A 62811-nucleotide genomic window follows, 5' to 3' on the forward strand; every position below is an offset into this window, starting at 1 on the left:
ATGTTACTTGGTCCTTCAAATATTAGAGGTGAGTCTGGCTCCAAGATCAGTTGAAATGGGGTTGCTGGAGAAAATGGGAGAAGGACAAAGAATTTTATACTTGACTAAGACTGTATGTAATTCTGTATCAGGCTCTCTGAATTTTGTTTTTTAACACCACAATTAGGAAAACAAGCAGAGAGTGAACAGTTTATATTTCGATGGAGAATGATGTGGTTGCTTTTCTATTTAGAGGAGAGGAGGTACTCAAGTATTTCAAAATGATACATTTTCTTTAGGACTTTCTCTGGTTTCTCAGAACCCTTGCATCACTGGGAAAAGGACAGATATGTTATGGTCAGTATTTCTATATTTCTATTCTTCCATTTTTAAAAAAGGATTTACTTATTTATTTGAGAGGGAGCAAGAGAGCAGGGGGGAGGGACAAAGGGAGAGAGAGAGAGAGTCCCAGCCAGACTCCCTGCTAAACTCAGAGCCCCACACGGGGCTCGATCTCATGACCCTAAGATCACAACCTGAGCTGAAACCAAGAGTTGGTTGCTTAACTGACTGAGCCACCCAGGTACCCCTTAATCTTCCATTAAAGAAATAGCTGGGTTACCTTAACCCTTGCCACTTTACATGATCTTGTTGGTCAGTCTCAAAGACTTTAAGAGCCCCATACCAGCTCTCTATTGGATGTGGTCTGCATCTGGTATACAGAAAATGTTCCTATGTGTTTTGCTCAGATAACATCTAGCCTTACATGGCCATCTCTGTTATTCTACTGTGAGAGTAGCCTTCCAGTCTCATCCTTGAGACTTCCTAGGCTTGGTAGGATATCAACTGGCTTTTGCTTCCACATTTCACAGAAAATATAATTTCTCCAAGAGGTCTCAGAAGAAACAATGTTTTTTCCCCCTGATTCTTAGATTTAATAAGGTATTTATAACTATGGTCTTTCTATAAAGGGTCTTACTTATATAAATAATAGTAACACTGATAATGGCAGTTCACATTTAACCAAGTACTTGTTGTAAAAGTGCAAGTTAGAAGAAATTCTGAGGAGGCTGAATACGTAATCCAGAATATAAAAAGGGAGGTTAATTTATTGGGGATTGTTCTGGAAAACCAGTAAAATCCTGGGAATTTCTGGCAAATGTGTGAATGTGTATATCTATTTTTCTGAGCAAAATATTATTTGCTTATTATTTTTCTCGTAAAGTCAATCGCATAAAAATGGTTGAAAACATTGACTAAGAGGTGACAGGATCAGCATTGCTTATACAAATTATGAAACGTCGTAATTCTCTTCAGATGAAATGGCCATCAAAAAAAAATGGTCAAAAGATCAATAGATATCAGAATTGGTTGGGGCAAAATTCCTGCCTTTTTTTCTAAAGTGCTTTTGTGCTTTTGAATTACTTGTGGAAGTTATTAAACTCCGAATGCTCAGACACTATGCGGAACTACGGGATCAGGATTTGCAGCATCCTGGGGATCTGTTCTTTCTCTCTCCTTCTCTCAATCTTTCCTCTGTTATCTCTCTTGAAAGTTTTCTAGTTGATTTTAATACATAAATAAGTTGAAGAAACATTTTTTTAAGAGCCCTGGTTCTCAGCTGGGTAGGGTGGGTAAAAGGAAAAGCAACACAATTCTCATGATAACCGGAGAACTTTGTCAAACCCTATGTGTCAATCCCCTTCTCCCCACCAAGACATGAAAATGGCACTCTAAGGAGATTGGTTAGGGAACAAAAACAAAAATCTAAATCAGAGATTATAGGGACAAAAGTTAGGGAAATGAAAATGGGAAAGCAAACATATAGATTCAAGATTTTTATCCATAGTGTTATTACCCATAGAGATCAAATCTCCTGATCCATGGTCTCCTATTATTTGACTGTAATACCAAAGATAATAGATTCTAACTACAGAGAATATTTGAAAATAGACATTTACCTTAAGACCTTCTGTATCTGTGAATTTAAAGGGATATTTTGAATAACATCAAGAATTTTCTGAAATCCTGAACTTTGCCATTTTGAAATGTCTACTTAAAGATATAAATTTCTAGCCTTACACATTAACTCTATATATTTTTGCTATTTTGTACTTTCATGAGACCTTATATGTACATATTTCTGAATGCTTCACATACTTTAAAAATTGTTTTCTTTTTGTGCATTCAGATACTCCCATAAAGACAAGATGGTTTTCCTGTGAACAATTATTGGTGATTCTACTCAGTGATGCTAATAGGTATAATTAACTTGACTGTATTTGAAGTCTTTAGTGGTACAGTGAGAATAATATTCAAAACCCCTCCCTTGATTTCAATGATATTTCGTTCGTAACCTCGCACTTGATGTCAGATTGAGGTCTTTCTGTTACAATAGCATTGACTCTACCAGTCATCGAAAGCCCATTCAGTGTCTGCAGAGTGTACAAAACCCCCCCTTTTGGAATTTCACTCTATATGTCATGGACATCTGTGCGATCCTTTCAAGTAGTTTTGAACTGCATATAAAAATTTGATTCATATGGACATGTCCTCATAAGCAAGTGTATGGAAGTATGGTGTTTGCTTCCTCATTGTTTTATCACACTGGAAAATATGCTCAAAATGGGCGATCGGAGGGATGGTACACATTTTCCTTAGGTGAGAAATTCAGTTGCCAGCAGAAATAGATGACTAGTCAGATGAAAAATACATCTTGATAAAAGGGAAATTCCAGCAGTTCATTAGATGGATATTAAGTGCATATGACTGTTTATAACGATATACACTCTGAAGTTCTACCAGCATTTTATGCTTTTCCACTGGCAGCTGTGCTCACTCCCTGGGGAGATGATTTTTTCCTAGTTGGGGGAGAAGGGGACATTGCATGATCTAAGATGCTACTTCTTCCTTGGATCTCTATAAACTCACACATACTTGGCAGCCGCAGAGATACACAGCGTGGTCCCTGTGTTGCTCTGCTTGTCCAGGGGGAGCAGTTGGCTTCACACAGAGAACAGGTTGCTCAGACTAACTTTTCCAAATGATAACCCTGAAATCCTAGAATGGGGGTGGACTGAACCAAGAAATCGTGGTTCTCTCTAGTTAAATATTTCATGCCTCATCTGTTGTAGCTCATTCTACAGGAAAAAAAGAAAATAAACTTTCTTTCTATGTCGAGCTTCTCTTATTTCTTGGAAAAGCATTCCAGGTCCTTGCTCCTCAGCTCGCAATATTTGAAATATGAATTCTGAATTTGTGGCTTATCAATAAAAACACATTGACTTTCACAGAGGTTGTCTGGTGAATTCCAGTACAGGAGTAGAAACATTTACTTACATTGTGTTCACAGCTGATAAACTGCGGTTGCTAACAGTTTGTTAATTAAATCTTAGTTAAGCTTTGTCCTTCCTGCTTAGAAACGGGAACTCTTAACATTTGAGGCTGCAATTTGCATGCATCAGTCAACACCAATGCTGAACAAAGTGCTTGTTTAGGTAATAAGATAAGGAGGTGCCCTCTCCACATTTCAGTTCTAACCGCCTCAGAGGCAACATTTCCCAAGATTCCCAGCTGCTGCTTGTTCAGGCAGCTCTGTGGTTTGCGCTGCATATTAATTTCTGTTCGACACGGGAATTCAATTTGTACTGTACATTTCATTTCTTCACAGATTTAGATTTATTTCATGTTCTCTGCTTTTAATTAACTCTCTGGCACAGCTGCTGGACAGGATAGAAAAACTCATTGCTCTCCCTGTGTTATGAGTACACCACCAATCATTTGCCACTTAGATGGTGGTGCAAGAGCTATCGGTTTCTATGGCAACTAGAGCCGTGGTGATTGATTCCTTGCCAGTATGGCATCACCACAGGGAGTGCAGCTTGTGATTTTTCTATGCTCACAACATCCATCTAATTAAAACAGGATTATGGAATCATCCCAGTGTATGTTCAACAACTACACTGCAATCCATTTATGTAAATGTCAACACTATTAAATACAGTGGTCAGAGTGTTTCTGAGGAAGTACTTGTTTTGGTCTTTGGTTTGTGCCCTGGAAAGTGAGTGCCCAACCACTGGTTTTGGCTACCACGTTCTCTTAAAAATGGTAGCCTTCAATCCAGAACAGAACAATCTTTCTGCCCTGAAAAATTGTAGGAAGCAAAACCGAATGACTGCATTTCGATTGATACAATGCTAGCTGAGTCTAGAATGCCGTTCTAAGACTGACTTGGAAATTGGTTAATTAATTTAGCGTGTATGAATTATTTATTCATCAAAAGCTCTTAATTCATGTGATTGATTTTTGCTTCAGCGGCCTCCCTTGAGAGCAGAATATCCTTCTGCTCTCGTGATTTCCTTTCACAGAGCGTTCCTCGAGTCCTCTAACAGTTACCTGGGATTTGGGGGAAGGCTCACCTATCAGGTGAGATGAAAGATGTAGTATTCACAGTTCTGCACAGAGGCTTCAGATGAAAAAGGCAGCTCAGGGATTTCGTGAGGGACTCAATGTGGAAGGCAAGCCCTGGAGAGAATTGTGAGATGTATATGCACAGTAAAAAGGAAGGACGGAGGGTGACAGATCTGTTAGCAATGTTTTATACATCAGAATTGTTACTGGATAAGGCTGACAAAATACTCTGTTAACATGAAAAACGACAGTCTGTGTTACCTAATAGCTTCATGTCCCAGTGTGTTTCATTTCCCAATGTGTTTGTATGTTATAGAGGCTTCTATTATGATGTGTATAAGTCAGGGCTATATAGTATGTGTGTTTGCTGTCAAAACTCTATTTGTTTTACAGATCTTCCCCCTTGCCTTCATAGATGTTGTATGAAGAAGTGGCACATCCAAACAATACTGCCAAAAGTATCTCTGGTTAAACATTAATTATTAGTACTATACTTTCCAAAAGTTTTATGACATTTCAAAGTTCTCATGAATTGACAGTAAAATTATTCCCAAAGCAGGAAATTCATAAAATGACAAAAGTATATAAAACATTTTGACTAGAGAAAGAAAAAGGATTCTAATATCAGCATAGCTATCCACAGACATGTGATGATGGGTTGAGATAAAAACTGATGGAAGTAGGAGTGCTTCCCTGAAGGTAACTTTTAAAATACGTACTGTTTTTCTGTGGTGCGATTGCAAGTGTGTGCGACTGTACAGAAGGGTGATTTGCAGTATTCTTTTGTCTTGGCCACACAGTTTATATCACACGTGTATCTCTGCACTTGCAAGAGTATAAACATAGTAGTGATGATATGTATTACTCATGGCTAATTCATTACTGTGAAGCAAATGAGCATGTTAACTATGACCAGTAGCAGCACCATTCACCCTATGGTAAAGTCTACTATACTTGAGAGATGTTTATGGCATTACCAATGTTTCCTTTGGATCCACAGGAAACTTTTATTTATTTTTTAAAAATTTTTAAATTTTTTTATTAACATATAATGTATTATTAGCCCCAGGGGCACAGGTCTGTGAATAGCCAGGTTTACACACTTCACAGCACTCACCATAGCACATACCCTCTCCAATGTCCATCACCCGGCCACCCTCTCCCTACCCCCCTTCCCCCGGCCACCCTCAGTTTGTTTTGTGAGATTAAGAGTCTCTTATGGTTTGTCTCCCTCCCGATCCCATCTTGTTTCATTTATTCTTCCACAGGAAACTTTTCTTAATGCATAAATCAAAAAAAATTTTTTTGAGGGTTTCTTTTTGGAAGGGAAAATTTACATATTGCAAATGCAAAACATTTGAGGGTAATTTGGAGGTTTATTTTCTTCAAGTAATGTGATCAATAAATCAACCTCGTTTTTAGCTAATTATTTTTTTATGTAAACTCAAAGAATGTAAAACTATGCTTTCCTTAAATTTTATAATCTTAAGATGATGTAGTATGCAAGGGTACATCAGAAATTTGTATTGTGTAATTTATATATAAATGCTGGATATCCTCACTGAAGACTTGACTAATAAAATTATAATCACACAAGCTAGAATGAGTAAAATTTTAAGCATATTATCTCTGTCTGCTTCTATAAGCACCCCATCCTCAAAAATTATATTTCATTACAGTTTTTTAATAATCAATATCTGTTCTGTTCATATGTAGAAACTGACATTTTCTTGAGAAGTCACAAAGTTTATCTAAAGTATAATTGGACATGTTTCATGAAATCAAGGAAAAATTATGCAAAAAGATAAGAAAACATCAGAATACCCTTGCAAAATATATTAACACCCTTTCTGAAAAGAATCACAGACATTATTTAGATACCTATGATTCTATGTATTTTTATGGATCATGACATCTTTGATGGCATCCCATAGTTACAAAGTGAAAATATGTACTGCTTTAAAGGACTCTCTTTTCAGAGTTTATTTTTTAAGTTCCTTACAGCAAAACCGGAGTAAGTGAAATAGTGAGTCAAGGACTTGGTAAAGCTGCATTCCAGATGGCTGGAGACATATTTGACAGAGCAGGTGCTATGTTAATCTGACAGCATTTTTTTAGGTGTGTTTAGGTTGATGGAACCCGGAGAGTCATTACTCCACTATCCACATGCAGGGAACAGCTGGTCAACCCGAGATCTATCCTTGTGAGTGCATAAACTCTATTTGAGTTTTGATGGTCTGGAAAAAGTAAAAGATATATTTTCCCCCTTTTCTTTGCAAGTGTAACAATTGAGTAAAAAGGAACAAAACTTTCTTTGCTGTTGAAGTGACTGTTGTCAATGCCAACTTCACTCCAAATGCAATTCATTTGTATTGGACCAAAGGAAATGTTTCCAAACTAAACTTTTCCATTGTTCTCTGGCCTCCTTTCCTTATTTGACATATGTAAGTGTTCAGCTGGATGGACATGGACATATGAGCCTGAGAATAGAATATTCCTTCAGAATAGGAATCTGAAAAAGGTAGGATGGGACATGTACAGATAGGAACTTGAGTTAATAAGTAAATGACAAATAGATGGATGGATAAACAATAGAAAATTAAAAACACATAGAGACAAAGATGGTAGATAGTTGATTGGTAGATAGATGAACATGGGAATATGATATAAAATGTCGTTTTAGTATGACGCTTCTAAAAATGTTAGACTCCCTCCCATACAGAAAAATAGGAAAGAATGGACTCGTAGGTTGTGTATATGACTTAACCATAATTTGACCTAACACATAATAGTTACTGTTTCTTGGCTACTTATTGTGTTAGCACTGTGTAAAACAGTTTTACAAAATTATCACATTTAATTGTTACAACATCCATGTGAGAAAGGTAATCTTTCTCCATTTTGCAGATGAGGAAACTGAGACTCAGGGAAGTGATGTGTGCATGGTCACACAGATAGCCCATGGCAAGGTAGGAATTTAAACTCAGAAGTGCTAAGTGCAAACTTGGGCTGTTTATTGTACTATAGCACATGTATGCCTAGTAAGTGGCATGAAAAATGACCTGGAAGCATCATAAAAAGCTTTGGAGAAGTGCCTGGGTGGCTCATTCAGCTAAGCATCCAACTTCTGGTTTCAGCTCAGGTCATGATCTCAGAGTTGTGAGAACAAGCCCCTGGTCGGGCTCTGTGTTCAGCGCAGAGTCTGCTTAAGGATTCTGTCTCTCCCTCTGTCTCTCCCCATCTCGCTCTCTCTAAAATAAATAAGTAAATCTTGGGACGCCTGGGTGGCTCAGTTGGTTAAGCAGCTGCCTTCGGCTCAGGTCGTGATCCCAGCGTCCTGGGATCGAGTCCCACATCGGGCTCCTTGCTTGGCGGGGAACCTGCTTCTCCCTCTGCCTCTGCCTGCCATTCTGTCCGCCTGTGCTCGCTCTCTCTCCCTCTCTCTCTGACAAATAAATAAAATCTTTAAAAAAATAAAATAAAATAAAATAAATAAGTAAATCTTAAAAGTAAAATAAGATAAAAGGCTTTAGAGGAAGCTAAGAGTGATCAACATGGTTCCAGAAACTCTGTGACCTGACCTGAGAAAACCTAAATATTTCTAGCATATCCCCTAAGCTTGCTAACTTGTGTTAACCCCTGAAGATAACTCATTGTTTTCAGTGTTGTCCCAGACTCCAGGGTCACAGAAGGATGGTGTTGGCCCTTTGGGTAGAATGCTATCATCCAGATGAAACAGTCAAAGTCTAGAGATGAAGATAGCAACTACTGAGGAAATAATAGTGTCACAGATATCCACCTAATCCTCTTTCTAATCAGCTTAATTTGATCCAGGCTCATTTCCATGGGGTTTTATAGACTTCAGCTAAGAGTTATTTAAGTTTGGGAGTGGTCAGGAAACATACAGTTATTTTCATTAGATATGGACATATCACTTTTAGAACTTTCCAATGCTAGGAAGGGGGAAAATTACACATGTGCCTAGCATTTAAAACATTTTAAAAAGCATAGTTAAGTAACTCAAGTACTGTCTGGAAGTCCCCTGGCCTTTGAGATCTAGTTAAACTTGATATGAATTAACATTACACAATCTTGTAAATTCTGTGAATCCTAGGAAATCACTTCTAATTTTTTCTGTCTCTCTTGCTGCTCTTATTATCAGTATGCATTTGCTGCTTCTACTCTACCCTAAATCAATCTGGATGTAAATTCCATCCTGTCATCAATTCCCTCAAGGAAATTAATTTGATAATTTTACTGAAGGTTTCTCTGCCTCTGGGCAATGTGACTTTGAATGTGATGGTGTCACATAGATTCCAGTCTTTCCCATCTCACTAACTCAATCTCCATTTCTCCTCCGTCTATTTTCCTCCCTGAGTTGCTGTAGAAACAGGGAAATTTTTCCTCTCAGATTGTGAAAGAACTGGGGTCCCAGTTTCTATCACACATTTAGACTGGTATCTCCCTTTCTTCAATAGCTGGAGAAACTCTATTCCTTTCCCAAAAGAAATATGAGTGACTAGAATGATTTCCATCTTATTCTCATGTTATTTTACCTTATATTTTATTAAAAGTTTACCAGTGAAAACTCTAGAATTTCCATTGGAATATAAATCAATGAGTGTTTATTATATTATTGTTATTATTACTAGTCCAAAAGAATAATTAAAATTATGAATTTCTAGGTCTGAACCAAACTATGTTATGAAAAGACTTCAAATCATTGGGACCTTTCCTTCCTCAGATTTAGGCTCTGACTTCCTTTACCAAAATAATTTAGGGGAAAAATTAATAATGTGTCAAAAGCTTTATTTTTAATAAGAAAAGTAGGGACCTCTTGTGCTTATGTTTAACCTCATTATCAACACAGATATACAAATACTGGTGAAGAATGAGGGGACCCACCTCCTGGACCAGATACAGACCTCTGACAAAGTTGTTAAATAAATCCCAACACTCAAGAATAGTATTGGTTTACTTCTTAAAAGCTTCCACTAGCCAAAAGTTGTCTTGGATTTTTCTGCTATAGAACCAAACCTAGTAAATGAGGGGAATTTAGTAAGTGATACGGTTTCTATGACATGTCATTTGACCTTCAAGTGATCAGTAAAAGGAAAGCAGTGTTTCTAATTCAGTATTCTTAGTTGCTATCATTTTTTAAAATTCATTTTCCTTATAATGCTAATTCATGGTTATTCTTTTTAATTATCAAGTAACGTTCCCCTTTTAAAAAGTTCCCATGAGATGTAAGTCATTGAGAAGAATGGGAACGTTCCTCTTCCCCCCCAGTCTTTTCCCAGTAGGTAACAGCTATTAAAGGTTTGATGTAGATTTTTCTAGTTAATTTTTCTGTATATGCATAAGTTAAAGATTACAGGACAATATAATTCACATTTTGGACTTTGGATATACTTTGGATATTGTTTAAATATCACTAATTTATTTGGGTGCCTGGGTGTCTCAGTGGGTCAAGCCTTTGCCTTTGGCTCAGGTCATGATCCCAGCGTCCTGAGATCAAGCCCCATATCGGGCTCCCTGTTTGGTGGGAAGCCTGCTTCTCCCTCTCCTCCTCCCCCTGCTTGTATTTCCTCTCTCGCTGTGTCTCTCTCTGTCAAATAAATAAATAAAATATTTAAAAAATAATAATAATAATTTACTGATTTTATATATCACTTACTTTCATATTAAGAATGTATAATGTTTCAATGATTATCAGTGTACCTTTTGTAGATAAGGTCACTATACCTATGTATTTGTGTACATATGCAAATATTCCTTTATAATAGACTCCTAGGAGCACATTTGCTGTATCAAAAATAATGCACATCTTAAAATTTAATTGATATCACTGAATTGTGTTTAAAATGGGAGGGACAAGATTTACCAATTTAATATCTAACTTACAATTTAAAGATTTTTCTTTGCCTCAGGCTTCAATATGGCTAGCCAGGCCACTGCATAATCTGATTATGTCTCTATTTAAATTTTTGACATTTTGTCTGAGTTTTTTACACTGATTCTTATTTTTTAATTTTACATTAAAATGTTATTTATCTTTATTTTAAGGTTTTTGGCAATATGTTCCTTAAGTTTGCTTATTTTTGAACTTTATAAAATTAATATCATACTATGTAGTTTTCTGGGCCTAACTTCATTTTTCTCAATATTTTATTAATGTTAATACAATACTAATATTTCTCCACTCACTACTATAGTAATTTCATTGTGGGAATGAATATATCACAAATTATTTACCCATTTTTAATTAGTATTCAGATTTTCCCAAGGTTTTTGCTATTATGGATAATGCCTTATTAACATCCTTACACGTATCTCCTAATTACTAATGTGCAAGTTTCTTTTGAAGGTAAATGCCCAAGAATTTCTGAGCTACAGGGTACATATGTGGGAAGTCTCACATTTTCAAGATAACAAATTATTTTCTAACATGATTATACCATAATGAATGTAAAGTCTTAATTTTAATGTAGTTGTATATATTCTTTCATGGTTAGTATTTTCATTTTATCTAAGTTGAGGATTCCTCTACTGGTGGCATATTAGATTTTCCTAAGATGAGCCCAGCAAGAAGTCTCATCCTACATACTTTCCTGTAATGTGATCTCATTCTTTTCCCATCAAGAAGTGGAATATAATTCCCTTGACCTTTAATCTATGCTGGCCTGGCCTTAGTGACTTTCTGAGCAGAAGTGACCTTCCAGAATTTCTGTGGCTAAGACAAAGATTGAGTCTCATGGAATGTTCCCACTTGGAACACTTAATTCCAAATGCCAATCCCCAGGCTCTAAGAAGCCCAAGCCACAAGAAAGAGCCATCTGTAGGCACTTTGGAGAGATAGCTTCTACTCAGCTCTCTACCAAAGTCAGAATCAGTTGCTGTTCAGGTCAGTGAGCCATCTTGGATGTCTCGCCACGAGAAGGTTTCAGAAAACTCCAACCCATTCACTATCTGTCCATCCATTATAACCACAATGAGTCTCAATCAAGAACTACCTAGCTTTAGAGATAATAATAAATTGCTGTTTTAAATCATTAAGTTTTAGTTTGTTATGTAGCAATACATAATTGCACTATTACCAAAAAGAAGTTTTATATTCTTCTGAAAGTTGACATTTTAAAAAAATTTTAACATCCAAATCCTTAATCTACCTGCAGTTGGTTTTTTTTTTTTTTGCATATAATGAAGTTACAGATCCAATTTTATATCCTTCATAAGATTAATAATAGGAAACAAACTTTCTTGTAGAACTTATTTTTATTTTTAAATAGTTGTTGTTTCCAGAATCTCTGTCTCTTTTTTTCTTTTTTAAGATTTTATTTATTTGACACACACAGAGAGAGAGAGCACAAGCAGGAAGAGCAGGGAGCCCGATGCAGAGCTCCAGGGCCCTGGGATCATGACCCAAGCCAAAGGCAGACACTCAACCAACTGAGCCACCTAGCCACCCCTGTTTCCAGAATCTCTTAACTTGATATGTGTTTGTAGCTTGATTTACTTTCAGGTTTCTACAATAATAAGTTTAACCCATGGCAGATTCTGAAGAATGTAATTTGTTGTACCTAAGGCTAAGATTATCATTATTAGAAACTGGCATAAATTAAATTCTCAGTACATGTTATCTCATCTGGTCCACAAAAGGTAGAAAAAAAAACTACCTTGTGAGAAAATGTGTTGGATTTGAATCTATACCCTATTACCTGATTCTTCCTGGAAATACAGTCTTGCATTTTCATGAAAAATTTAGAGGCAGAAATGTCTGTCTGTATGAGTCTAAATATGTTTCTTAATTCTTTTCTCTATATCATATGTGATGTTTTTAATTCTTTTTCCAGTTTTCAAAAATTATCAAACTAAACATGTTCTGAAGAAATAAATGTTCAGCTATAAAGAATAGCAATAATTTAAAAATACTATGTTGCATACTCCTAAAAGCTGTGTGCTTTTCTTCTATATCCACAGTACCAAATAGCAAGCTTTTACTTCATTAGCAGTAATTTGATTTACAGTTATGCTTAATCTGTTTATGTATGTAAAGGTGTTATATGAAAAAATGGTATCATCCTCAGGATCTCATAAACAAAGAGCTCTGGTGTATATAATCAAGTACTTGCTGGGGTATAATCCTTTAACTTCCTATTTAGCATGAAATTTAAGCTACTGCACTTTTTTATAGACTTGATTTTTTTAGAGCCATTTTAGGTTTATAGAAAAATTGATTAAAAAAAATACAGTGAACTTACAAATATTCCTCACCACTCCCCCAACACACAATTTCTCCTTTTATTAACATCTTGCATTAGTGTGGTACATATGCTAAAACTGATGAAGAAATACTGATCCATTATTATTATTAAATAAAGTCCACAGTTTATATTTGGATTCATTTTGTATCACACATCCTGTGGGTTTTGACAAATGTTTAATGACATGCATTTACCAATTAGAGAATCGTGCAAATAATTTCACTGCCCTAAAAATCCCCTGTGCTCTATTTACTTATTTCTCCTTCTACCTAAACCACAAGCAACCACTAATCTTTTTACTGTCTCCACAGTTCTGCCTTTTCCAGAATGTCATACAGTTGGAATAATACAATATATATCTTTTCAGACATATTCTTTTCAGTGGGATTCTTTCACTTAGCAATATGCATTCAAGGTTCCTGCATGTTTTTCAAAGCTTAATAACTCATTTCTTTATATCACTGAATAATATTCCATTGTATGGATGTACCACTTTGTTTACCCATGCCTATTGAAGGATACCTTGGTTGCTTCGAAGTTTGGCAGTTCTGAACAAAGTTGCTCATCATACGGTAAGAGCTTTAGCTTTATAAGAATCTGCCTAACTGGGACGCCTGGGTGGCTCAGTTGGTTGAGCAGCTGCCTTCGGCTCAGGTCATGATCCCAGTGTTCTGGGATCTAGTCCCACATTGGGCTCCTTGTTCTGTGGGGAGCCTGCTTCTCCCTCTGCCTCTGCCTGCCACTCTGTCTGCCTGTGCTCGCTCTCTCTCTCTCTTTCTGACAAATAAATAAAATCTTTAAAAAAAAAAAAAAGAATCTGCCTAACTGCCATCCAAAAATGGTTCTTCCCACTGGCAATGAATGCAAGTTCCTGTTGCTCTAAATCCTTACCAGCATTTTCTGTTGTCAGTGTTTCAGAGTTTAGACATTCTCATAGTTAGGTAGAAGTATATCATTGGTATTTTATTTTGCAATTCCCTAATGACATATGATCTTGAGTATCTTTTCATATGTTTATTTGCCATCTATTTTTTTGATGAGGTATCTGTTTAGCTCTTTTGCCCATTTATTAACTGGGTTGTTTGCTTTCTTATTGCTAAGATTAAGAGTCCTTTGTATATTTTAGATACCAGTCCTTTATCAGATATATGTTTGGCAAACAGTTTCTCCCAGTCTGTGAATTGTGCTTTCATTCTCCTAAAAGGGTCTTTCATAGAGCAAAAATTTTCAATTGTTGTGAAATCCAAATTATCAGTTTTTTCTTTCATTAAATCATGCTTTTGGGGTTTTACCTAAAACCATCAACTTAAAGTCATCTAGATTTTCTTCCACGTTATCTTCTAAGAGTTTTATAGTTTCATGTTGCATATTTAGATCTATGATTCATTTTGAATTAACTTTTATGAAATGTGTAAAATCTATGTCTAAATTCTTTTTTGCATATGGAAGTCCAACTGTTTCAGTCAGTCATGGTAAAGACCATCCGTTTTTCATCAAACTTCCTTTGATTTTTTTTATTGATCAGTTTACTATATTTGGGTGTGTCAATTTCTAGACTTTTTATTCTGTTTCATACATTCTTTGTCTATTCTTTCACCAATGTCATACTCTCTTGATTACTGTTGTTGTAAAGTAATCTTGAAGTTGGAATAATATCAGTGTTTTAACTTTGTTCTTGCCCTTCAATATTTTGTAGGCTGTTCTGAATTGTTTGCCTTTCCATATGAGCTTCAGAAACAGTTTGTCAATATCCATAAATTAACTTATTGAGATTCAAATTAACAATGCACTGAAAGTATAGATCAAGTTGGAAAAAAATGAATATCTTAACAGTATTGAGTCTTCATATCCATGTGTATAGAATCTCTATTTAGATCTTTTTCATGTCTTTCATCTGAATTTCATCATTTTCCTCATATAGAAATCTATAAATATTTTATTAGATTTATAGCTCAGCATTTCACATTTTTGATGCTAAAGGTATTGTTTTTTTATTTCAAACTCCAATTGTTTACTGACGTTATATAAGAAAACAACTGTCTTCATAAATTAACCCTGTACCTTGAAAACTTGCTGTAATCAATTACTAGTTTTAAGAGCTTTTTGATGTTGATTCTTTGGGATTTTCTACAGAGAAATCATGTCATTTGTAGATAAAGACAGTTTTATTATTTCCTTCACAATCTGTGTTTTGTTTACTTATTTTTCTTGTCTTATTGTATTAGCTAGAGTTTACAGTACAATGTTGGAAGCAGTGGTGTAGAGGATGTCCTTGGCTTGACCCTGATTTTAGCAAGAAAACATTTAGTTTCTCACTATTAAATATAGTGCTAGCTGTAGGTAATTTGCACATATTCTTTGTCAAGTTGAGGAAGTTCTGTATTCGAGTTGCTGATAGATTTTGTCATGAATGGGTGTTAAATTTTGTCAAATGCTTTTCTTCAACTGTTGATATGATCAGGTGACTTTTCTTCTTTAGTCTGTTTGTTTAATCAATTACATGAATTACTTTTAAATGTTTAACAAGCCTTACATTTCTGGGATAAATCCCACTTGTTTATGGTGTGTAATTATTTTTATACATTGTTGGATTCAATTTGCTAACATTTTTTGAGGATTTTTGCATCTATGTTTATGAGAGATATTAGTCTATAGTATTATTTTAATGCGTTTTTCTGATATTGATGTAAGAGTGATGCTGGCCTCCAAATGAATTAGGAAGTTCCCCCTCTGGTTCTGTTTCCCAAAAGAGACTACAGAGAATTGGTATAATTTCTTCCTTAGATATTCAGTAGAATTTGCCATTGAGTCCATTTGGGCATGGTGCTTTGGTAGGCTTGGTGGGTTGTTAAGTATTAATTCAACTTCTTTGTAAGATACAGGACCATTTAGTCCGTCTATTTAGACCTGTATGAGTTTTGGTAGATTGTATTTTTCAAGGAATTGGCCCATTTAATCTAGGTTATCAAATATTGGGGCACAGAGTTGTTTATAATATTCCTTTGTTACCCTTATTATCCATGTTATTTAAAAGATAAATTAAGAAAAAAATGTAAAGGATTATATTTCACCTTCAGGTATTTCTTTCCTAATTCTCTTTTATGTAGAGTTGAGTTTCTGACCTATAGGATTTTCCTTCCCTCTGAAGAACTTTAACATTTCATTACTGGTAATAAGTTCCCTCAATTTTTGTTTGTTTGAGAAAATCTTTATTTCTCTTTTACTTTTGAAGGGTAATTTCACTGGATATAGAATTCTAGGTTGGTAGTTTTTTCTTTTAACACTTTGAATATTTTGCTCTACTCTCTTCTTGTGTGCAGTTTCTGAAGAGAAGTCCAATATAATTCTTATCCATGCTCCTCTATATTACATATATTACTCTGTCCTTAACTTCTATCAAAATTTTCTTAGTCATTGATTTTCTGTGATTTGAATATTAGAAACCTAAGTATAGATGTTTGGGGGTATTTATCTTGCTTGGTGTTTACTGAGCTTCCTGGATTTTTAGTTTGGTGCCTGTCATTAATTTTAGAAAATGTTCTATAATTATTACTTCAAACATTTCTTTATTCCTTTCTCTCTTCTACTTCTGGTATTTCTATTAATATATTTTGTACATTTTGTGGTTATCCTTTGAATCTTGGATATTTCATTCAATTTTTTTCATTCTTTTTTTTTGCATTTTAGTGATAGATATTTCTATTGATATTTCTTCAAGCTCATTGATTGTTTTCTCAATCATACCAAGTTTGTTGATGAGCTTATCAAATTTCTGTTATACTGTTTTTTATTTCTACCATTTCTTTTGATCTTCTTAGAGATTTCATTTCTGCTTATTACATGATGCATGTTCTTTTGTGTTGTTTACTTATTCTGTTAGAGCCCTTTCCTTATATTAATCCCAGTTGTTTTAAATTCCCAGTCTGAGAATTCCAAAATTTCTGTCTTTACCTGAATCTGGTTCAGATTAGTTTGTCTTTTCAGACTGTACATTTTGTCTTTTCAATTTGTGCCTTGTTAATTTTTTGCTGAAAGCCTGATATGATGCAGCAAGTAAAAGGAACTGAAGTAAATAGGTCTTTAGTGTAAAGTTTATGTTTATCTGACTAGGAATTAAACCATATTCACTGTTGTAGCTGTGTTGTCAGAAGCACTTCAGGGGTCCTTGTTTTTGTATCCACTGTTGTCTTTGGATTTCCCTAGACATTTCTTTTTCTTTCTTTCTTTTTCTTTTTTTATTAACATATAATGTATTTTTTGCCCCAGGGGTACAGGTTTGTGGAATCATCAGGCTTACACATTTCACAGCACTCACCATAGCACATACCCTCCCCAATTCCCTAGAAATTTCTTAAATGATGTCCAAGATGCATAGTTTCTTCACTTGTATTACTCTGTTATTATGCAAGAGCATCATCAGGGTGATAGTAAGGTTTGGAAAAGGAGAAATGTTTTATAGTCTTATGATTAGGTCTCATTCTTTTAGCGAGTCTGTGTCCTTAGGTTGTCACTTTCCTAAGTGTGTCTCTGCTTTGTTTTATTTTATTTGCCCCTGTAGGTGAAAAAGAGACCAGTGGCAGCTGTAGTTGGATATTTCCTTTTCTTACCTGGAAGACTAAAGGGTGCTAATATTATATATTTCCCTTCACATAGGTCAGTTAGGCTCTGGTAAGACCCAGTTGCTTAGGGTTTTGTAAAATAGTTTCCCTTGTAGGCAAGCCTCATTAAGGAGTACATAATATTCTGGGCATATTTCAAAATGAAGAATTTTGTCTTCTCCCTACAGGAAATATAAGAGCATTTTCCACTGATCTTCACTGTGAAAACCTGGTGGGGCTCCTGAAAGCAAAGTTCAGGAAAGTGTGGGGACCCCTATGACTGACCCTCCCTGGGATTTTAATTTTCAAGCTTGTCCACATGGAACCCCCAGCAATTGATTCATTGTAGTTTAAGTTTTCTTAACCCTGTACTGGCTCCAGGTATGGTTTCTGTCCATGGACTACTACTCTAATAAGCAGTGAGTCTCTGTCTGCCCGTCTGTCTCATTGATGTGGGGGGAAGCAGTTGGCCATGTGATCTCTATTCTCAATAAAGGATCTCAGAAGAATTGTTGGTTTTCAGTTTACTCAGCTTTTTTCTCATTGTGATGATGGAAGTGAGGCCTTCCAAGCTCTTTACATTCATATGAGAAAACAGAACATTTTTTATTCTTTAAAACTTTTTTTTCAAGATACTATAGATTCATATGCAGTTGTAATATATAATTTAGAGATATCCTGAGAACTTTTTTGCTGGTTTCCCCCAATAATAATATCTTGCCAAACTATAGTACAATTTTACTACTAGGATATTGACATTAATCCCATCCACTGGTCTTGTTCAGATTTCCTCAGTTCTACTTGTACTGATTTGTATTTGTATATATGTATGTGGGGTATATGTTTAGTTCTATACAATTTTATCTCATATGTACATTATTGTGTCCACCATCCCAGCCAAGATGAAGAATAGTACTTCTAACACCACAAGAATCCCTCTTATTGCTCTTCAATAACCATATCCACTCTCTTCCCACCATATTCCATTTTTACCCCTGGAAACCACTAATTAGTGTCCATTTCTATAGCTATTGCATTTTTTGATACATTAAATTTGTATTTTATATAAAGTCCAATAATAGTAGAATGTTGATAAGTAAATTCTCCTTCTATACCACAACTTATACATAGCAAAATGAAATTTCATTTTATACATATATTTTTTTCTGTGTAATATATGAAAAAAAGGGACATCTATTTCAAATTAGAATGCAATCTCACTTCTCAAATCTCCTGAGATATGATTCCTGAGTTGAAAGTCAGCTATGCCATTTGTTGTCATGGAATTCCTTCTCCTGCCAGTGAATATAGAACTCTAATGGTAAGAGAAGATAGTAGCTAATGTCAGAATGGTCTCTCCCTATGTGGTTAACAGCAGAACGCCCCTATTACATGTCTACTTCAAACAGGCGGCCACTTTCTCTCTTTAACAATGAATCAAGGTGAGAGTGCTTTCACATGACTGGGCCCTGTGGCAGAAGGATTCAGAGAACACTGGGTTAGAAATAGAAAATGGTGGAAGGCTACACGGGATCGGTATTTTCTTTATTTGAATTACAATTTGTTAGTATCCATATAATTGAATATTACTACATAAAATTATCACTTTTTAATTTCACATAAGACTGTGCTGTTCTTCCTCTGATTTCCCTTATATTATATATCTGTACTTGCTTATATATTATTAAAAGCTATTTTAATAGATTATCTTAATTGGAAACACTAAACTAGTTTTCTGCAGCATTTTGCCAAGAAAACCATAGTGATCTCACACAGGGATTAGTGCTGAATTGATCTTTGTATTGATTATCCATCTCACTCTTAAATTATGCAAAGCTTCAATTAAAACATAAAAATAAAATGTGAGAGCAAGGGAAGATTCGGGTCTTTCAAAATATGCAGATCAGATGAATACACTTTATTTAGGACGTCTCTCCTTTTTGCATCTGTATTTTGAAGATATCCGGTTATATGTTCCAAGAATAGGCATAGATATTACAGAGAAAAATCTGCTTTTAAAATGTACTCAGTAACTATTCACTAATCCTTTCCTCAGAGAGCTTAGTCTGCTAAATATGATACAACATATTCTCTTGCATGCATTGATTGAATGCCAGAACAAGACTCCAAAGATAGCGTAATCTAAATACCCAAGGGTCCTGAAAGAGGAGATGATTTAATCGATATCTGTTACACAAAGGTTTAGCAAAAGGAAAAGTATCTGAACATTGTAATGTCAGTGTGGAGGATTTAAGTTTGTATAGTTATATTGATTCCAAAAATATTATATCTATATCAATTTATCTCTCTACCTATTATCTTTTTATAATGTGTTTATTAGAGAGAGAGAAAAAGAATTCACACATACACCAAAATTAGATCAAGTCCTATAATAAGGATAGGACAGTGCCATGAGTTGTTCCTTGTTTGTAGGACATACTATCCTAAGGGGGGGATGTCATTTCAAGGCATAAGGATATGGCAAACCATTATGGCATGAATACAGTTGATATCCATTTACTTAGGAAAAGATGTCACTATCAAAATTCTATGTGTATATTTGCTTTATGGAAAAGACTGAGTCACTGGTGAGGGTACTTTTCTTATCTGATACTTCTCATCCCAGCTGTAATTTGGGGGCAAATTTCCCTTTTAGGGATTCAGGTGAATCTATGTGGCCCAACTCACACAGGCATCTAAAATGAAAAATGAAGTCCGGGTAAAAGGTAAGCATGTGATGAGTCTCATATCCCCTGGCCTTATGTGGGTGATAGAAATAATTACTTCCAGACATATCACTGCACTGGGCACAGTTGGCACACGGGAGTCAGCCAGGTGTTAGACGTGATAGGAAATGTGCTGCCTGATTAGACGGACTGGAGTCCAAGTGCAACAACATTTCTCTCTTAAATGAGATGAGGGGCGGGAATTTAAAAATGCCATTTAATTTTTCATCTGCGGCCAACACATGCCAGTGTTTCAAGATGATTTTGTTAATCACATGGGACTATTCACTGCATGTGGTAATAAAAGGATAGAAAAATGTTTTTCCCAAACAAGGCAAACATGGTCCAACTCAGTTTCATTGCAATCAGTGTGGTTGAGGATTTTTTTTTTCATTCTCTTGGTTTAGTTCCTCTTATAACTACATAAACATATTTTGCTTTGTTTTGTTTCTATTTGAGGCAAAAATCTTCTTTGCAGGCATACTAAGATTTTTATTTCACTGAGCCATTTTTATTGTGATAATTCAGTCCTACTCTGAGCCATATGGATGCTCTGGAAACTTTATTACTCCTGAAGATGCCCTGCAGTTTTTAGCCAAGAAGATGGAAACTTTATTCCAAAATATAGATCACTTATGTAGGGTTGTTTAACTTACATTCTTACTCAGTTTTTGATCATTTGATTCATGTCACATGTTAAGTATTCATTAATAATATTATGGTCAACATTTACTGTGACTTTATAATATAGCAAGCACAGTGCCAAAGCATTTGATATGCATTGTGTCATCATTTAAATATAATAACTCTTTAAAATTAATATTGTTATTATGATCATTACTAATTGAAAGGGAGAAAGGACTACCTAGACATGTTTCATAAACTACCCTACGCCATGTAACATGTAAGTGAGGAACAGGACTTTTTCTGAAGTTGAAGTCTGTAGTCTCAGTCATTCTGATGAATACATCAGTTTATTTTTTATTTCCTTTATGTAGTTCTCAAGGCCCTTTCAGGTAAAAATCATTTTCATAATAATAATGACCTTTTTGTCAATTAGACTATCACTTTTGCACAAAATGTTCATTTATATGATTTCAGATTTCAACATTTAAGAAACTACTAATCAAGTTTTGATAGGGTATTAAGGATAAATATAAACATTCTTGATTATCTTAAGGACTATTAGAATACTCCTCCCTTTTCCAACTACATATCTGTGTGAGGCCAGATTTTCTTAATTCATTTTAACCAAGACAATATATTGCAACAGACTGAATGCAGAAAAGCAGACATGACAATTCACCTATAGCCTGTTAAGCCAAACATTTCAAAGGTCTGTAAAAAAGTCACTCTTCCCTTTATTATTTTAATTGTTAGGGAAAATATAGTTAAATTTCATAAAAATGATATTTACATTAACAATTAAAGTACTTATTATTGTTATTTTTTAAAGATTTGTTTATTTTTAGAGAGAGAAAGAGGGAGAGAGGGAAAGAATCTTTCAAGCAGAATCCCCACTGAGCAAGGAGCCTGACATGAGGCTTGATCCCACAACCCATGAGATCATGACCTGAGCTGAAATCGAGTTGGACGCTCAAATGACTGAGCCACCCAGGCACCCATATTATTGTTATTTTTTAAATGAATTAATAACTAAATATTTTTAATGTACTTAGGTTTTAATTTTGATACTTTGAATACTGATAGATGTAGCCAACATAAACAAAACTCTTAATAACCTATAGGAGTCTAAAGGGATTCTGACAATGAAATTTTAGAACCACATCCCTAGCACATTCCCCAAAAGAAATACTGCTCCTACACTAGTTCCTACATAGTATTCAGTAAGTAAATACATCACTTTGTTCCTTCTTTTATTCATATAGCCAAAGTCTAGCCTTTCCACAGAAATAATGTCATAATGCTAATAGCCCAGTGACTTCCAGGTAGGGTGAATTTTCACCAACCTAAGAATTTTCAACTGTAATTCGAAGGAAATTAAGAAACACTGATGCTTTCTAAATTAGGGAACAACATAATTAGGGTTAAGTATTGAGAACGTTCTTCAAGTTATAGTATGTAGGACCAATGGTCGAGGAGACCAATTGTGATGTTATTAGATTACTAGAGGAGAGAAACATCAAGAGTGGGAAAGAAGAGTTGAAGCTATGATCAGTGACTGGCACAGGACTGAGGCACTATAAATAGTTTCAGGATGAAGAAACATTTCAGTGTTAGGATGACATAACTTAGAAGCAGATATCAAACTCATATGTAGGTCAAGGAGGAGAAGATACAGACTGCACTGAGGTTTTGAGACATATTGCTCTATGTATCAAATTTTATTATCATAGTTGACATGAAATCTCTGATGAAAAAAACTGAAGGTGCTTTGCAAATAAAAATGGAAAATAATTTTGTACATAGAGAACTTAATATTTTTAAAAATATCACTGCTAAGTATAAGAAAGTAAGTAAGGTGGTTTTCCCAACTACAATTTATGCTCCATTAAAAAAGAAGTATCTTCTGTATATTCACTGTTATATCCCTAGACACAGAGTACTTGACATCTAGTAGATAGATGTTCAATAAATATTTAATGAATTAATGGTTCTGTTGGAGCAAATAAACAGAGTGTGTTTAATCAAGAAAGAAACTTAGAAATTGGGTATTTCAAATTGACCTTTTTTTTGACAGATTAGATTCTGAAATCCCAAGCAGAATCTTCAATATCCGAAAGCTTGTGGTAAACAGAGCCCAGAACTCAAGACACCTGACTCTTTAATCAGGAATGAAAAATTTCTCATTCTTAATGATTCCAGTTTTAAGGTAGATATTAACAGGACTCCTTTCAAAACAAAATAATATACTTTAGATTTCAGCTACAGCATAAAATCAACTTGTTTCACTTTGTACTTCTTTAGAATCAGCAAACAGAACATAGCTATGCCCAAGGATTTGGAGCAGCTTGTAGGAGGAGGAGTCACAATTCTCCACCTAAGAATTGGGGCTGCAAATAGGTTTTAAAAAAATGGGGTGGAAGTTTTTCCTGCTCCAGAACTATGTAAGATTCAGTGAATTTTGTCTCTACTAAATCATTTTATTGTTTTGAACAATTTCTTATTTGATAAACAGTCATTCAGAATCTCCACATTCAGTGTCTTCAAATATGTTTCACTTTTTCCGTAGAGGATCTAAAAAAAAGATGATTACGTAAAACACAGGTGAGTGAGTGAACTATTCTTTAATCAGTGCTATGATATGTTCCTTACGTTTAGAGTAAACAGTTTAATAGAAAATACACTTCAAGGGGCCCAGAATTTTAACTGAGTGGCTCAGTAGGTTGACCGTGGGACTCCCCCCCTCCCCCCGCTCCTTTTTTAAAAGATTTTATTTATTTATTTGAGCCGGGGAGGGGCAGAGGGAGATGGAGAGGGAGAAGCAGACCCCCCCCACCCCCCACTGCCCTGAGCAAGGACCACATGGGATTCTTGATTTTAGCTCAGGTCATGATCTCAGAGTCATGAGATCAAGCACCATATCCGGCTCCTGGATCAGCAAGGAGTCTGCTTCAGGTTCTTGCTCTCCCTCTCCCTCTGCTACCACCCCAGCTTAAATGCACTCTCTCTCAAATAAATAAATAAATAAAATCTTTTTAAAAATGCTTCAAGATAATAGTGTATTAATTTGTCTCTTAATTAAGAGTCAAGCATCCTAACCATCTTTTAAGCCTCGGTTGCTCATCATTAACTTTTTTTTTAATTTCAGGAAAACTAGCTTGGTTTTCATTGATCAGTATTAAGATCTTGTGACTTGATCTGAGTTTGGCTGCATGACAAATATCTTTAATAGTTTTTTTTTTAATTTCTGTCACCTTTACTCTTTCATAATCTTTGAACTACCCACTTCCAGTGAGATTAATAACTATCATTCTGTTCTACTTTCAAAATCCTATAAACCAGGGGGAAATGGGCCAATCATCAATCCAGCAATTCCATGAATAAAGTCCATATCTTTTCATCTGACCCCTTGAGCAATTAATTTTTATATTTTGCTTCTTGGCTCTAGCATACTCATTTATGTCTCCAAAGTATAAAATGTCTAGAATAGGACTTCTGTTATTCATGATTGTTTTAGATACTAAACTTTTGTAAATATAATACATAATTTCAAAGCTTCACTAATGTAAATAAACCCCTCTTTTATCCAGTGACTAGATCTTCTTTCTTATAAAAATGAGACCTCATACTGCATGAAGATCATCCCCTGCACCCTAGGTGGGAGCATTTTGTCATTCAGTGCAGCTCTTAACTTCTGAATAAATTTGAAACGTCTTGATTTTTAAGTGATTATTTCATAATAACTATAAGAGGTCTGTTTCAGTGTTAAGATATGTCAGATTCTCCCATTTGATCAAATTTATTCAAGGGGGTAAGATAAATATGACTGACTTCAAGGACTGTATCACCTATTTTGTTTAGTAACATTCATAAATATTTGGTTTATCTTTCTGATGTCATAATCATGTGATCAATCCCAAGCCTAATGGAATAAAGGGAAGGAAACGATAGAATAGGGAAGGGAAGGAGAAAGAAAGGAATAAAGAGGGAAGAGAGAGGAAGGGAGAGAGGGAGGAAGTAGAGAGCTGGGGAAGAAAGGAGGAAAGAATTACAGAAGTACAAAAACACTTTAAGAAACTTATCTGTCTGTTCTTTTTTGTAATTGTATAAATTGGTAAAATAAACTGGGAATTGAGAATTTTAAGATAACAGTATAATAATCTTTGATTTCAATTAAGATAGATTTCAAACGTAACTTTCAAAAGAAAAGAAGTGAGGAACACAGAATTTTGTGAGAGGATGTAGGTATGCAGGGGTATAACAGAATTACCAAATAATAGATTAGCAGAAAGATGCCGGCATGACATACGTTGATTTCTGAAAAACAAGAAAACAGTAATGGACAAAATGGTATCATGGTGATAAGACTCTAATGAATATTTATACCATATTTTCTTGAACAATTTGTGGCAATTTCCCTTATTTAATGAGTTCCGTGTTCCCAGTGTAGAAGCTAGGTAACTCTCTGTCCCAGCTATTATTGCCCTTAGTACATTGCCTGTGAACTAGATTTTGTCAACCAGATACAATCAAAATAGACATTGATTTGAAAGAGATCAATGTGAAAAATCCATTCTGTTACAAGGGTGGCAGAGTATGGGAAAACACAACTCAAGCTTTCAGAACCAGCAACGACAGAGATCATGCTATAAATTTTGCCGTATTTGGGTTCTTGCGCTCAGTGGCCGCTGTGTAAGCTGTAGTGACAGTACTCAGTGGCAGTGCCGTTATATCTGAAATTTGTCAGGCAATGTAATATATGTGTACTCTTCCTGGTTATATAATCTTGGATAGTAATTCTCTGGTGCCGTATTCCCAGAGAAATGGTAAAACACTTAACACCCCCTAATAAATTCATTTTGTATGTTTGTAAGTTAGAGAGGATCTTGTGGTCTAAGATGTAAGATCTCTGAATGAAACAAGGATCGCACCTTATTTAACATGAACCATGTAGAAAAGTTCCTGCTTACCTATTCATGAACTAGTTCTACAAAGTTTTATTCATTTCGTACTAATCTTTCTTTCCCCTCTTGTGCCAACAATGCCTGTAGTTCAGTATTTTTCTCCCATACTCATCTTTCTCTTCTCATTCCTACCATCCACACTAAAGAATTTTCCATTTTCAAACCTGAGATAGTTTGGGCGCAATTTGGGTTGGAAAGTTCTCCAAAGCCAGACAGTGGAGGGAAAGGCAATAGTCACCCAAGTCCCTAAAGTGAAACAAAAGACATGATAATTATTAGCTATTTCACTTAGAGACAAACACATTAGAAATTATATTGAACAAAGCAGCATTTATAGAATACAATCAGAGAAATGAACACACACATACACACACACACACACACACACACACACGTTTTCCCTATCTCAAAACAAAACAAACAAAAGGAACAGTAAACAAACACTGAAATCTAGTTAATGATATACATGTTAAGGTACTTAAGAGTAAAATGTTGTAGGAGAGGAAAAATTCTCTTTCTCTTCCAACCCTCTTTGGGTCTCTGGCTGAGCCTAAGAATTAAGCTGCCATAAAACAGATTAACAGGAGAAAAGCATACAAGCTTTATTGAACTGTTACATGTCCATGAGACCTCACAAGAGAATGAAGACCCCAAGAAGGAATCAGAGAAGGATGCTTTATGTCTTTTAAACAAATAAACAATATATATGTGAATATTTGACCATAAAAGGTGTTGGGACCATGGGTAGTAAATGGTGGAGAAGTAACAATGGTTGTTTATGCAAACTTCTCAGTCCTAAATTCCCTGTGGCTGGTGATAAGCATACTGTATCTCTTGGTATTGGGAGGATACACTTCATGTGGGACATTTATCTCTGTTTTCAGGGAAGAAGGACAGGGAGGGGAGAGTCGGTGCCACCTTCCTACTTCTACCATTTTCATAAACTCCTTCAGCTTAAGATATTTAATATGTCAAGGTGCCATGTTTGAGGATAGCATGCCCTAAACCCCATCAATGACTACATTTTACTTAAACGTATTCATCAAAACTACATGACAAATATTGACAGAGGGATGAATTGAGAGATATATAAATGGAGAGCTTTTTAACAAAATAAATACTGCAAAAATTAATTGTAAAATCTAGGGAGTAGGTATATGAATATTGTACAATTCTTTCACTTTGTGAATGTTTGAAATATTTAATAGTACCCTTTTGGGGAAGATGTCATTTACAAAGCAGTGAAAACAGTTCTGTATTATATAAAAATAAATGTCCACTTCTTCTTTATCCTTTCATCTGTTGATAGACATCTAGGAAGATGTGGTATATATATACAATGGAATACTATGCAGCCACCAAAAACCCGGACTCTTGCCATTTGCAACTACGTGGATAGAACTAGACAGTATTATGCTAAGCAAAATAAGTCAATCAGAGAAAGACATTATTATATGATCTCTCCAATATGAGGAATTTGAGAGGCAGGGTGGGAGGTCATGGGGGCAGGGAGGGAAAAAAATGAAACAAAATGGGACCAGGGAGGGAGACAAACCATAAGAAACTCTTAATCTCAGGAAACAAACTGAGGGATGGTGTGGCTGGGTTATGGACATTGGGGAGAGTATGTGCAATGGGGAGTGCTGTGAATTGTATAAGACTGATGATTCACAGGCCTGTACCCCAGAAGCAAATAATACATTATATGTTAATAAATAAATAAATAAATGTTCAGCATCATGACCTAGACCTAATGCAGCAAGAAAATTCTTCCTTGATTTACTTTTTCAATTTAAGACATTAGACAGATATATAAACATGTGGTAGGAAAAAAATAAATGTTTTAAAAGATTTAAATGAATAATCTTAATAGAGTATAATATCTGTTATTAGTTTCCTTTAACAATTTAACAATTCTTTGTTGTCATAGAATGTGTATTTTCTCGCTATGCTAAAATAGTAACCCTGTCTCTCTCAATTGGAAATCAGAATTAGAATCAAAGACTTCTTACATTTAAACTGGATTGAGAAAAAAAATTGACTTGAGCCTTAGAAGTCAAGACTAAATCTTAAAGATTAAAGAAAAAGTTTCTTAATTTTATACTTGAAAATTTAAAGTGACTTGTCTGGTGACATTTGCCTGAGTGATAGAACAAGACAAGGACTCACATCTTCTGACTTCTAACATAGTACTCTTTCTAATATAATACAGTATTATTGAACAGCAAGTTTAAAATTTGTATTAAAAATCATATAAACCTCCATATAAACCCTTTATTCATTACTGGATTTATCAAATTTCTGTTCTTTAATTAAAACCTAAATTCAGGAACAAAAGATATCTAATTTTGTTTTCATTTTCTTATATTATGCCATTTTATGAATATTATAAATTATTCTCATATTATTTTATAACATATCATGTATGTATGTCTTCTAGAATCTGGGTGCTAAAACAAGCCCTTGGTTTCCAATGAGATTGTCACTGAACACAATGGCTACAGAAATATAGTTGACCCTTGAGGGTCACTAACATAGGGTTGGGGGCACCAACTTCTCTGTGCAATCAAAATCCACAAAAAGCTTTGGATTCCCCCAAAACTACTAATTGCCTACTGTTGACTGGAAGCCTTATTGGTAACATAAACAGTTAATACACATTTTGTACATTATATGTTTTGTATATTGCAATTTTATAATACATTAAGCTAAAGAAAAGAAAATATTATTAAGAAAATCATAAGGAAGAGAAAATACGTTTACCGTACTGTATTTATATATTCAAAAAATCCACATTTAAGTAGACCCATGCTGTTCAAACCCATGTTGTTCAAGGGTCAACACTACATACCTGCCTTCTGAAATCTGGAAAACAGATAAACAAAAAACAGAACAACAACAACAAAAAGAAATGTGGAAAACACTCTATAGTAGTTTTATATTCACATGATTTATAAGAGAAAGACACTTTAAAACAAAGATGTTTTAATATACAGTGTAATGGCATTTCCACACAAAAAAGCATCTACTCAAAGATGCTATGATTTCACTCATATGTGGAATTTAAGAAACAAAACGGATGAACATAGGGGAAGGGAAGGAAAAATAAAATAAGATAAAAAACAGAGAGGGAGACAAATCATAAGACACTGTTAACTATAGGAAACAAACAGGATCATTGGAGGGGAGGTAGGAGGGGTCATGGGCATTAAGGAGGGCACTTGATGTAATTGAGCACTGGGTGTTATATGCAACTGATGAATCACTAAATTCTACCCCTGAAACTAATAATACACTATATGTTATGTAAATTGAATGTGAACAAAAAATTTTAAAAAAGATCTGGTAGGTCAGTTTTTAAACTGAAGATCTTAATTGCTTTTCATTGTTTGAATGATAAATGAACAGGAAAAATACTTAACAACTCTTAATTCTCCTGATTTTCTCTTGTCTACCTGGCCAACAGAATGAAGCATTAAGAGAAGTGAATTCTTGCAAGTAAGGCCAGAGAATTTTGTTTATTTCTATAAACGATTATTACTGGCAAGTGATAAGACTCCATTTTAAGTACTGAACACTATGTTCTCATACTTCACAACATTTTACTATAAGATTTTCCTGTAGAGATTAACCATAAAATGGAAGAGTAAGAATTTATATAATCATTTTTTGTAGATCTCATAAACATTTGAAAAAAAATTTTTGTAATATCTCCAGAGAAAAAATAATTGAGTTTATTCCATGTTCTTAAAGGATATTTTTCTTTCTCAGATTTCAGTGTGCAATAGAATTACTTAGGGTAATTTCAAAAGGCTTTTTAGCTAACTCCAGAACATTCTGATTCAGTGGAAGTAACGCCTTAGATAATTCTGAAGCCAGAGTTTCAAGGTCTAGAATTTGAGAATGATTGCTCTAAGAAACTCTCTCATTTTTAGAATTGAAGGTATAGAATAAATTGAGTATTACCCTCACAGTCCATATGACTCCAACTGCAGTGATTCTAGAACATTCTGCTTTCATCATAAATATGAGAAGAAAGTTCTGTTGAAAATCAAGTGTCTGAAATCCAAGGGACTAAAAGCTCTGGATCACCTGTCATAGTCCTCAATCCCAACTCCAGGTAAAAATGCTATTGATGATCCTTGCCTGGCTGACTGGATTTGAGCTTTAGGTCATTATTTGCAGGCTGGATCATTGTGACTCTCCTCCTGCCTTCTAACTTTGCCATTAACTATAGAATTAACCTTAACATGTACTTTAAAAAATACCTCCAATAGCCCGAACCCTTCCACCCAACATTAGCACACAGAGCTTATACTGTCATGAAGTCTTACCATAAACAGGATTATGGAGCCATGCCCCTGAAAGCCTATTTACCAAGCAAGCTTGAGTGAGCAGAAGAAACAAAATCTAGCAGCCATCATCAAGCTGAGTATTATAAAAATGCAAAGATAGCAGAAAAATAGATGGCATCTTTTTAGTAAGAGTTGCGTAAAGGAAGAGTTTAGGAAAAAGCTACCATCTATTCTCTGGGAAAGGAAAAAGAACACTTATTACCTTAAAATAACAAGAAATAGAAATCATTCACTTATGGAATAAATATGATCATCAGTAGAAACATTGGATAATAAAACCAACCCTAATGAAATCTAAGTCAGTAAAACAGGTAAGAGACTCAAGGTATATGTGTCTACATCACACAGTGTATGTATGTATGTATACACTGCCTGAAGGATGACAAGGTGATAGTAAAATACACTTAGAATTTAGAACCCAGTCTTTGAGGTCAGCTAGACCATCAGCTAGGCCATAGTTGGAGTTATAGCGCTGCCATTTACTATAGTTTACTGTCAGGCAAGTTATTTAACGTCTCTAAGTCTCAAAATTTCTTTCTCAGTACAATGGAAATGATACCTACCTGACATGACCATTGAAAAAATACAGATTAAAATTTATGCACAGTGTCTAAGTATCTTGTTCATGGAAATCTCAATAAATGACAGAAGATGACACTTAGGAGAGAACATTGACAGTTGTTATGCATTTAGGATAAATTGCTAAGAAAAAAGAAAGAAAGAAAGAAAGAAAGAAAGACAGAAAGAAAGAAAGAAAGAAAGAAAAACAGTTGAAAGAAAACCAGTTAAATAACTTACCATTCTAAATTCTTTATATACATTAGCTCATAAAACAACCCGTGAGATAAGTGCTGTGTCACTTTTTTCAGATAAGAATATTGAGGCACAGAAGTAATCAGAACTTAGAGAAAGGACCATAATTAGATATTTTGGAAAGAGATATAATTTTCTATACAAAATTAATAATTTATGGCATTTAGGGAAAAATTTGGTGAAATTCTACAATTCAAGAAAGCAGTATTTAAATATCTAAGTAGAAGAGAAGAAATTGCCATCACTAAAAAATAACAACATTATTTTCATGGCTGCTAAAATCAGAGTGGCTTTGGGAATCAGCAAAACAAAAATTGTTGCAAATAATCAAGCTATAATTGTTCAAAAAGTTGAAAAAGAGCCTGTGCACTTCCAAACAGTTAAAAAGATAGACTTTTTGCAGAGAGCATTGGAATAACCCCAGGTGTAAAATTCACTGTTAGTATAATTTACAAATACAAATTCTCATTATAAACATAAACAAAAATGATCAACAAAAATAAAAGATTTTTGATAAAAAAGAATTAATATGGACAATCATCATGTGGAGCCGGTGAGTGTTGGAATGCAGACAAGTCCTCACCAGCATATCTAAACATTATTCTATTTGTTTCTGCATAAGTAATGTAAACTCCATTGTAGAAGTGAAATTTATTTATCTTTGCTTCTTCTGGGAGAATGTAGAATAGTGCTCTCTTCTTTAGAATATGTACTTACCCTGCAGACCCTTTTGTAAACTGAAGGTCCATTGGTATAGTCTTGTTTTCCACTTGTGTTTTCTATACTTTGTGCAGTGAATGGTCAGGTGTTAATGCTGTGGTTCAAAGTCTAGGACCTACCAGAACTACTTCCCACTCCTTGAAAAGAATCAGTAGGCTATGATAATGCTGCAGGAAAGACTCTGTAGGCTGTGGGTATGCTTTCATGGTATTTCTCAGGCACTCTAGAAGACTTTGTAACAGCCTGACTTATTTTTCAATGAAAAATGCATCATCTCATGTTATTTTGACATCCTTTACAAATATACAATTATCTTCTTTTACACAAGGTTAAATTCCATTCAGGTAGATGATGATGTTGTCTCCATTTAAATGTGCAAATGATTTACCGTAGTAAGATTCATTATGCAGGACCCTTGGTATTTAGGGGTTCACATTTAATGCAGTGTGTAGGAAGACCATGAGCTGGTGCAAAGATTAACTCTGACATAATAACTGTTTTTAGATCCACTGGGTAACAGTTTTCATTTTATTTATGAGCCTCATATTTTAAATTGACGTTTATGCTGGGCAATGTGTGAAATTATTTGACTGTGACCAGACTTATTTATAAATTCAATGTGAAGACTGACACATTTCATATGCTGTTTGTATTTTGAATATATTGCAAATGGTACAATTAAAATATCTGAGCTTAAAGAGTGAAGGGGAGCAGTACAGATCCTGTTAAGAAATAATGTTTGAGTGCACACATATTTAAAAAGTTATAAAAGGAAAAGAAGCAATATGAACCACTTATCTCAGTGCCTGAAAATATGCAGGAAGCAAAAATAAGACCTGCTAAGGCTGGCATATGAAAAGGACTTCATGAAATGTTAACTTAACACATTTGAAATCATATTATAATTAGTACCGGGTGAGCCATAAATGTTCCTAAAAACACCTAGAAGTTAATACGGTTTCTCTCTCTCCCTCTCCCCTCTCTCCCTCTTGCTTGCTCACATATTATCAAGTATGAAGGTCTTAAATGAAGATCGTGTTCCTCGAGAGTGTGCATCTTGTCTAATGGCAAAATATTACAACCTCAAATGAGTTTTCTTCAGGTATTTTAGCTCTGAGTGGACTGTGAAAATGTAAGGGTCCAGGGTCTGGTTTGTGCATGGCTGCCTGCCATTTACCCTGATCTCTTCAATTTACCTGGCTAGCAACAGAGAAAGGACTGTATAGCCAAGGGGTTCTAACAGGTTCGTCTTATTGATTCTGAGACAGCTAGAAAAAGGAATGATACTATAATTACTAGCAAGAAAAATTCTAACAAGGCACATTCAATTTGTTCCTTTTTAGTGACTCGAAATTTCTGACTCACGTTTAGCATAATTCATTTCCTTTTAGTGAAAGTGTCAGTACCATCCTTTTCAAAATATTCCTTCTTCAGAATTCCCCTCAGCATTCAGAAATGACATACAATAGCAATAATAGCAATAATTATAGTAATAACAATACCATGTATTTAGTGATTCGGGATAGAGTGATTGACACCGAAGACAATTATTGCTAGCATATAGTAAAGAAAAACTGGTTTGTTGGTAGGTAGACACTTGGCAACTAGTGAAATGATGAAATCTGTTACCAAACACACAGCTCATTAGAATGAGGGAGTCTGTCGTGCTGAGGGAGGCAGCAGAATACTGTAAACTTTTCATTTTTATGTATATATCATTTATCTCACTACTGGGTGCATAGTAGGCACTTAATCAATGTAGTTCATTTTATCCGTGGTGACTGCAGAGTAAGCTTTCGGGAAAAGAAAAGTTGAGAAATCCTTGAGGAATGAAGGAAAATTTAATTTCTGGGGGGAAAAAAATCTGAATCAGAAGCAAGAAGGGAAGTTAGAAACAAAGAATGTATCAAAAATCAGGCTGGATTAATGCAGCAGATTGAACAGTCCTGTTAGACAAATAAGAACCAAAGGATACTTATACCTGAAACAAAGCCATGAGTGCAAAGTCCAGTCACACAGTCAGAAATTTACTATCAGCAGATGCTGAAAAAGAAGAGAAAAGAAAAGACTGAGAGAGGCTAGCACTGAAGAACCATGATAAATTATCCAAGTTGAGTCATTCCATTTGAGTATTTAAATGAACCCTTTTAAAGAGAAATGACAAAAGCTGAGCTGAATGTGGAAATGGGTATTAATAATAGATGTTAAAGATAACAATATCCCATCACTACTACTAATAAATAGCAGCCATTCCACAAGAACCAAAAAAACCTAAAAATTAACAATAGGGTGATAGAATTTACTATTATAATTTTTTTAGAGGGGGTGGAGAGGGTGAGGGAGATAGAGAATGTTAAGTAGGCTCCATACCCAGTGTGGAGCTCGATATGGGGCTCCCTCTCATAGCCCTGAGGTCATGACCTGAGCTGAAATCAAAAGTCCGTCGCTAAACTGACTGACGCATCCAGAATTTGCTATTACAATTTTTAAATGTAAAGTTTGCCTAATATATTTAGTAATATGCATAATTATTAGCATACTGAATAAATTATATAACTTATAAGAAGCTTTAGTAATTATTGATACAGTTAAATTTACGGTTTCTCTCTTGCCTTGTTAGTCCAATATCCATAACTACCATTAATTCAATCAGCTATCCCTGAAATATCTAATCATAACAATTAGAATCATGTTTTTCTTGCAAACACTCTGGATCTTAACATCTAGGGCTTAGAATTCTTCAACTACTGGTCATTCCCACCAGAAAAGGAAATTTCCCCCAAAATATGAACTCCAGTCCCTTCAAATGAAGGAAGTTGGGACAGAAGGAAAGAAAAGGAAGTAATAGTAAATAGAAATAAAAATGAAATAGTAAATACAAAAATGATGAAGTGTGAGGAAGGGGGCTGACCTCTGTACCTGTCCATCCCTTCTGACTAGGCCACCAAAAATAACAACATCGTCCCAAAATGTCACTCTATCACCTTGAACATTCCTGCTTCTTTTTCTCAGGCTGGGTACCATACCTAAAGAATACCATTAGCGGGGTACCTGGATGACTCAGTGGGTTAAAGCCTTTGTCTTCCGCTCAGGTCATGATCCCAGAGTCCTGGAATCGAGCCCCACATTGGGCTCTCTGCTCAGCAGGGAGTCTGCTTCCTTTTCTCTCTGCTTCTCTGCCTACTTGTGATCTCTGTCTGTCAAATAACTAAGATCTTTTAAAAAAAAATATACCATAAGCAAATATTTTCCAGCAACATAAACCATATATTAGTATTATCCCTCAGGCATGCTCTCTGTGGGCATCGTATAGGCACGAATAAAAAAGTTCCTGGTTACAATGAACTGACAGGAGAGCCAGAAAGATTATGACTGACTTAATATTCATTGTTGTTGTCATTGTCCTCACATTAAATATGCTAGGTTCCAAATATTCCAAAAAAAATTTTTGACCAACTTTATCTCCATACAAAATTAGAGAGCTTAATCTGCATTCTGTTTCTTGTTTCTTTTTCTTTTTGCTTGTTTCTCTTTTGCTTGGTTTTATTTTTACAATAATCCCTCTCATCAAAACTTAAAAGATTGTTGCCCTGCGATTGTTTTATGTTATAAAGTGTATTCCCCATTCCTGCTCTTAATATGCTTACAGACTGATTCTCCTAAAAAATAACAGCTATAAATGCTGTATAAAATACAAAATAATCATAATCATTATAAGCAACTCCCTAGGCTGTGGAGGGTTGGGGGGAAACCCCATAGCAAATTATGCAAGGGACCACAACGGAGCAAGTAACAATCCTAGAGTACATTGCTTCTGTCTCTGTGGCTTTGTCCTGAAGATAGCTCAGTTGCAGTGGGATAGTGAGAAAGGCATATAATAAACTACAGGTAGACTTTGATATCTTTTTGAGTGAGTGTCTCCTAACCTCTTACCTACGTATGTGCAGGACAAATTGAAAGCAACTTACAGTTGAGTTTTAAGGAATTGAACTGAGATCTGAGCCTCTGACCACCAGAAATATGATAGTCTGCATTTTGAGTCCAGTCAATTCAGGTATCTACTGAAACAAAAACATTAGTGTATTTTGGGAAAATATAACAGAATTGATAATATCTGTATCATAAATCACATCTATTATAAAATACAAAAACTTGTGTGGCATAGTCAACAGTAAGAAGGAAGAAAGTATTAAATCATACTACAGCATGTGTGAACTTTAAACATTATGCTAGGGGAAAGAATTACATTCTTTGTATTACATTCCATGTATTACCTGACTCTGTATCTAGAAAATTTGTATTTGTAAATAAGGTATTTCTGTAAATAAGCAATGACAGTTGGCAAAAGGCATCAATCAGTAATTACAAAATCAACATTTTAGAATCTGAATCCACTCCACTTCAAAAGCACGCACAATTATCACAAATTAAGATTTCTTAATGTCAAAAATATATAAAGTATTATTATTCATATGTTCAATTAAGTGCATCTAACAGTTGGGGAAAATATAGTGTTTAATTGTCTCTCTTCGCTATATATAAAGATTAATTTTGGACTATTTTAATATCAAAGCAATTTTGGTTTTTATTCTGAAGAAAAGATATACAGCCTCACATATTAATCACTAATGGTAGTCATTATGAAACTCAGATTCCTTCTAATAAAAATGATAAAGTAGGGACAAAGAAAAAAACAGAAATCAAATGAAATTAGAATTAAAACATTAGAATTTATCATTTATTCCCTATGTTTCCTATCTTCCTAGTCCTGGTGAAATAGAGCATTAAAGGCCCATTTATTTAATATTACTGGAGTTTTAAATAATTTTAATGAATGTGTGTCTTATTACTTAAAATTCACATATGCCATTCTATAATTAAGTATGCTTTGAATTTAAATCTACTAATTTTTTTCATATTCATGGTTTGAATCACTTTTTTACAATCTCTGTGTATTCAGACAGCATTTTAGGGGACAATGAATAACTCAATTTCTTTATATCTTTCAAATATCCATTTTATGCTAAACTAAGTGAAAAACCATCAAAGAGAAAAAACTTGTATTTTCTAAATAATTGCCCCTAATCTCTTATCTCTTTACTAACATCAGAATTTAGGGCACCATAAAAAAAATGTATTCAAATTTTTTCAAAGTTATAAAACTCCAATTTCACCTTATTCAGTACACACAGAGGTATAATGATATGTCCAGTATTTAATTTAGTATTTTTAAACTGTATTAGCTTTAATTTGGCTTTCTTTTAAGTTCTACCTTGCTCCTCATTTTATATCATGTTTATTATTTTTTCATTGTTATTTCTTTAATCAGAGAATATAAATGTATAAATAGAGGTCCCCTCTTATCTCTGAGACAGTATTTTGCTTAGAGCTTCATTTTCCCCAAATCCACCTCTGATGCCTAGCTTATCTGACAGTAAATGATTTTTCCTTTCCGTTTTCTTTTTTATGTAAAAAAAAATGTAACATAAAAATTTACCATCTTTACTATTTTTAAATGTATAGTATAGTAGCATTAAATATATACATCTTGTTGTGCAAGAGATCTCTAGAAACTTTTCATCTTGCAAAACTGAAACTCTATACTTACTGAATAACTCCCCTTTCCCACCATCCCTCAGCTACTGGAAGCTACCATTCTACTTTCTGTTTCTAAGAATTTGACCTTTTAGATAATGCATATAAATGGAATCATGTAGTATTTTTCTTTTTGTGACTGGTTTATTTTACTTAGCATAATGTCCTCAAGTTTCATCCAATTCATAGCATATGACAGGATATCTATTTTTTTAAATGAATAACATTCCATTGTATGCATATCCTAATACCTTATCTCTTCATCCCAGTGGACATTAATACTGCTTCCACCTCTTAGCTATTGCAAATAATGCTTTAGTGAAGATGTCTCTTCAGGATCCTATTTTCAGTTTTTATGAATATACACCCGGAGATGGGATTGCTGGATCATATGGTAGTTCTATTTTTAATTCTCTGAGGAACTTTCGTACTGTTTACCATAGTAACTGGACCAATTACATTCCCACCAACAGTCCACAACAGTTCCAATTTTCCCATATGCTCACCAACAGATATTATCTCCCCCACTTTTTTATAGTGGCCATCCTAATAAATACAAGATGATATCCTATAGTGGATTTGATAAGCATTTCTCAAATGATTAGTGATGTTGAACATCTTTTCATATACTTCTTGTCCATTTGTATATATTCTTTGGAGACCTGTCTATTCGAGTCCTTTGCCTATTTTTAAATTGGATTATTTGGGGTTCTTTATTGTTGAGTTGCAGAACTTCTTTATAGATTCTGAATATTAACCCCTTATCAAATATCTGTAAATGTTTTGACCCATTCTGTAGGTTTCCTTTTCACTCTGTTGATTGTTTCCTTTGTGGAGCAGAAATTTTAAGAATGATGTAGTCCCATTTATCTATTTTTCCTTTTGTTGCCTATGCTGTTGGTATCATATCCAAGAAATCGTACCAAATCCAATAACGTGAAGATCTTTTTCTATATTTTCTTTTAGAAGTTTATAGTCTCGGGCCTTGTGTTTCAATCTTTAATCCAGTTTGAGTTAATTTTTATATAGCTATAAAGGTTCAATTTATTTTTTTTAATATATGAATATCCAGTTTTCCAGCATCATTTGTTGAAGAGATGATCCTTTCCCCATTGTGTAGCCTTGGCATCATTGTCAGAGAAATCTTTTATATCCCCGGGAGCTTTTCCTAGTTCTAAAATATACAATTTCTGGTTTTAACATATGCCAGTGAAGCAATACCAGAATATGAAGTTTGAATGATCACTTCTAATCTGGGAAAAGGCAGGATCAGCTGGGATCTGATTCCCTCAATTTAATTGAGTATGCAGTGTCAGTTGGTATTTTAAATACCTGAATCAGAGAAAATTATAACAAATCAATGTTAGCTTTCAATAAAATACATTTAAATCGCCCCAATAATATAATAGATAATATAAGTAATATATAAGTAAAATGTGACTTTTAAATATATCATTTCTATCTAACTGATTTAATTATTCTGTTTATACATAATTTAGGGGCCTACAGAACTGAAGACTTTCCATTTTGCATCAAACCAATAAGGGTTTTACTTGATTTGTACTACAAAAGCTATGTATCTGTTATTAAAGACTTCCATATTTATTAATAGGATGAATGCTATGATGTTGTTTATCCTTAGGATCTTATATAAAATATGAAACAGGCAATGAAGATATAAACATATCAGTTTTGGTAAAGACAAACAAAACCTACATTTTCCATGAGATGAAAGAACAGACACCATACGTGCAATGGTGCATACCCCTGTCTCACCCATTGTAAATTTTTAAGAAAAAGATATGAGTATTGCCTCTTGAAATCAGAAAAGGCATAGAGTTAGCCTGTGAAATATGAATGTCTGGTTTTCTCAGAACCTCCATTGTTATAGAAAAGAACAGAGAAAATTATGCTATCCTAAATTCTGAGCTCCGTCCCTCCTTTTGGGATTGATCATGGACACCAGCATTTTAATACTCTAAACTGGCTGTAAGGAAGAATACCTGCATTTGGAAAGCTCCATGTGCATATGTTGTGAATACCAGCTAATCTTCTCAGTAGAGAGAACGATTGGCACATCACGTGACTTATCCTTCTGCTTATGTGTTTACACAAAGAGCTAAATGCTGCTGTATCAGCTTTATGCTTTGATCACAGGTGTTAGCATCAGAAAATGGTGAGTAATCTCTTTTTTTTAAAGATTTTATTTATTTATTTATTTATTTATTTGACAGAGAGAGAGAGATCACAAGTAGGCAGAGGCAGGCAGAGAGAGTGGGGGAAGCAGGCTCCCCGCTGAGCAGAGAGCCCGATGCGGGGCTCGATCCCAGGATCCTGAGATCATGACTTGAGCTGAAGGCAGAGGCTTAACCCACTGAGCCACCCAGGCGCCCCAATGGTGAGTAATCTTGACTCCATCATGTGAAATGCAACTTGTGAAACTCAAACCTACTTCTGATGTTCAAGAATTGTTTCATAAATTAATGATCACTAATGGCCTATTTGTTCATAACCTGTGAATTAAAAAAAAGACTGGGTCTGTGGTTGGAAATATGAAGAGAAAACTTATTAATTTGCCTGCTATTTTCCTTATTGCATACTTTAATTGGTCTTATGGACTCAACCGTGACATATATTGAATGGTTAACTTTCTAGGATATCAACAATCAGTTCAGAGATATCTATATCTATCTAAAGAGCTCCCTAAAACTTAATACTTATCAAGCCAATGCCATAATTAATTTCATAACTTTGTATTGGAATCATTCTCTCAGCTTTTCTTTTCCTTTTTTTTTTAAATTCTTGTACAACTTGTTTAATGATATTTTGCATCTGTTTTGCAAACCTAACCAGAATCAGCAGAGAATCCTGAAATGTAATTAAATTTTGGAGCTATTTCCTTTTTGATCATAATGTTTTATCCCTTATTGAAAGACAGAGTTTACCGCATTGCAAGATAATTACCTTAACGGAGCTTCATAAAGAAGCAATATTTTCTGGCAAGAAAGTTAGTCATTCTTTTGATTAATACAATTATTAGAAACAACATGGCAAGGGCAAGATTCTATGATATGAGTAAATCTTGTTATGTGGAATCATGATATAATTCATAGTTAAAGGAATAATTTTATGTCTAGTTTTTTAGTTTCCTTTTTATATTTGTTCAATTCTGCCTAAATAGTATCAAAAGGGGAAGTTTTAATATAGGAAACTTAGACTGTAACTCTAATTTTTTACTTTTTTTTTGCAACTCATGCTTACGATAACACTTTTTTATTTTTGCCACTCATGCTTATGATACCAAATATAAAACTCTGTCTAGATTCTTGCTCTGTAAAATTATATTCATGGACAAGCAACACCTGTACACCCTAAAATTTGATAACCAAGAAACAAGAAAGAATGTGACCGCCGATGGTTTCTGACATTTAGAATTCTTGATCTAGAATGAAGGTTTTTGATTTGAACCTGTCCGTGTTGAATCATCTTCTGTTTGATCCAACGCTCTTAGGAAAGCTGTCTCCTTCATTGACACTGTCAGTTTCGGGACAATCTTGAGAGATTCTCAGTTTTAAATCTCTCATCACTAAAGAAGTCAAAGAGGTGATGCAAGGTGTTTTTCAACTAGAATCATAAATTTAAGCTTTAATTCCTAGGGTTTTTACATTAAGAGGGCTTTATGTCTCCACATGCTGGACTTTGATCTTTCACATACTACTGAAAGAATGGAATTAAGTGGGGCTTAAATAGCACCACACAAAAACGATTTAATAACAGTAATTGAAGAAAATAGTTCATTAAATTTTCATGAATTTTCTGTTTGATTCATCTGTTTTGGAAGCAGATTTACACAGCTCAACATCCATTGTATACCTAGTATAAATAGATACAATAAAATATTTGGAGGTTCTAAGTTTATATGAAAACAGTAATCGAAACAACGTGTGAAGTGCATCTTTGCAAATATCTTCCCTGGTTCAAAAGCTAAATTTTCTAGCTCACGAATATTAATATATTTGCTTCTTTTACTTCTGTTCTTATTTTTTAAATTGTTCATGAGTAAGATTTTTAAATCTTGAGAACTATAAGTATCTTCTAGATTTGTTGGTTTCATAGTAACTAAGACAAAACTTTGAGGCCATGCTTCCTTCTCATTGTAAGAAGTAAAGTAGCAAAATCTTTATTTGAGTGATCTCTAAATAAAACTATTTTTGTGCCTTAAACTTCCAAAACATATTCAGTTGGAAGATCCACAGCTCTGCCAAGAAGGAAGAATATGGAAAAAAAAATACAAAATTCAATTAGGCTGTAAGAGATTGATGAAAAACTTAGCTACAACCTTAGTGACGTGTGCAGTGGAGTGAAGACCCTTATTTATTCAAAATAGAAAAAATAATGATTTAAGGGTCTGAATGGAGGCATTAAGCTGTCTCAGAGCCAAATAGAAATATATTAAAATGTCTTCAGAGAAACAAAGAAATAAAAAGTGCAACCAAGCAGTGAAATAAAATAGTTGAGATTTTAGTGGTTTCAGGATTCTGTTTACTCAAATCAAAGAATTATATAACCATATATAAACAAGAACTAGATATATAAAATCCACTCTTTAGTAACAGTATAGAATGCAGTGCTCTGAAAGCATAACAAGTACAGAAGTGGCTTACTGTCCCCATCAGTGATGTAGAGTCATCCTGACATGTGCATTATGGTTGAATTGGAAGCAAGCATACTGTCCATCAGTAGGAAAATGTTTGATTGTATTATCAACTTTCTTAGAAAGTAGAATTTTGCAACATACATGAAAAAACACCATAGCCCTGATCTCTTGAGTAGAAGAAATAGTCATGTTTTATTTTTCAGTGACAAAAACAAATTCAATTGCGATGTGATTAACATGATGTTATTCATGTAAAAAAAAAGATAATGGAGATTAACTGTATGGTAGTTTAAATTGGTATGAGAAAGGACAGCAGAAGTCTGTACATGATAAATGTTGCTTTTCTGCAGCAGGGGTGAATGTTCCTACAAAACCTTTTGTTTCGGGACGCCTGAGTGGCTCAGTGGGTTAAGCCGCTGCCTTCGGCTCAGGTCATGATCCCAGGTCCTGGGTTCGAGCCCCGCATCGGGCTTTCTGCTCAGCAGGGAGCCTGCTTCCTCCTCTCTCTCTGCCTGCCTCTCTGCTTACTTGTGATTTCTCTCTGTCAAATAAATAAATAAAATCTTTAAAAAAAAAAAAAAAACCTTTTGTTTCAATGGATCATGGCAAATATATATTACTTCTGTAACTTTTTATGGGAAATACAAAAGTTGTCCTTAAAATTAAGGTAGTAAATTTAACTTGAATATAAGCAAGCTTCTGGATAAAACCACCAATTTGTAGAGGTACAAGGGATGGAGCAAGTAATTTTTTAAAAAATAATCTTCTAGGCTTAATTTAAAGAAGAAAGAAATAAGTAGGCAAATATACAGGTTTCTATATTGGAAGAGAATCAATATTGTTAAAATTTAAATCTCTGCAACTTTATAGATTCGTGTGCATGTACAATTCATGTGTATATAAACTGACAAGCTGATTCTAAAGTGAATTTGGAAGTTAAGACATCTTGGGTGGGTAGTACAATATTTTAAAAGAACAACAAAGTTGGAGGACTCATGTTATCAAACTTAATACTCACCATACTTAATATAGTGTGTAGTGTCTTTTTGGTACAAGGATAGACAAATACACCAACGTTCAGCAGAGAGAGACCAGGATTATATATTCGGTCACATGTGTTCTTGCAAAAGTGCTGAATTGCAAGTGGATAAACATGATCTTTTAATAAATAATGACATATTAATTGGATATCTATTTGGAAAAAAACATTAGCTCATATAAGCACCAAAATTTATTCACAGTGAATCACGGACACAAATAAGAAAAGTAAAATAATAAAGCATCTGAAAGAAAACATAGGAGAAGGCCTTCATGACCACTGGTTAATTAGAGACTCTTAAACAGGCTGCACTAAAAAAAAAATCCATTACATTTCTGAAAACTGAAAAGACAAATCAGATGAGAAAAAGATATTTACAATACATATATTTAATTCTACTATACAGAATACATAAAGATATCCTATAAATCAATGAGAAAAAATGTATGAGGTAATGAAAATGCTTTGATTTCTGTTCCCCACCAAGATGGAATAACAGTAAAAGATTTACTCTCTTGCGTTAAACAATTAGAAATATATTAAACAACTAGAATATGAAGTTCTCAGCTACATGAAGCAACTGAACAACTAAAACATAGGAAACAACTAAAATATAAGAAAATATTTCTAGTTGTTTGACAATTAAACCATGCTGGACTGTGATCTCTTGAGAAAAAGGAAAGAAGAAAGTAAACCCTCTGATTGCAGCAGCTTAATGCCTAGATTGACATTCTCAATGAATTGATGAGTCAGAGATTACAAGTCAGGAAACCTGAAGTAGGTTTACTTCACCTCTTTTTTATTTCTTTTTAAGAAAGGGAAAAGTTATGTCACAGTCATTATAAAAGTGCATATATTTAATAATAGTGACATAAATAATAGTGGCATAAATAGGTCTTCTTCTATGACCAGGTCATACAATCAGAATTTATTCTTTCTCTTAGACTTTTCACTTGAGGATAGTTTAATCATTTCCATCAGTAACTACAAGCTGACTAAAATCATTGGCACAGACCAATAAGAGATAGTTGTGGGTCAAATAAACAACATACTTTATACTTAGAAAAGGGATAATGACATTTTCCCTGGAAATACAATAAATAAATAATTTAACATCATTTCTTTCACTTGATTTCATAAATTTGTCAGGTGCTGACCCACATAAGTTTAAAAGCATGGAAATAATAAAAATTTCAAGATGGTGTTTATGATTCAAGTGAGAGAGGCATTGGAAAGGATCAGGAGAGAATACACAAGAAGTTTATCAATAATAGTAGTGCAATATCTAGCATTCATATTATATTGCTGGAAAAAGAAACTCCAAAATATAGTAATATAGTAGCTTAACTAAGAAAAATTCTTACTTTTTCCTCTTCTTCCTCTTGTTGTTGTTTTCCTCTCCTCCTCCTTCTCCTCCTCCTTCCTCCTTCTCCTTCAACCTCTTTCCTCCTTCCTCCTCATTCTCCTCCTCCCTCTCCTTCCTCCTTCCTTTTTCTCCTTCCTCCTCCTCCTTCTGCCTTCTTTTTCTTCTCATCCTTCTCCTCCTCCTCTTCTTCCTTTTCTCTCCTTACTCTTCTTCTTTCTCTCCTTATTATTCTCCTTTTCCTCATTCTCCTTTTTCTTCTTTCTCCCTCCCTGACGCCCTTTGTCCCTCTCCTTCTCTCTCCATGTCTCAGTCTGTCTCTCTCTCTTTCTCCAGTGTAAATAGCAAAGTCCTGTGCTAATATGGGATCTGGACAGTGCTAATGAACAAGACACATTTAATCTATTTTGCATTTTTGAAGACAGCACAAAACTACATCATTCTACTAGCCCATAGAAATGGGAAAAAAGAAAGGAGATACATAAATTATTATCCTTTTTTAAAAAATTTAAGTTTGAAGGATTCATAGGTCACTGTCTGTTATCATTTCACTGAGAATCTAATCATATCACCACATCAAGCTTTAATATAGATTTGAAATTCTAGTGTTTAACTGTACATCTGTGAGCAGAACTAGAACTTTTATTACCATAGAGTAAAAGAGAAGGGATATGGAAAGGAGAATAAGCAGTCTTTGGAAAAGCTAGTGTTTTAGATCTTCAGGTGAATGTTGGGATAATGGGTATTTGTTTATCATTAACATTTATTAAACAACATATTTGATTTATATATTATTATATCAGATTTTGAAATAGAAAAACATAACCAAATTTACATAGACTAAGATCCATAATTCTAAGGGAACAAAAGTAGAAATCAGTAATAGAAACATAGAGAAAAAGATACTAAGTTTTAGAATCAACAATAAACTATTTTTTTAAGATTTTATTTATTTACTTGACAGAGAGATAGAGAACACATATAGGCAATGCAGCAGACAGAGGGAGAGGGAGAAGCAGGCTCCCTGTTGAGCAAGGAGTCCGAGGTGGCCTCCCTCCCAGGACCCTGGGACCATGACCCCAGCCGAAGCTTAACTGACTGAGCCACCTAGGTGCCCCCAAACTCTTCTATTAAATTGAAAGTGAGTTACAGAGGAAATCATAAGAGCAAATACAAAATCTATAATCTTGAATGAAAATTAACCACCATATATGACAGATTTTGTAGAACAAAAATATTTACTTAGAGGTGATTTTATTATCATTTATCAGAAAATAAAAAATATTGGGGAAAGTGATCCAAATATTTAAGAAAGTAGGGGGAAAAAAGGAAAATTTAAATGGACAAACCTAAAGACACCCGGAAAAGATCAATAATAAATATAATGGCTAAATTGACATAATAAGTAACAAAAATAAGAAAATAATACAGAAAATTATCTTCTCTCTTAAAATGTATTAAAAGTTAAGTTTTTAGTGAGTCTGATGATGAAAAAGAATATTTGCATAAACAAATGAAAGGAAAAAGATACATAATTCCAAATATATATATATATATATATATTTTTAACATAAATAGGAAAAAATTATCTGGATCAATAATAACTATTAAAGTAATTGTAATTGAAGAATTTTTTGTCTTTAAAGTCCCAGATACATGCACCTGGGTGGCTCAGTTCATTAAGCGTCTGACTCTTGGTTTCTGTTCGGGTCGTGATCTCAGGATTGTGAAATTGAGCCCTGCACTGAGCCTCATGCTGAACCCTGAGTTGGTGCCCAAAGTGGGCTTAAGATTCTCTCTCCTCTCCCTCTATCCCTCCCACCACACACATGGGTGCTCTCTTTTACTTTAAAAAAAAAAAAAAAAAGACAGATGGTTTTTAAGTGAGTCCTATCAAAATTTAAAGATACACATGTATATATTATACAAACCATAGTATAAAATAAGTGGGGAAAAAAGAAAATTTCTCAAGTATATGAAATTATTCTAAGCTTATATTGCCAGTGTTACAAGGTGGGGCAGTCTCATAATTCACAAAACAGATCTGTACACATAAAAAACTGGCATTATAAATCAGTGAAAAAAATGATAAACTATCCAGTAATGCTTAAATAAATGGCATCTCCATGGACGGAAAAATTAAATTATATTCCTCATCTGAACATATATAAAAATCAATTCCATATGCAATAAAAATATAAATATTAAAACTGAAAACAAAACTATTAGAAAAAATATAGAATTCTTTATAACAGTAACATATAATAGAAATGTATTTTAATATATATTATAAATAGTGTTTATAAAGTCATTGTGTATATCACAAATTAGGTAGATGGTAGATTCACGAAAATGTAAAGACTGCTAACATACTGAACAAAATAAATGAAAGATAAGAGTAACACTGATTGCTGACCATAGGTTAATATTTAGACTATATAATGGAATTTGTTTCAATCAATAAGAAAAGACAAGCAACCCAAAAGTTTTAAAACGAGAGAAAAGTTTCAATAGTTCATTCATAGAGGAGATCTAAATGATCATAAACATATGATAAAATGATCGGTCTTGTTAATAATTAGGAAAATGCAACCTAAAACAATAGTTTACTGTCATATTAAGCAGATTGGCATAATTATAAAAGACTGATAATATAAAATATCAATGAGGCTGTAAGGAACTGGCAACATTTACATTGTTAGTAGTCATATGTTAGTGGGAAAGAATTTTATATAAAAATTTGGTCATATGTAGTAAAGGGAAGAGGCAAATTCTTTATGATCCATTAATTCCATATGTAGTTGTGCATCAAAAGAATTTGTTGTTAATGAGAAAGAGAAAATGCATTATTTTGATATGTGTGTATACATATGTATATATGTATATGTATATGTATATGTATATGTAATGTATTATCTCATATAAATCATTTATAGACTCATAAATAGGGAAACTGGTAAATAAAGTAAAATGTTCAGATATCAAAATAGAAGACCATAGCTGAGGTCAATGTTCTAGGTTCATAAATAAATAATGTATATATTTTAAAGATTAATGTTAGTTAACAATAATGAATAACCTATAATAACATTTATGCACATTTTAATAAAGCTACAACAAACTCCAGTATTACATATCATTAATGTCTATATAACTATAGTAAAATTGAAAGCATATGTTGTAGTAAAATATATAACAGCCATAAAATAGTAGTTACTTCTACAGTGTGAATAAGGCAAATGAGATCTTTTAGACAGACATCTAGCCTTAACTTTAATGTTTTATATTCTTTTAAATATTGATCGGGGTTGGGGGGGTGCCTGGGTGGCTCAGTCATTGTCTGCCTTTGGCTCGGGTCATGAACCCAGGGTCCTGGTACCCAGTTCTGCATTGGGCTCCCTGCTCAGCAGGAAGCCTACCTCTCCCTCTTCCACTCCTCCTGCTTGTGTTCCCTCTCTTGCTGTATCTCTCTTTGTCAAATAAATAAATAAAATTTTAAAAATGAAATAATAAATAAAATATCTGAAGCAAATATGGATAATGGTAAGATTTGATATATCAGTAGACAAAAATTTGTTTACCATTATGTAACATTATTTAAATATTTGGAACATGCTATATTTATGAGGAAAAATACGAGTTTTATATCTCTTTGTTTGAAATACTTTATCATTAAAAAAGGGATGAGGGGCACCTGGGTGGCTCAGTGGGTTAAGCCCCTGCCTTCGGCTCAGGTCATGATCTCAAGGTCCTGGGATTGAGACCCACAACGGGCTCTCTGCTCAGCAGGGAGCCTACTTCCCTCTCTCTCTCTCTCTCTCTCTCTCTGCCTGCCTCTCTGTCTACTTGTGATCTCTGTCAAATAAATAAATAAAATCTTTAAAAAAAAAAGATGAAAAAAGTTAAGTGAGTTAATGAGTTAATTTCCTTCCTTAGATTCTCCTTGGGGAAAGACTATTAGGAATAACCAGGTTTTAGAAGACAATTATATAGTTGCTATTGGTTTGTAACACTCTAAATATCTAGAATGCTCCTCTGCCTTCTGTCCTGTTCTCCACTCAGTTTTAGTTTGCTGAGTTAGCTGGTTTGGTATATATAACTTTTTTACAACTTTTCTTTTTGCTCATTTCTTTGAATACTGTTCTTTGTCTTAGATGATATCAACCTATTTTGTAGATTTTATTTCTGTTGTTTTTGATTAGTTTGTTTTCTTTCTCAACTTAGATTCCCCCTGCTAACTGTACCATTATACTTTCATTTATACTGAAGTTTTGTCATTTAACTCTTTATATGACTGGCTCGATATTTTATCTTCAATAATATTCCCATTGAGAATTTTATTTACTTCTTAGACTATTTTTTGTCATCTTATTTTGTTATTATCAACTATGAAAACCATTTTGGAATAGGAGCACTGTTGGAGATTGACCATGCCCTAAGGGATATTTGGATATATTTTTTTTCTTTCGAAATACCCTATGCAGAATCTGTGAACATCCTACTGTTGATTTCTATACTCCCCTCAAAAAATGAATAATCTGAATTTAAATTTCTTAAAATTAGTAATCTAGCAAAGGAACCATAAAAAAAATACCTTCTTAGGGTTACCTGGGTGGTCAGTCGGTTAAGTGACCAACTCTGGATTTTGGCTTAGGTCATGATCCCAAAGTACTGAGATTAGGCCCCATGTCAGGCTCTGCCCCCAGCAGTGATCTGCTTGAGTCTCTCTCCCTCAGGCACCTGGGTGGCTCAGTTGGTTGAGCAACTACCTTCGACTCAGGTCATGATCCTGGAGTCCTGGGATGGAGTCCCACATAGGGCTCCCTGTTCAGCTGGGAGTCTGTTTCTCCTTCTGACCTCGCCCCTCCCATGCGCTATCTCTCCCTCTGCCACCCCTCCCCCAGCTCTAAATAAATAAATGAACCTTTAGAAAAACAAAAACAAAAACACATTCATAATCATGCTTCTAGTATAATGCATTATGGCATTAGGATGGTATTTTCTTTTTACATAAAACATTCCCAGTCCCGTTATGAAACATATCTATGTATAAGCATAGTCATTTTTTAAAAAGATTTATTTATTTATTTGAGAAAGAGAGAGAGAGAGAGCCTGCGAGCAGGGGGAGGGGCAGAGGGAGAGACTCTCAAGCAGACTCCCCGTTGAGCCACCCAGGTGCCTGAGAGAGAGATCATGACCTGAGCAGAAACCAAGAGTCTGACGGTTACAGACTGAGCCACCCAGGCACCCCATAGTCATTTATCTCATGTTTTCTGCTCCAAGTAAATCCTGGAAGGTAGCTAATACATAGACAAACTATGTCAGATCATGTTGGTCATTACTGTCTTTTGTAGTACTTGGCTTAACACGCAATAAGAATTTGATAAAATTTAAATACATTAATGAGTAAGAAAGAGGTGGTCTATTTAGTGAGTCAGAACTAGGAGTATGTCAGAACGTAGTACATCCTACCTCAAGAGTGGGAATGAGTCAAAATCATACAACCTTAAACTGCAAAAGCAAATGGCTTGACCTTCTCTGACCTTACCGATTCCCTGGAATATAACTTTTAGTGACTTCCACCCTCTTCTGAAATGAGTGGCTAGAGTTCAAAATGCAAAAGACTTAACTTTTCCACAAAATGCTGTTTTATGCTATTAACCTGGAAGAGGTCAGCCCTTTATATTTCAGAAATTTATTATGAAATCCCTCCACGTAATAGTCAAATTAAATTACATATGTTCTTATTATGGTTATGCTTCCAAGTGGAACAGAATAATATTTTATGGGAAAAATAAAGGGACTAACAATAAAAAAAAATTAGATTTTATAAAATACCAGCACAAGTACTTAAGAAAGAGAGTTTATTTTTCAGGGATCTTCCTCTTTAATCTCTAAGATAAATAGATTAATTTAGATCTGTGGCTTTTAAAACTGATTTATTAAAGACTTTTAGTAGATCATAAAATCAAGTAGGTGATTAAAATAATCACTTAAGCATTTAAAAAATAAAGTAGAAGAAAGATTTTTATATCATACTGTATATATAAGGATAAATATGAAAATTAGTTTCCAGTCATGTATATGTGTTTGTCAGTGTATATACTGGATTGTGATAAAAGATGCCTTTGTTGTGTAGATTATGTTTTCTTAGAAAAAAGTACTTGACCACCTTTTCTCCAAACTTTACCAGGTCTGATTTGAATATTCTACCTATTTTAATATCAAATTAATTCTTGCTTCATTTATTTTATGAAAAACTTAAAAAGTACCTAGTCTATAAATCATGTTATTTATGTTTTTAACAACTTATGACAGAAAAAAATAAAATTTGATTTCAATATATTACCTGATTGCTTTCCTATTTATTACATACCATTTAATGCCATACAAACCTCACTGCCTATACATCAATGTTCTATCATTAAGTATTTTAAAATTATGCATAGACACACAAAACCTAACATACAAAGTAGGAAAACAGAAAGTGATAAAGTAGATATTTGAGAAAAATCTTCTTTTGTAGAAACCTGATATATTTTCATAAACTGTGACCAGTGTTAAGATACAAAACAATTTATAATGATGTCAATATCTACTACTCATGGTCAGATAAATGAATTTACCTATAGGTACATACTAGTATTTTTTTAAAAAGTGTTAAAAAATTAGGTTAAAAAAATTGTTTTGACCTCCATGGGACAAAAAGCATGATAATAATGTTCTGTAATTTTCTGTTTTATTTTGCCTAGGAACTTTTATTACAGAGGTACAAACCAAACCTTTACATTGATTTTTAATATTATTCTTAGAATTTTTATATTATTCTAAAATAGGAATTATTAAAATGTATTTTTTAGATAGTTCAACTAAATTTAATTTTGTCATAGGGAAGATCTGTAAATACTGAAAAATCAAACAATTTAAGACACTGATAGCTTCAGCTCATTAGCAACCAATGATCCCTGTGAGTCTTCAGAATTTTTTTCAGAACTTTCTGATATTCCATTCCTAGTATACTATTCTTCTCTTTGTTGTGTTTACTGAATCTTTCACCTTTTGAGTGATTTCCCAGTGCAAAATGTAATACTGTCATTGTGAGATCATCTCTATTATTACTTTTTTTTTAATTTTATTTTTTATAAACATATAATATATTTTTATCCCCAGGGGTACAGGTCGGTGAATCGCCAGGTTTACACACTTCACAGCACTCACCATAGCACATACCCTCCCCAATGTCCATAACCCCACCCCCCATCTCCCAACCCCCGTCCCCCCATCAACCCTCAGTTTGTTTTGTGAGATTAAGAGTCACTTATGGTTTGTCTCCCTCCCAATCCCATCTTGTTTCATTTACTCTTCTCCTTATTATTACTTTTTTAAATACAAGTGAACCCTGTCCCTGATTTGGAAGTTCTTTTACAGAGTACTTCTTTGTTTGCCTGTATTCTGAAGGAGTCAGTGACGCTGAATTCCCATATTCTACTTTTTAACCTGCTGATTCCTTCTACATCAAGTTCTACTGGATTTCTCACTTTTTCCACCCAAAGGCAGCTTTTGTGCTGATTCCCAAGAAAGAGAATGAAGATGTCTAGCTCCTACTCACAGGGGCTACAGCTCTTTGGAGCTGGAAGTTTTATGTTACAGATTCCCTTTCCAGTCTCTTCCTTTCTAGAGATCCAGGGCAAAACTTCAGATATTAGAATCCATATCTAAGTCCCAAACTCCTGAAGGCCATTGGCATTACCAGCTCTCACTTTCTGAACTGGTTTTGATTTTGCTCTTTGTTTCTAGCATCTAAAATTTCACTTTGCTTAAGGAAGTTATTTCTTTTGAAACTTGTTATATTTTATCCAGAAATTCTATGTTTGTATCAGTTGGGCTGCCTTGCCACATCAGCTCAAGTTACCTCAGGACAAAAGTCAACCCAAAGCATTTTTCAGAGGGAAGTCCCACCACACACATCCACTTACTAGACTTGCTATAAACGATCAACTTCCAGGTCCAGAACAATCAGACCAATTGGTACTCCTCCCACACAACATAATTCCCATTAAAAAAAGTAGTGTATATAGTTATCAACTCATTATATAATTGAAATCATATTATATAATTGAAATACGCTAAGGGAGTGAAAACTATATGTTCTTACAGGAAAGATAAAAGGCAAATTAGAAAGAAGAATGTATTGTTTAAAAGGCATAATCCTCTAATGGAAAGGGCACACCAAGTCCCAAGCAGAATATCCAAAAATCACTCTTAGAAATATCATAGCAAAATCTTAGAACCCCGAAGTAAAAGAGAAAAATTATACAAGCTTGCTATGACAGAAATCATATTGATCCTAGCTTTCCTACTTGTTACATTGAATGTAAGAAGATATTGTTTTCAAAATACTATCATAAAAAATGTAACTAGAAGATGCATTTTATCAAGAAAAATATATTAAGTAGAAGATGGAATACAAGAAACAATCAGGAGGAGGAAAAATGACCTATTATAACATCTAAAGGGAGTTGTAAAAAATTAGCAGAAATAGAAGCTAAAATCTCAAGTGATTAAAAAAGAAAAAACATGGTGAGCTTATTTTTTTCACTCAAAGAGAAGATACATCAGTCAGAATCAGCTTCTGCTGTATATAGGAATAAGTAATCTAAAAAGACAGAGCTTTATTATTTTCTCACGTAAAAAATAGTTTTGAGGTAGGCGATCCAGTGCTAATATGGTGGCTCTATAATTATTTATGTAACATTTATATTAAACATTTGTTTAATATTTAAACATATTTCTCCATCAACATCGAGAACTAATCAGCAACTATAACATTTCCTTCCAAATAAAAATACTTTTTGCAAGCTGTCACTTTCTCCTTTTCCTTCCAATATCCCATATTTTGTTGAAATCTTCTTGAGTTTTAATTTCTGGTTTTTATTATATTTTCAATATGCTTCTACTTTTCTAGATATAAATTTTGTTGATTGTCTCAAGGTTTGTAGTCATACTCCCTGTCAAGTATATTTAACTCTATTTTTTGCTGGCTTCTTTGTTCAACCCTGTTTTTCATATTTTATGAGTTCAATAGCTCTTGACCTCATGTTTTCTTATTTTGTTAGAGTAGATTATTTGCTGTTTTTGAAAGACTTTCTGACCATCCTGTAAGCTGGAATATGTCACTAACTTGCCCTCAGAAGTTAATGATGTTTTGAAGTAAATAAAATTCTACATTTACCATTTTGTTTTGGATTTTAAAATATTTGCCATTTTTTAAAAAATATCTTGAGTTACAAAACATAAATCCTCTGCTAGCCTAATTATAATTCCTTTGACAAAAATCATCTTGTGTTTGCTGTCTTTCTTTATAGGAAACTCTTCATGAAGCTTTTTAACTTTGGAATTCTTCAATTTCTACACACAGTCTGTAGATCTCCTTCACTACTCCTTCACTACCACCACCAACAACCTAGCTTGAGGTTTCATTCAGCTCAAGAAAATGACTTATTTTGTATTTTCTTTTCTCCATTTCCTTTAATCTTCCTACAACTCTTATTAGACAGATTGTCCAACTTGCAGTATTGTCCTAATGTTCTCATCTCCTTATCTTTTCACGGAATATTATGAGACAATCTGTTGACCAAATCAAGATTCAATCTTTGGATATGTTTCTCCTAATATTCAGTCTGTTCAGGTTTCTTTTATGGTCTGTTTTCTTTTTTATTATTATTATCTGTTTCTTTTTTAATTTTACCGGACATGTTTTTAATTTTCAGTGCTCTAAGTGTTTCACTTTTTATAGCAAGTAACTTCTTATGACACCCTCTCAGTAATCTCAGTGGATTTGAATTACATGTGTTTATCTTTTATTTCTCTGATAATTACTCTTACTCTGTATATTAGTTTTTCTCTGCTTTTTAAAATATTTTATTTATTTTAGAGGGGGGGGGGTGGAGAGGGAGAGGGAAAGAATCTCAAACAGTCTCTGCCCTGAGCACAGAGCCCAGTCAGGGCCTGGATCTCACAACCCTGAAATTGTGACCTGAGCCGAAGCCAAGATCAGACGCTTAACTGACTGAGCCACCCACTAACTGTGCTCTTTCTGTGATTGATTCTTTCTCTTTCATGATTCTCATTTCCTCAAATACTTGATTCTTTGTTGTGGTGCCATGTTTAAAACTGAAGGTCTTTATTGATCGGTACTGGTAGATCACATGAAATTCCCTCTTCAGTCTCAGTGAGAGCTACATTTGTTATAGGTATCTTGGCCCCCTTTCTTGTGGTTTTAAAGTTGGGGTCAAGCACCTAATATGGGACCAAGTGAATAGTCTTCAGGGAGTCAGATTACCTGGTTTAGGAAGTGAAGGAGTCAGTCTTCTGTAGTAGCTATTATTTCACTCTGAGCCTAACACCTCTCTACTCCCATACATCTCAGAAAGTGATCTGGGTCAGAATTTTCCTCTTTTTGAAAAGCTGTGCTGAATATTTTAACATCAAGATACTGGAGAATTAATCCACTGTAGATATATAGCCTTTTAATTCCTCAAACTAATGAGTATAATTTTAACTTATTGCTGATTTTATTTATTTATTTATTTTTGTTTATAAAACAAAAAAAAATGACAATAGTAATATTTTATTTGCAAATATTTATAGTTTTGCCTTGATTTAATTTCACAATTTTACTAATTTGAGGGAAATTTTTATTTATTATGATCTGGGATGATATGTATGTCATAGAAATTATAGGGTTCTTAAAAACTTGAAACCCTGAAATGCTAAAAGTGTCGTATTTTGTAACTACTAAATAAATAATCCCAGAAAATATATCAAAGAGCTGTTATTACACTCGAGATGTTTATTTTTGCTTGAAGTATATGTTAACTTTTTTGAAATTAGATTCTTAATTTTTTATTTCATATGTCCTGCATTTGTCTGTATGTCTACATCTATATCTATCTATACATGTAATTGTAACTTTTCCCCAAAATGATAACCTTATGGAATGATGAATAATAAAATGTGCATTCATATCCTGTTTTGAGTCTTGCTAGGGAATATGTTTTATTAATTTTAAAAGCATTAATCATCATTTACTCTGTCAGTTAAGGACACAACTCTCAATAACCATATTTCATTTTTTCCTTTCATTATTTTATCTTAATTCATCTACCTGACTCTTAAATTATTTATATATTTCATTTCTATTTTACAAAGGATTTAATTAAAATGTCTTAGTATTCATAAAGTAAGTTTTTTCTTAATAATCATGTGGTTAACTTTTGAGTTAATGACATTTCCCTAATCTGGAATATTTTGGAATATTTAGCATGTTTTCTTAACAGCAAAGAATTGAAATGAACAAAACTGCTGAACTTTCAGCCAATAACCAAGGAAAATATTTTTTATTTTTTATTTATTTATTTTTTAAAAAGATTTTATTTATTTATTTGACAGATAGAGATCACAAATAGGCAGAGAGAGGGCGCCTGGGTGGCTCAGTGGGTTAAGCCGCTGCCTTTGGCTCAGGTCATGATCTCAGGGTCCTGGGATCGAGTCCCACATCGGGCTCTCTGCTCAGCAAGAAGCCTGCTTCCCTCTCTCTCTCTCTCTCTCTCTGCCTGCCTCTCCATCTACTTGTGATCTCTCTCTGTCAAATAAATAAATAAAGTCTTTAAAAAATAAAAAATTAAAAAAAAAAAAACAAATAGGCAGAGAGGCAGGCAGAGAGAGATGAGGAAGCAGGCCCCCTGCTGAGCAGAGAGCCCGATGTGGGGCTCGATACCAGGACCCTAAGATCATGACCTGAGCTAAAGGCAGAGGCTTTAACCCACTGAGCCACCCAGGCCCCCCAAAAATATTTTTTATTTAAGATTTATTTATTTATTTTAGAGAAAGAGAGAGAGAGCCTGGGGGGTGTTAGAAAGGGGCAGAAGGAGAGAGAGAATTCCAAGCAGACTTTCGGCTGAGCACAGAGCCTGATGCATGATTCAGTCTCACTATCCTGAGATCATGACCTGAGCCAAAATCAAGAGTCAGAGCCTCAAGCAACTGACCACCCAAGCCCCCCAATGATAATCTTTAATATGAATTACATGGGTCACCATGTTGCTACCTCACTAATATGCATCATAACTTTTTTCACGGGATTTATTGCTATAGCTTTGTATTCTTACATAATGTCTATAATTATTGTGTTATAGGCAAAACAACTTAAACTAAGTCTTTTTCAATATTCATATCAGTCTGTTGAATTAAGGGGCATATTTATTTTAAAACACTATATAGGATCTTTTAAATTAATGACTTTATAGTCTCTTCAATTAAAAGACTATATGGAGTATTTTTAATTAATAACATAGTTTTGGAAAACTTAGTTTCTTAATTATAGTTTAAGTTCTATGCTTTTGGAAGTTTTTTTTCTTTCACTTAGTTTTCCAAACTTTGCCTTTTGCAACAACTGTTCTACCCCATTTACAAATAAATGACCCACTATAAGAAAAATTTTTGCTAGTTTTACAAGAAAAATCAACATAGTAAATAATTTTTTCCTGGTTTAGTAGCTAATCCAAAAAAAGTAAAGGGTCTAGGACTCCATCTGACATTCCTAAGTATAGTCTTCAAATACAGTTAATTCCTCATGTAAATTGTTTGATTTCCCATAACTTTATACTTAAACTTGTACCTCTTTAAATTATTGTCTTATGCAGCACTATGCAAAACTTGGGAGGCTTTTTAAAATACTGAATTTAGACTGAAATAATTATCAGCACCATGCACAAGTGGGTCAAGCTTGGAAGAGAAAAATTGCACTGCCAGCTTTGAGTAGGACCCAAGAGGCAAGGCACAGAACCCATGATGTGGATCAGCCTTGTTTGATTATTTTCAATGAAGCTCCTCAGCTATTATGACCTAAATCTCTACTTAGGTTGCTTGTTTTCCTTGGTTCATTGTTTTAAATGTGCTGAGTTGTTTAAGATAAGTACTAGACAAATATTAAAACATCCATGAGTTTGTCTTACCTTTGGTAGCTCCCTGAGTCCCTTCTGTACAGAAGGCAAATGTATTAGTTAGTCTTCTTTATGTCTTAAATGACCATGAAAATATTGCTATGCTACCCCAAGTGATTAAAATTACTTATTTATGTAAAGTAAGTTTACAATGCCACTTGTAAACTCATGCTGGGCTAATTAAACATATCTCCTTGGATTTTAGAACTGGTTTGCCAAGAAACTATGGCCAGTTGCTGGTGGAGAGTAGAGATTTAAGGTCAAGGCTACCACAGAGTATGCTCTCTAATCAACATGAGGATTTCTGTTTTTTCTTTTCCCTTCCTTTTTCTCTCAGACAATCCAATTGAGGACTCTGGACGCTTAGCTAAAGGCTAAGCCCTAGAGTGCAGGAGAAATAAGGATCAGTAAAAATACATATGGTCTTAAAGCTATTTTAAAAATCAAATTTATTTAAAAGGCTCTCAATAAAAAATATTTCAAGGTTATATGATTTCATTGTTAAATTCTATCAAACTTCTAAAAAATAGCATCAATTCAAAAAATTTTCTTACAGAAACATAAGAGGAGGAAATATTTTTCAACCTGTTTTTATGAAGCCAAAACAACTATGACACCAAAATCTCACAAAGATATTACAAGATAAGAAAATTAGAGACCAACATCCCTCAGGGACATGGATACAAAACTTGTAGACAACATAGCAAATGGAATCCAGAAATACATAAAAATATAAGACATAATGACCAGGTGGATTTACCCTAGGAATGCAAGGTTGCTTTAACATTAAAGAAACAACATAAAAGATGAATAAAAGTGACATAATAAAATTCAGAAAATGGCATAATTATTTTCTTTATTTTTTAAAAAAAAATATTTATTTGTCAGAAAGAGAAAAAGAGCACAAGCAGAGGGTGAAGCAGGCTCCCCATTGAGCAGGAAGCCCAATGTAGGACTTCGTCCCAGGACTATGGGATCATGACCTCTGCTGAAGGCAGATGCTTAGCCCACTGAGCCACACAGTTGTCTCTGGCATAATTTTTTTTTTAAGATTTTATTTATTTATTTGAGAGAGAGAGTGTGTGATAGAGCATGAGAGGGGAGAAGGTCAGAGGGAGAAACAGACTCCCTGCAGAGCTGGGAGTCCAACACAGGGCTCGATCCTTAGACTCCAGGATCATGACCTGAGCCGAAGGCAGTGGCTTAACCAACTGAGCCACCCAGGCATCCCAAGGCATAATTATTTTTAAAATATAGACCCGAACTTCTTCAGAAAACCTAGAGTCAGCACCTGACTTAATTATAAAATATTGGAACTTTATCTCTTACCATAACAAGGCAAGTATATCCACTCTAATGATTTCTAATCAGCACCATACTGGAGGTTCTAGCCAAGGCAGTAAACAAGAAAATGAAATAATAGTTATAAATATTGAGGAAGAAAAAATAAAATTGTCTTTATTCACATACAACAGCATTGTTTAAATAGAAAATCCTAACAAATCTAAAAATAATCTACTAGAACTAATAATTGAATTTAGCAATGTAGTAAGATGTCTATTTTTACCTCTCTGTTTTAAAGTGGATTTGATGTACCACCAAGCCATTGACACTCCCAGTTTAACTTACCATGCTCGCGCGCACGCTCTCTCCCTCTCTCTCTCTCTCTCTTTATATATATATATGTATGTATTTTTTAAATGTTTACTCTCTTTTATGAAAATATAAAATTTCACAAAGGCTGAGACCTGTTATCTGTTTGCTTCACTAATGTGTCATCAGTACCTGATAAGAGGTAAACACATTCAATAAATACCTGTTGAATTTCAATGACTTGTATTTATGATAAATAATAAAAAGGAATAGTTTTGTCTTCACAAAAAAGAATTTAACTGGTGAATGAATCATTGTAACTCCAATGATCTCACTCTTCTTTTGCTATGAATCAGTTTTACAAAGGCTTCAAAGTTAGTAGATGTTACCTTGAATCTGGCTTATGTAGTTAGAGCTTTCTTTATCTTTTTTCTTTTAAACACAGAGTACTTGTGTTGTTTCACAAGAGTGCTGAACAGTTGTCACAGGGAAAAAACACCCTCAAAATATTGTCACAGTTTCTCCTTAGTATGATCTTGTATTTTAGTCCCTACATAGTTTCAATTAGTTTTACCCATATTTTCTGATTGATTTCTTTCTGCAGTTTAACAAGTCTCCTTAAGTATTACTGAGTTAAACTCTTTTAAAAGAAATAATACTCAAATGAATCTATTGTTTCCTGAGTGGTCATGGATATATTGAATTGTTTAAATAGAAGATCTTGGTCATTTCTGAGAATCTATTTAAAAGAGAATGTATTGTGTGTGTGTGTGTGTGTGTGTGTGTGTGTGTGTGTGTGTGTATACACAATTAAAGTACTTTCACTTTTAAGTCAAGTTCACAAAAAAATCCACAGCTTTGCCATAATGAATTAAGTAATTTATGATTTAACTTAAGTCTTATTTTTTAATTTCAGAGATAGTTTCTGAATGATTTTTTTTTTTTTGGCATTCACAGTGAAGAGTCAGAGTGACTACACAATAATTACAAAACCCTACAACACAGAGTTGAAGGAACTCAACCTTATTTTAAAGAACTTTTTTATAGAAATAAATGTTTGAGAATGACAGACTTTTCCAGATGCATATATTGCTTGAGATTGGAAAGACAGTGATAAAGAAAGTTATTTGAGTCTTGTCAGAGTGATGAATTTGGACAATAAAGGAAAAAATATAAAAATTGACATGGGAAATATTTGGAAAGTTTCAGTAATATGGTTTCAGATGCCTGTTGGTGAACTTCTCGGCGCCACAGACTCTATATTCATGTCTACAGAAAAAGCCATTTTTCCATGCAAGGCAAATTTGTCATATTAAAAATAGTTCACCTATCTCATATAAAATAAATTTCTTTCCAACAGACTTGACACTTCCAAAGCCCCTTGCTAGTTAGTCCTTTTGTACTAAAATGTTCACATACTAAATGGCTTATAATTTGAAGGGTACTACCTACCTAAAATGATGGATCCCTCGTTTACTTGGTAAATTTATGAAGCTGACTCATGTTACTTTGCCAATGCAATACTTAAGTTCTAGAATTATTTGTTTCATCATATTTTATCAGACATATAAAGTAATGTTCTCTAGTAAATTTCCAAAAGTGATTTGCTATACTCAATTTTAAATTGCTTTCATTCATACACACATTCCCAGAAACCAAACATAGGCTAAAGTTTTGTTCTTAAACCAATGCAAAACAATTTTCACTACAGAAATTTACCAGTACGCCAATGAGGTTTGAGGGAAAAATTTACCTTACTTAATAAAGTATTTGAAAATATAAGGAAGAAGGGAAAGAATGTTTATTAACTTTGCATACATACATATAAAATGCTTAACATATGTCTATAAATCTGATAGCTCCCTTTTCATATTGGTGTGCTTGCTCATTATCTAATCTTTCAGGTTTTATTGTCTATATTGCCATCCATTTACTTGACAGTAAAAATCAGATGCTATTAAAATTTGCTTGTGATTCACACTGTTATTTATATGATAGTCTTTCCTCTACCTCATGAGGGCTATGTACGTTCTTTTCATTTATATTGTGTAATTTGTTCAAAGAACATAAGTTTCAAGTCTATTTCTCCTTAATTGAAAATACATCTTTCCTAGGCAGATATTTTACAAAAGTAGTGTGAGTGGTTTTTCACTAGGCCTCTTACCTTTCACTGAAACGTTGTCAGAATCTGCCACTGAGATCATAAACCATGGAACTGTATGATGTAGTTCTACATTATCATTTTAGGAATCCCACAGACTTGGTGGGTGAAGGGGAAGGAACTAGTAGAACAACCTCTCCCAGGAGAGAAATCATCACTATATATGATTTCTGGCCTGTATTTGTTGAAACTGCTTAGTCAGTGACCAATTTTGCATTTTTAATTTTCAATGTAGCCTGAAGTCTATTCTAGGCCCCACCATGTCTGAGAATGGCATTCTCCCCAGTAGTAGCCCCTTTAACCAGAGACTGCCTACTCCATTAAGAGAGGATTATGTGCCATTGGGAAAAATTTAAATGTGGCCATCCAAAGTGGGAAAACCTCATTTGAAAGCAAACTGTGCAACCCAAGGACTTTGGTTTAATGGAGTTACTCTTGGCTTTTAATCCCAGGTACAGATCCCACTAAGTGTTTTTAACGCTCACTGGAAAGGGAGATTCAAGTAAAAAATCCCTCATCTTAATTCAGTCAGAACTCCAGTCCATGAGCCTCCAAAGTTATAGGATAATTGGTAAATTCTGCAAATGCTTTTACCTATAATCCATGAAGTTCATTTATCCCAGTGTTTTATTCATTGAGTGATTTAGTAAATCAGTAATTATTAATTGAATAATGCTGTGTTCTAGGTTATCTTCTTGACACAGGAGATCAGTAGTGAGCAAAAGAGACCAAATCCCTGCTTTTAAGTAGTTGCTTTCTAATAGAAATATTGGCCTACTTTCTCAGGAAGGGGAGTTATGAGTCAACTCTAAATTACATCTTTTAATCTAGCCCCAACTGTCCCATATCTAACTGTAAATCCTTAATAATATTTATGTTCTTGATGTTTTTATATTTTTATAGTACTAATGTAAGGTTTCCTTTGTGTTTGAAACTTTGGTCCTTTAAATAGTTTTTGGAGGATTACTCTGGAAGAATGGGCTTCCATTTTCCCAGAAAGGAAAACAAGTATCATTTGAACTTAATAACTTGAGTAGGGTATGTAGAGTCATAATTTTCTGTACCTAACTGGGTCAGAAGAAATAAGATTACCTTTCTCATCATAAACATGTTCTAATTCTGTTTCTTTCATTTTCCTATCGCTCTTTCCTTCTTCCCATTGAGTGGCAAATTCTTAGCATGGATCAGATTGTTGCTATAAGAAAATAAGAAAAGGAAATATTGGGGCTTAATGGTTTGAACAGAAAAAAATATAACGTATATTTTTTACAAAACATACACAAACCCATATATAAGAATATGAATTCATTTTATTGACAAATATATCAACTGCATGCTTATGCTAATTTATTGGATCAAATATATGGCAACACTGCTATGAAAAAAACAGTGCCAATACAATGTATGAGGCATTCACTTCCAAAAATAGCACTGATAATTATTGGCCAAGTAAATGTAACCATCAAAAACAGAAACTATCCAGAAATATATAGAAATTAGTTTCATAGGGAGAAAAAGAAAACAAACACCAGGCTGCCAATGTCTACTTTACAGGTCCAAAACAGTGACAGTGTTGAAATCTTCTGGAAATTAAAGCTGTATTATATTGAATTTTTTATACAAGTCTCAGAATATTCTTGTCTTCTGGATAGACTACAAACAAAATGCAGTGGAAAAATAACCCCGTCCCTTTTCTTTCTTAGGTAGGGAAAAACCTAGTCCTTACTGCATGTTTCTTCCCTGGGTGCGTACTTTACTGCTCACACTGGACTTCACTTCTGACACTTCTGGTCACCAAATGTATGGACATTTTCCCCACAACAAGCAATTCTCTGTGACACCAGTAGGGTGTCTGAGAATATAACTCAATTCCAGCGTGATCTACCTGGAGATAGCATCAGATTCTACAGGTTTAAGGGCTCAGTCCAAGACTTTCCTCCCATCCC

General features: G+C 34.1%; 1 long non-coding RNA gene across 1 annotated transcript; it reads left to right on the plus strand.

Annotated features, from left to right (window-relative positions):
- Nucleotides 1-29610: 29610 nt before the first annotated feature.
- LOC125083265 (uncharacterized) lies at nt 29611-59697 on the plus strand. The gene is made up of 4 exons (XR_007122224.1): nt 29611-29685; nt 35401-35507; nt 53473-53580; nt 59662-59697. It is a non-coding gene; the product is annotated as an uncharacterized LOC125083265 (long non-coding RNA).
- Nucleotides 59698-62811: the final 3114 nt, after the last annotated feature.

The sequence above is a fragment of the Lutra lutra genome, chromosome 13 (genome assembly GCF_902655055.1).
Source record: "Lutra lutra chromosome 13, mLutLut1.2, whole genome shotgun sequence".
Classification (NCBI taxonomy): Eukaryota; Metazoa; Chordata; class Mammalia; order Carnivora; family Mustelidae; genus Lutra; species Lutra lutra.